General features: G+C 45.5%; 1 long non-coding RNA gene across 2 annotated transcripts; it reads left to right on the forward strand.

The window, feature by feature from the left end:
* Positions 1–1,978: 1,978 nt before the first annotated feature.
* Positions 1,979–29,789, forward strand: LOC108933144 (uncharacterized). Of its 2 annotated transcripts, none has more exons than XR_001966042.2 (4): positions 1,979–2,054; positions 3,643–3,748; positions 13,442–13,514; positions 29,279–29,789. It is a non-coding gene; the product is annotated as an uncharacterized LOC108933144 (long non-coding RNA). The 2 variants fall into 2 exon arrangements; XR_001966043.2 differs by lacking the exon at positions 1,979–2,054 and adding an exon at positions 2,055–2,114.
* The last annotated feature ends 42,300 nt before the right edge of the window (positions 29,790–72,089 follow it).

Genomic DNA, 72,089 nt, shown 5'->3' on the forward strand with positions numbered 1-72,089 from the left:
CGTGCCAATACACCAACAGTGATAAATATCTATAGTATATATTATTATCTACAGTGATAACAATGGAATGGTGTAAAGCCTTTTTCAGTGGCGGGGGTTATTTTAGCACCGTTAGTATACAAAGACAACCACCACTGGACTGCTTAGAGACAGCAATAAATTAGGGCTCGGGAGTTACAGAAATAACATAAGGCCGATCCTTCATATTCCAAAATATATTTTGCATCGACCCATAATTATGTAGATTTCCATTTATTTTATTAGCAGACGCTTTTCTCCAAAGCGACTTCCAATGAACTCTATGTAGTGTTATCAGCCCACACACCTTATTCACCAGGGTGACTTACACTGCTAGATACACTACTTACGCTGGGTATATATAAAAGTGTATAACAGGTCTTCAGGAGCAGCTCATCCCATGATTACAAGTGAAGCTGTATTTAAACATGTTGCCATGGATGGAAGAGGTACCAGAACTGATAGAGTATTAATACCGTTATGCATGTATATGAATATGCATTTGTATATGCATGTATATATAAATAAATATATAAATAAATTCTCTGAGATGTACTTTGCTTTGGGAAAAGTAAATGTAAAGAAACAAAAAGTTGATTAACAGTAAATTCTCCAGGGGAAAGCTATCAAGTAAATAGAGGCTAATATTTCTGATGACAACAACAATAATAATAATAATAAGAAGAATAAGACGATGAGTAAGGGGTGGAAAAAAGGAGAAATAACAGCACACACTGCTGTCCTTATTTAATGGGTGAATTGGTTGAACTGATCAAGAACTAAACCTGATTGTGTGTTTCTAGCTGATCTTTCCTCTGCGGGCTGTTTCCATTTAGTGCCTTTGTCTCTGAATTGTGTTTGCAATTTTATCTTTTACAAGCTAATTCATTAAGACCATATTGTGTTGACTGGTTATCAGGGTTATCTGATGTTGTATACAAGGGATTATCTATATTTGTAGTACCCCAGGTTTTGAGAATGGTTAATGACTGATATAATCATTGGAATAAAATTAAATTACGCTACCAGCCTACTTACAGCTCTCATTCAGAAGCCGGGCTGTGTGAATCTATCTGTGTCCGTCTCAGGAAAATCAAGGATTTACTGTGTTTCTCGAACCCAGACCCTGTAGGTAAAGCACCCACCCACACATTTAGGTCTGTTTTTAAATAATCCCTTAAGATTTTCCCTTTAAATCTCAATTTGTCTTTATCATTTTACCCGTGCAAGTAATTTCTTCACACATATTTTACTGTACAGCAGGGGCTGAATTTTTTTTGAATTACATTACATTAGCAAGTTTGCAATTCTTATTACACGGTGAGTTGTAGTTCGGAAATAGATTTACATAATATTAAAACCTATTTAAAATTATGAATAACAATGGATTATGTAAATAAACATTTACATGTAAGGACAAGAATGCACCGCAGGAATAAGTTTAAATACTGGAATATATCAGTTTATTCACTTGTTTTAACCCAGCTGCGCAACTTTCACTGTTACATTTTATTAGACCTGAGTTAACTGGTGGTCAGCAAGAAATGATGGTCTTAAACACGTGTTCGGTTTATTTTTACGCGATTTACCCCCCGCTTTCTTGTGTACTGAGTGAAAATGCGTTACAAAATATGTACCTGTTGATGTTTATTGTCACTTTTCATTGATTAAGAATAACCGATTTTCCCCGAGTCTCTTTCATTAACGATGATAATAACAAGGAAAGCGCACAATTCTTGGTCACATGGATTGATGGAATATGAGGCAGTTCTTTTTGTAAACTAAACATTATTATACACGCGGAAGTTTCTCGAATTGTTCAAGGTCTGCATGTTTGGTCTCCGGTACAGAAATGTTGTTGGACACACCTTTCTCTAAGTTTTTCCTGCATTGATTTCTCTGTGCAATAGAAGCGTTAGAAGCGCGAACGCGCGGCGAGCGCGGACACTTAGCGGCGCGAGCCCTGTCGCGCGGCGCCTCGCTCTCCGTCGGACACTGCGGAGGGGGGGTTCCGGGGTGTCCTCAGTGCCACTAAGGTAAGGGACCATGGTCAGTAGAGGGAATGCAAAAAGCGTAAAGCACCCAGTTGAAAGTATGTATGTATGTTTTTTTTTTTTTTTTTTTTTTTTTTTAAAGTTGTGCATTGTGTTGTATCAGGAGCAGAAATATGAGTGTTATTGCTTGCACAGTGGGGTCATACGCAAATATTGGAGAAGAAGGAGGAGGAGGAGGAGGGGGTCGGGGTCGAAACAGCTTTGCCTGAACTTTGGGTGGGACACGACGCCGGCCTTGCTTGCTACAGCTGTGCGTAGTGTTTCGAAGTACCCAACTTCCCAAGGGGCAGTAAATGTTACACTGAAAATTTGAATGTGAAATGTGAATTTCTGTATAAAAAAAGGTCATTTTCATAATAGTTTATATATCGTCACCGAGGAGCGGCGCACAAAGGGGCGGGTCGCGCGCGCGGGATTCGCCTTTAATTATCGCCACAGAGTAATAGCAACAGCAGCAAACGATAGCTTTAATAACAGTGGTCGCGACCGGCGTCCTCTCCCTCCGAGGCCTCGGCGTTTGAAACCCCGCGACGGCGCGTCACGAAGAGCTGTGAACCAGGCCGAATGCAAATGACAGTTCTCGAAAAACAAATTGCACACGGAGATAACGGCGCGGCCCCCTGACGGTAAAGCACCGCTGGAGTCGCGCGCGGACGAGCGTCTCGCCTCGGCTGAAGTGCGCGCGCCTCGTTATGGCGGGAAATGGCCTGCTGCCAGACGGGCTCATGATTACAGGGTTGTGGCGAACAGATCTTTTCTAGCATCCGGGCTCAACAACGGGGACAGGAGGAACATCCCCGTACGGCTGGCAAACTCGGACCCGGACCCAGACCTTGAACCCGGTGGTTACAGGTGCAGGTTTGCTTAACAGCCAATAAGAGCCAGTGAGGAATCTCGACAGGCTCTGCATGTTTCAGGTGTCCCTGAAGCAACCATTATCCCGTAAAGTCCCACACTCCCTGGATGTTAAGACAATATGTTGTCATGTGAGGGTAGAAATTCACAGTTTTACCCTCCAGGTCACAGGGTCACAAGCTAATGCTTTCCAAGACACAGGATCCTGTTCGCTGAGGTAATAGTGAGTGGTGCCACCCATCTGGGAGAGGAGATTGGTTTACAGGCCAAGAGAGACAAAGGTTGACAATAACTGGGTGTCACCATGTCAAAAAAAAAAAAAAAAACAGGACAGCCCCGTATCTACCCCCCTCTACATCCGACTTCCATTAAACCTCCTCTGCTGCGCTGTAATTGAGGAGTACCTTACACACGGGTCACTCAACAGGGGAAAGATGGAGGAGGTTGCCCCGGCAGAGCTGCACTTCATAGTTTTATTGGCCCTTAAAGCAGTCATTGTGTGGCCTCCTGTAACTGGATGACTCCGTGTCACTTGAAGAGAGCAGCGTTTACAAATCGCTTGCAAATAAAGGGCCTGTAAAAGCAGAAAGGAGAGGAGTGTGTTTGACAGTGTGTACAGGTATGGCTACTGTGTCTTGTGTCTGGGGTTCGAGGCCTGTGATAATGAAGCGGACTCCTTAGGGAGATGTCTAACCTCACTTTTTTATTTTCCTAGGCTTTCCTCCATTAGGGAACAAGGCCCGCCATTGTGGCAGCGAGTGCGATGCTGTCGGAGATGGAACCCCCAGGAGCTGCTCAGGTGCAACCAGAGTCCGGAACAGGTGGGTCCTTCTAAGACAAGCGAAGCAATCTTGTTCGTTACTCCTACCTCCCGATCGGGCTGCTCCCCTCTCTGCCCCATATGCTTATAACCAACCGAGTGGGGAGTCTGGCACCCTGGGGCCCAGTCACCCTGGCTTGTCTTACAGGCCTCTATCTATCACCGATAACCCCCACTCTGAAACCGGACGCCTACAAATATCCCAATTACACCAGTCCCCCGTGTCCTTTTGAAACTGGGTTGCTGTTTTTTTCCCTCTCTTTACCCGAGAGAACACAAAGTGCGCAATTGTCCAGCTTGGAGGATCTGCTGAAACAGGCCTGTCTGTTCAGCAGGATGGGGGATTTGGCTGCGGGCAGGTGGACATTTAAGGCCACGGATGTCCCAGAGTCACACCGCTGCATTCTTGTGTGTGTGGCACACTACTGCGCAACCATTAGTGCAACTTTGTGAGGAGTGATGCGGTGTGGGGTGTTCTTAATGTGACTTTTGTGCACCATGTGTCATGCCGCTTCTCTTTTTTTATTGTTTCCTCTTGTCCGTGCTGTCTGTAGTCTGGTGAAGTCTTCTGAAACGTTTCCGTTTTTCATTACAAGGAAAGACAATGATGATCAGTTCTGAAATCCGGTCCCTGTTCTTCAACCTGTTCTTCACTTTGCAGTGTGTTCCTGGTTTGTCTTACTTGGGGGTTTTCGCCACAGGATCCAGAGAACTGTAGGTTCTGCTTGAGATCTGCTCACAGGATCAGTTGTACTGGTTTAAAGAACTACTTTGGAAAAGTGGTCATGTGGGTAGTTGCTCTAGTTTGGCAATGTCTGGCATATTTTAGTTAGAGATACTGCGTAGCTGTTCTGGGGGCAGCAGGTGGCTTAGCGCTTAGAGTCGTCACTTTGCCATCAAAGGACTTGGGATCGATTTCCTGCTCCTGAAGTAGTACCCTTGAGCAAGGTACTTACCCTTAATTACTTCAGTAAAAACTACCCTGCAGTGTCAGTGGGTAAGAATTGTAAGCAGGTTGGTATGCAAACCTCATGTTATAAGTTGCCTTTGAGAACAACATAAGCTAAATGAATAAATGTAAAACGTAAAAATATAACAGGCAGCTTTGGATATCCCCAGGTGTAGATGCTTTTCTTTCAGATGCACAGTGTTTTTACTGGTAGATTGATAATTAGCACAGGCCTTGTTTCCCTTTATTCATAGTTAGAGATACAGTTGTTTGGGGAGTTGGCACAGAAATGAGTTCTAAGAGCATTTGAATTCAGACAGGATCCTTACAAATAAATGCACATGTAGACACACAACAGAGAGTTTAAGCTATAGCAGGCTCATCGTATTAATGCGTATCGATGATGAAGGAGGATAAATGTAATCCAACTTTGAAATGAGACCAGGAGACGCTCTGTTTGTTGGGCCCAAGCCATCCGATGGGCTCACAGTGTACAAGCGTGTTTAGCAAGTCGGCAAAGGCGGTCAAGTCCTGGCCTTCTCAGGGAAACTTGGTAAAAGTTGCTGGATGGCTCTTGGTGCTGGCCGCTAGAGGGTTTTGTTTGTACAATTTTCCTTTCATACGTTCTCTTTTTTCCAGAGTCCTTTCATCAGTGCCTACACGTTGGCACGAAGCTTGAACTCTCCAACCTTCAGGGGAATCACCGTGCTTTTCAGTTGGCCGTCAATAAAAGGGACGCGCGCCATTCAATCCAATTAGTGAAATTCCGTCTGATTACTGCTTTTTACATTTTTTCCCCCCCAAACAAATCACATTTTCGCTTCGCCCCCATCCATCATCTGCCAATTTCACTGGAAGTAAGAGTGCCACCAATTAATGGCCAGGGCCCACGGCACCAGAGCTGGCACACCCGCAGCTTGTTTCAAGCGTCGGGTGGCATCTTGCGAGGCCTACTTTCCGTCAGCGCTAAGGAAAATGAAATTAGACTAATAGGAGCCTTGTTTCCAGCCACTGATTAAAAGGCCTGAGAGGTCCTGGGGCCTAGCCTCCGTCTGGTCCCCCAAATCGTGAGAGATTGCTCCTGTAATGTCATTTCGGACATCAGCGCGTCTGTCTCCCTAGGTCATCCTTCTTCAGACTCACTTTTTTCCCCCCTCTCTCTCTCTGCCAAATGTAGGCTAGGAAATCTACACTTCCTTTGGGGTGTTAATTAAGGAGAGCATCCAAAATTAATCAGCAAATTCACTAGGGCGAAGGGGGATCTGTCTGAAGGCGGGGTATCCAACACGCTCTCATACTGGGCAGCGCGAGGCCCTTGGCTATGGACGCAGAGGAAAAACAGGCGTGCAGACGGCCATCTGACACAAAAATTCACATAAGTATAAAATTTTACACTCATTTTCCTTGTCAGCTTGTCACATTGAATTATAAAGGTTGAGTCGCTTGTTTGGCTAAGCATGGTCGCCGGAGTCTGGTCATCTGAACATCATCATATGGTCAGTGTCTCCAGGAGGGAAGCGGAGCACGGTGCGCGGGTGGCGACCCGGGGAGGCCCGGCTTGCTTCAGGATGGCCGCCCGGAAAGGTCCGTGGACCTTTCTGGGGTTCTGTTCCTCAGGGCCTGGATTCCGCTCCCCACATGTTTAAAATGGCACGCGATTGCCGACCATTACCAGGAGGCCAAGTTGGGCCGCACGTGTTTGTCAGCGCCTACCTTGCACACAATGTATCCATGGAGTTTTTTCCTCCTTCTATCCTGGCTGTAATTAGCACAGTGCCTGGAGGCGTCGTGTGACCTTCCCGTATGTAAATACACCCGTGTGTCTTTTTGCCCATCACCGAGGCTGCCACGAGAGAGAGGAGCCCTCCAAGTGACACTGTCGTGAGCGTGACTGGCGCCTGCCATTGATACGACCGTGCAGCGCGCTGTGGCAGCAGATTGACGACTGACAGGTGTGACACGTTCGCTCGCTGCAGAGTGGAGAGGCTGTCGGCTGCTGCCGCTCCTCCAATACCGTTGTTGCTGTCACATGCCCTCGCTGTAGCCAGGGTTGCCCTTGCTCGCACACAGGGTACATATGAAGGTCATCGTGGCCCAGAGAGACCGATGGCACCCGGATATGTGGACTTTCTGTTTTGAAACACAGAATTCAGTGTAGCTGTTGTCTTGATTTACAGGAATGCTTGCAGAAGTATCAGTGAAACATTAGATATTAATGTGGAGTTGAGCAGAATGCACAAATACGGCACTTGACGGGTTGCTGGCGTGTTTTTGCCATGAGGGACTTGTCTGCAAATACCCAAAACTTGTGGAACATGACAGAGTACTTTAGATCATGTTTGCTGAAATGTCAGAGTTCAGTTCTGTGTTTGAAGAGCAATTATTTCTAGCTCATAAACAACAGCGAAGAGACTTGAAGGCATGCTTTGCTCTGTTGTCAGCGGAGATTATCCACATCTGCCTCTCCTAGCTCTCCATTGTGCCTGGTTGGTGCCTTACCTGCACCACTGACGATACCGAAATGGTGGATCTCCATAGTAACAGTGAAGAAAGCACTATTATAAAGTATAAGATGCTGAAGTGGATTTATATGGAACTTTTAAGAAATGTTTCGTTTATTGTGATGTACAATTTGACCTCATTAATACATATGACTGAAGTCTGAGGCTACGCTTACTGTGGCCATTAAGACAGACTGCATTCAAGGGCCTGAATGGTTTGTATGTTCTGAACGTATGGGACATATTTTTATTTTTGCCCATTGTATTCCCAAGTGTGGAGTCTCCAGTCCTGTGTGGAACCAAGCTGCACCTTCCAGGATCTCCAGAATGCCTCAAAGATGAACTGTGATTTAGCGTTCTTGTTGCCAAGGGAATCACTTTCTTTCCACAACAAAGGCTATCCAGGACCATTGAACAGATGTGTGGTACCTCTTGGTGCTCGAGATGGTTTGCCTGAGGAGGTGCTTTATGCATCTGGCCGGCATGACCAATCTGCTGCTGACTGTATCAGGGTACGACGTTGCTTTAGCTCATCTTTGACCCATTTGCTTAACTGCATGAGCCAGTGCTGAAGACCCAGGATCCTAACCACGCGTGTTAGCTGAGCTCTCAGTGGCCGGTACTGGACTCAGCCACTGGTCTCCAGAGAGGCAGGCATGGAGTTCCTGCTGCTGGCAGCCCTTCTGAAGGACTCAGTCTTTGGTGGCCCCCGCCGAGCTTGCGTGGAGAAGTTCTCACAGCACTACGCTGAAGAGGTCCCAGGAGAATTATGTTTTCTCCTGCGCCACCAGGGCTTTGTAAAGATTCAATTTCTTCCCTTCGTTCGCAGCGTCGGCGCTTCCCGTTGAGGCATACTGTCCCAGCGGGGAAGGCGGAAAAGCAGCCGCAGAGCGTAAAGGGGGCAGAACAGCAGCTGCATTGTTTATAGTGGCTTGTTTACTCTGAACTTCCAGGGCCCTCATTCATAGTGACAGCTTCGAAGGCTCAGGCGTGACATTATCTGGGTTACTCCGGGAAACAGGGAGCAGTCAGAGCGCCTATATTTCTGCCTACCTGTCTGGACTGATGGTAGCTCTGTTTTTTGATCGCCAGCTGAACATGCAGTTAGACGCAGGGTTGTGTGTTCATGTGAGTATGGACAGAGTGTGACGGTCTAGTCAGCTGCAGACATTGTGTCTTCTGGTGTTATGTCCTCTGATGGGGTGGACCACGTTCTGATGTCTGTACAGGTGCTCCTCAACTGAGGATGGGGTTCCATTCTATCAACCTCCTCTTAAGTTGAAGTTGTCATAAGTCGCAAACCCCCATGCACTGAATTAAGTAAACTCATGCACATTTCTGGACTGCTTGTCCCATTTGGGGTCACGGGAAGCCAGAGCCTAACCTGGCAACACAGGGCGTAAGGCTGGAGGGGGAGGGGACACACCCAGGACGGGAGGCCAATCTGTCGCAAGGCACCCCAAGCGGGACTCGAGCCCCAGACCCACCCGAGAGCAGGACCTGGTCCAATCCACTGTGCCACCGCGCCCCCCGCATTAAGTAAACTAAAAGGATAAATTAACAATTGCATGAAAGCTACACTGTGTAAAAGAGCTTTATTTTTTAAACCAATTTCATATAGTATTCACATTAAAATAATATGGAATAATAAGTACAGTACAGCATTATGTTTTCTTGTTGCACTATTATTTTCACTTTTACTCGTAAATCTGTTGTCTTCTGCAGTTTCTTTTCTGCACCACCAGGGCACTCACTTTTTGCTAGCTTGCCATTTTAAATAAAAGGTAACTTGAAGGTGAATCACAAATTAAAAGTACCTTGTGGTGCCTTGCGGTTACACGACCAGCTGATGGACATCGTTAGACATTATGACAAAAGATTGGGACTCGAAAATCATACAGTATAATAACGTTAATGGGACGGCCCTCGTAAGTCTGGGTTGTTGAAATTTGCATATGTTGTAAACCTAGGACTATCTGTACTTTGTACAAGGTGATCAGGTGACCTGGTCTGTGTGCTGAGCTGCATTTGGAAGGCTCTGTTGTGTGCTTGTCAGATTGGTCCGGGGTCTTTGCTCGGATCTGCTGGGACGTGTCATTCATGGTGAACTTGGAGGTTCGGGGCTGCATTGGATGAGTCTCATCCTGGAAGCCGTGTGTAAAGTTGGGTTGGTCCTCAGTGAAACCCATGCTGCCTTCTTAGCTGGCTGTTGGAGCAGGTAGCTTACATATAATCTTATGCATTATGCATCTGTTTCAATAACTATGGAAATGCACACAAAAAAACAAGAAGAATATATTGTGGAACAGCTTTTGCTGGGCAAAGGTATTTGTGCTGTGACCCTTTGGTCGTTGGCATCTCGGCGCTTGCATTGTCAAGAAAACTAGTACTGTGCATAAATATGGCTCCTTCACCTGAAACAATGGTGTTTTAGAATTTGTGAGATTCATAAAGGCTGTAATTTGAATGGGGAGAAAAAAAATCACGAAATACCTTAGGACGAAAATCAATACCAAACAAAAACATCCACCTGGATAAAAATGCATATTGAAATGATTCTCATTTGTTATGTCTTAAACAGAGCAAAACTGCTTACTCTGATTATGGGCAAAATGTATAGAATATCAACTAAAGACCGCTAGGACGGATTTTATTGCTCCGTATTCCTATAAATGACTGGAAAAGAGGATTGCTCATAAAAATGTCAACAGGATGAATGCCAACATTAACAAAACCAAAGAAAGGTAATGGATGATTATTGGCTTTTTAAACATATTTGCTTAAACATTGAACTAAAACAGTCCACGCTCACTTTGCATTTATTCCACTGAGACATTAAGTCCCCGTCTCCCTTTGCCACACATAACAGCCATAAATTGTCAAACTGCATTACTTTTTAGGTAGAGATGGTGATCTACATATTGTGAATTTGTGAGTGGTTTGCTGCTCTATGCTTCAGAGCTTAATGTGCTGAAATTCTATCAGCATAATTTAGTGCTGTTAGTTCTCTGTGTTCCCTGTGAGGCGGGGAGGGGCGTTATTTGACTTTCATGGCATGGAATCTGTGGGGATCTCGGAATGTGTCTTTAAGTTTCCAGAGGTGTCGCTGGGGGCAGCTGGGGCAGCAGGTAGCCTAGCGGTTAACGGCCAGGTTTGCTTTTGGACATAAGACGCCGTCAAGTCTGCTCTTGCGACACAAGGATGATGACAGCGATGATGTGAGAGAGCGTGCGGTCCCGTTCACGTCGTGGAATAATGTGTGCAAATGGCTCCCCCCCCATATACAATGAGGAGCATGTTCGCACACTGCCGCTGGTCTCTGGGGGCTGCTTCTCTGCATTTAAAGGACATAATTGCGAGTGGGAGGAAGGGGGAGTAATTTAAAGTAACTAAAATACAGTTTTGTTTCAGTAATGCAAAAAGCACCATTTCCTTTCTAGAAAAATGTTTGAATTTATAAAGTCTGCATTGATAGTTGCAGGGTATTTTTGCAGTATTTTGTTCTCTTTTCTAGTATTTTTGTTCACTTCTCTGTTGTAATAAATATTTTGGTTTGTTGGTGAGGAGAAATTGGGAGCACTTGGTCAGTCCAGGCTGGATAAGTGTTCGGTCATGGCATTCGTTTTTGTTAAAGTATTATGAAAAGATTAATTGAAAATGGGATGCCTCTGCAGTAAGCTGCCTCAGAGCTGTATGAAAACAACCCCTTTAGTCGCCCTTCAGATGTGGTATAGGAAGGGCGGCCGCATTCTTGCTTCTCCTAGGACGACCTTTCCTGTGTTCCCCGGAACCCTCCCAGTCCCTGTCCGCGGGCCATCGAGAGATTGTCCAATATCCTGTCCTCTTGTCTGATCACCTGTCCGGCTGCCCCATGTTTGGGGGCAAAGGCCCCGGTCTGGACACTGATGTGGACTGACCACAGTGTCTGCCCCTTCCCCTTCCCCCCGAGCCTCTGGTTGGATAGGAAACCAAAGTCAGACAAAGACAGGAACATGCGAATGACTGAAGAGGACATAATCTGGGATATAACATCTTTTATTTTCTTATATATACGTTTATATTTTTATACCATAGGGTATAAATGAACAGGATAAATTGTGTCTATTTGTTACTATTTAGATTCATATTTTCTTTGTAATTGTCCATTTTATATGTTTATGTAAGTATATAACAGAGCAAATGCAATTTTGCATCAGCAATAAAATATCTGTAATCCAGAAGTAACACTTGTGCGAACTATAAATTGTTACACTTCTTCTTTAGTTTTTTCTTCATTGGGTGAGAATTTAAACATTTGTTTTCAGCTAATTCTTGCTCAGTGAGCATGTGGAAATATTTTAGAAGACAAAATATGTTATTAAAACATTTTTTAATTTTTTAAATATTTGAGTTTTACCGAAGATTAAGGAATTGTTTAATTTGCAGCCTTTAGTGTGTAATTAAACCCCATTTTCTCATTTTAATTATGTTGTCATAGCTGCTTCTTACTTTTAAATACAGAGTCACTGCTTATTTTTTGGAATTGGGTTCGTTCTTGGATTTTTTTTGCGCACGTCTTTGTGTTTGGCTCATTGAAAGTGCTTTTTCAAAGACTCAACTGACAATGTTAATGAAAACATTTGATCTTAATTTAATTACACCTTTTCTAATGTAAATTAGTACTTTACATTTTGTGTATTTTTTTCTTTGTACTACTTGTTAAAATTTTTGTATTTCTCTGTTTTTTCATTCCATTCTGAAAACGCAGCAGTCTGAAACAAATATAATGAAACATATAAATATATAAATAGGTAAAAATATAAACAACAGAATTTCTGAATTATTCAAAGTATAGGCTTCAGTTTTTAATTAAATATACTGGCTCAAAATGTATGAATCTCTGTTGCTACTAAGCATGTTGTTCTACTGTTATTTTTGTGAAACATAAAAAATTAACTTATTTTTCACAAGACTAAAATTTTGTGTTTGAACTGCAGTTACGACAAGCTCCTTAAGATTCTGAAAGTGCCGTTACCCTTGTGATTAAGATACTTGACCTAAACTGCTTTCATATTCACTCATAAAGTGGTAATGTGTAAAGTTATGAATGTCTTTTGATAAGTGTCTTCTAAAGAAAGAAAATAATGTAATTTGTGGCAAATAATCCATTTTGTGAGGAAACCTGCAAGTAATTTTGAAAGGCCAGAAACAAAATTTAGGCATAATTTATTTTTAATTAAAATTGGGTGAATCGGTGTTTGCGCTCAATTATATATGAAGAGGAAAAAAATCTTGCCGTTTTTGCAAATCTTTCGCTCTTCACAAAAAGTGAAAGTGGCAGGTTAACTGGAATGTGTTAATTAACAAAAGACAAACCTTAGCCAATTAGGGGCCTCCTTGTCCCCCCCCCCCCCCCCCTTTTTTTTTAATGCTTTTTTCCTCTGTACCAGAGGTGTAGTGCAGTGGGTTGGCACTGCTCTCGATTTCAATCTCCCTCACCCCCAACACCCCCTACATAAACAGGAGGTTGAATGAATGTGTTTAATTTGGAGCCGTACCCCTCTCAGCAGGTGAGGCCCAGGAACCGCGGCTACTTTTGGCATTTGAGGTTTGGGTTTTCAAAGTGCGTGTGTGTGTGTGTGTGTGTGTGTGTGTGTGTGTGTGTGTATGTGTGTGGGGGTGGGGGTGGGGGTGCACGTGGTGTCACACTTCACCTCTGCCAGCTGCGGACCCTTGATGCTGGCCGTAATACACTCCCCAGTGCCTCCCCACCTTCTCCAATCCTCCTCCCGCCAGCACTGCTAAACCAGCCACTAATTATCTCTGAATAGCAATTTTATTGAAGCCTAATTTGTGGTAATGGTTTGTGATAGGTAGCGTGAGGCACAGACAATGGCATGACGGGGATTTTCCCCCCCCATTTCTTACAGCAGAACATGAACCACCTTTATTGCAGCGTGTTTAGCATAGCAAACGTTTTCTGTCTAAAAATACTTCACAGCCAAGTTTTGCAAATTCTAACCTGTACAGAATTTAGTACATAGTATAAAGTAGTAGTGTGGAGTGTTAAAGAGGGCAAAAATATTGCAGCTCCACTGCCAAGGATGTTAATGTGGAATTTTGGGCCTAGAACAACACTTCACAAACATTGCAACCAGCCAATCAATACTTTTGTGTACTTTGTGCTTAATATATGTGCTTTTGTACCATTATTGTCAAGTCAGTGGTAAGAACACAACCACAGTGCTGTTTGTTTGTATGGTAGAATGAAAAGGCCATCTTGGACATCGGGGTGACCCACCTGAGACAGTTTGTGACACGCCGCTGATTTCTGTCAGGTATGTGACCTTGCAGAGAAATGATTCACTCTTGACCCGACTCGAGAGATATAAAATATTATAATAAACATAGGAGCAGCTAAACTACCTTTGATGTAGAACACATATTGCTGTATTGAAGTAGCTATTATAATTTTAATATACAGTCATGGGAAACGTCATCATTTCAACAAAAAATTCTCTTGTCCTGTGAAGTTACTACTGAACTTTAAAATCAGAAATGTTCACTGAAAAAAACGCTAAATGTAAGCATTTCAATTATGCGATCAGGGACATTCCTTCATTTTTTCTGTCACAGACTCCTGGAACAAATTGGTGCTGTGCTGTTATTGTAAAGTTTCCCCACTCGTGTGCTTGTTGTTGAACGTGGTACTTGCCCTCTGCAGCACATCCTATACGTTTTTAAGGCTCCCAGAAGGCAGCTCGAACCTTGCGCCCTCCCAGTCTGCTGCCTTGGCTGGCCCGCGCTGTGCTAATAGGCCCCGTTTTGTTATTCCGGCGCACCTGATAATTCACTAATACAGCACAGATATGGGACTTAAGCGTATTGATAATGATTCAGTACCATTCATTTATTTTGTGCATTTTTCAAAACTATATCTTTCAGTGCCACAACTCCACAGACCCTCTGTTACACTAAACTGCAGAAATTAATGCATTACTGTACTGCTAAAAAAACAAAGTTAAAAAACACTTTTTTGATTTATTTTCATATTCATATTCAACTTCCACAAGTAGTCTTTCATTTTATTCACTTTTGTTGAATTATTATTATTAAACATGATATAATTGCACACATATATTAAAATTTTATAACAATACAAATACGAAATAACAAAGGCACTGACAGATTAATAATGCATGTACTGAAGAAAATCTAAGAATAAACTTAATTTTCAGAACTTTTCATCCTTTCCCTTGCCATCTGTAGGTTCCCTGTGGGAATATATATGGAACACCCTGTTATTTTTTTAAATAGTTAATTTTTACAATTCAGTGAGAAAGTACATGCACAGTGTAATGTGCAAGTAGAATACAGTTAAAATGAAGGCAAAATTATTAATGACTATCATTTTGATAATTATGTACTTGTTTTATAGTTATTTAGTGAAAACAATAATTTATTAAGATGTTATGCTAAATTGGTAATGTATTCAAATGTGACAAATATTCATTTTTTAATTTTAGACGTAATGTCAGACATTAAAGCATTTCACATACTATAATTAATTGCTGTTTATTAATGTCATATGTTTTTTTCCTTCAAGCAGAAGTTGATGACTATTGATAGTACAACAGAGTGCAAGGAAGTAATCGAACACACTAAAATATAAAATAATAAAGTTTTTAATTGACGTAGTTGGTTATGTATATTCCTAATACTTATGTACATATAGAGAAATTAAAATCACAGCCTTTTTCATTTTAGGTAGAACTAGATCTTATAAATTGATAATAGGTGTTCATTATAACTATTCTGCTATTTATTATGACTAATTTTTAAAATAAAGTCCTAATTATTTCTTATTTTTAATTTTTACCTTTAATGCATGAATACATAAAAATGTGCACATTAAAACTGTATAAAACGTATTTAGATGTCTGTATTATTGTAGCGAGTTAATATATTGGTAACTTGTTATGTCTTATCTGATGTTATGTTTTTAATGTTTATAATTGAGGAATTTTGATTTCACATGCTGAATGTACCTATATATTTATATATGATAAAAGTCTAAATTTATAACCTGCTGAATAAATATGCAAAAGTAGCTGTGTAACATTAAATCCCTGTTATTTTTTATTTACATGTGTTTTTTCATTTTAGTACTATGTAGGTGTGTGTATAATGTATAAATTATAAATATGGTATTACACTTGAATAATTTGGTATTAGTGTAACTGACAGTATTAGTTTTAATTTAATGTACCGTAGTCATTTCAGGACATCTCACAGACTTAATGGCAACAGTTGATTGTACTGGAAAATGTGCATCTGTCTTTCCTGGGTACAGATGGGTTCGAGTGTATTGGACTGGCTTGTGGTTGAATGGGGTTTCTTTGCTTGTCGCATTTATTTTGGCTTCAATATTCACTGTTCGCTATCTTACATAAATAAGTAATAAATAGGTAGAGCGCTATCGGCCAGCTCGTACGTGACGAGGTAGCAATGTAAATGAAACTAACTCAGCCTGTTGGCCGGGGCTGTCCCGGGTTGGAGTGTATAAGACCTACTGTAACACCATTGTCCTCTGCATGACAGCAGAGAATGACATAGTGAGTGTGTGTGTGTGTGTGAGTGTGTGAGAGAATGAGTAGGCCCAATACTGGTGAGGCCCCACCCATGAAACACCGATCCATTAGTGAAATAATAGTCTGCCCATATCTCAACCACCTTAATTAGCAATTCAGCTCCTTATTTTTGTTTGGTTTCCCCTCTGGCTGCTAATTAATGCTTAATCGAAACTGCTGAACTGAGCTTGTAAAGAAGTCATGAATATTAAAATTAGCCCCAACAAATTTTTGGGGGGCTGATGCCATTTGTATTTGTTACTGTCAGTGGTTTTGAGGCTCTGCTCTTCATTCCAATTTTTATTTCTGGAAAAATAAGTCAGAAACCAAAAATGGAAAACAGGCAGCATTTTGTACAAACGCAGCCACAATGAAGGCCATCGAGTCGCTTTTTGGACGTGGCTAAGGTGGTCGGCGATGAGCAGAGGGCCGCGCTTCCCAGGCCTCACCTTGTCTGAAAGGCCTAAAGGTGAACCACTGGTCTGATTTCAGTTTAATTTACAGAGACTGTGAAGAGATGAATAGACCAGCATCGCAGAACTGCTTTTTTTATCGTTTCAATGGCTATGCCATTCTGTTATTCACTTAGAAAGGTTTAGTCATTGGTATCTATATGAAAGGGTACTGATGTGGAAACAGTGTTTGGGAGTGTTTCACAAATACAGTATTTATATGAAATACCTTTTAAAATGCAACAAATTACATTCAAATCCACAAATACAGCAATGAAGTAAATGCATATCGTGACAGGCGTATAATTAAACAAGTGAATACGAATGTGTTTTATGGACACGACACATTTCTTTCTTTTTATATTATTTCCTGGCATCTGAAGTGTGAATTTAGTGAATTAGAGCAAAGTCATTGGTTCAGAAAACTTGAGCAGTGCCGCAGAGTACTGCTATCACTTATTTCACACAATCTGTAACCAAAAAGGAACCGGTCCTTTCTCTCTACTGTCTTTGCGCAGCACAAAACTGTCTCGCTGTGTTTAGCATAAACTCACATGGCATCTGATTTTCATATGAGAAGTTCACTTCTTAATTGTAAATTGCTTCTTGGTGCTTCTTAAAAGAACATGATTATTAATATTTCCTTGCAGGAAAACCTGTCATGTTCCTTTGTGGAAAGCACGTTACTATGCGGAAAATAATTTAAAAATATACGCTAACCGGTGCTGTTTACCATATTTTATTGAAAATATAAAATTGAAATGTATTTATTCAAATGCTAAACATTTTCATTGTATTATTATTCAACAACTCACGCAGGAATTACTTATGCAACTCGACTCAATTTAAATAACATTTATGACAAAACAATCATGCGCACTTTTAGAGGAAAATAAATAAACATATGTCTATTTTTACTCGCTGACTAAATCAGGAGTGGCACAGGAGGCTCTGAGTTTCAAATCTTGGTGACAATTTCTCTGAAGTTATTCAAATACAATTTGACTCCTGACAAGGGGCTGTAATTTATAAAACAGAACATGCCTATCAGTGGAGGCCGAATTTGCATAATGAGGATACTTTCATTTCCGCCAGCGATGCTTTTGACATCCCAACTTGGAGCGGTGTAGGAATGGAGTGAGAAACGTCAATATACATAAATGGGCGGAATGATGAACGAAGCAGCCGCGGCGCTCGCCTGAGCCGGGTAAACAGAATAAATTCGGCTTTGGAAGCGGCCCGGCAGCGATAACGCACTGTACGGAACGGGCCGGGCTGGGGCCTGATGGAGGGGGCGCTGCCCAGAGCCCAGCTGGAGCCCGCGCCGACCACCGGAGGAAAGTATTTCCCAGTTTGGTGACGGGATGACAAAAGTGACTTCGCTGACGCTAATCTCATGTAGCTCTTTTGCTCTAATTGTTGATCCAATTTGCTAATTACTGATTTGATTTAAGCTGCAGACATGAGCGTGTGTCGGGGACATGGAAACGGACCGAGGTGTTGTGATGGCTTGTCTCACAAAGACGTTCCCAGATGCATATTTTATGAGCACTCCTGCCTAATTGTTTCTGATTTGTTTATTTTTCAATACAGCATTGTAGAACATAGCCCGGGCATCCAGTTCTGACACCACCCTGCCCCCACCCAGCCGTGCCCTTCACAAGTGGTGCTCAAACTTGTTCTTTGCAGGAGGCGTCCGTCCCCTTGGACAATGTGTTATTGTGTCACAACAACAAGGCAGTTTTGTTCCGGTGGAAAACAGTGTTTTGTGAGCGAATGCACTATAAATGTGCCAGTTATCTTTAAAAAGAAAAAAAATTATATATACACACGCACAGATGTAATGTCTTCCGGCTGAAAAGAATCGTAGACCAGGTTTTGCAATGACATCTATCTTGTGAGCCTTATGAGCAAAAATACTATGATGAAAATGGGCAAATAGTAATCTAGTTCCCAGTTTCCCCTAAAACCTGTATCTCTCTGTTTTTACTGTTTTTGTACGTGTGTGGTGAGTGAAGCGTGATAAAGCGTATTCTTAAAAGTTAATGAGAAGTTAGACTTTTGACCATGCAACGTGCTTTTCCGTTGCTTGTGTTTTGACCTTTGATACTGATATTCTGTCATTTACATTTTCTTTTTCATGCAGTATTTTGGTTGAAAACATTATAGAATTATCTTTTTAAGTACTATATCACTTTTAATACCTTGTAAAAGGTGTGTCAGTCTCCTAGCATTTATTTAACACACAGACTAAACAGCATTTAACAGACAGACAGACTGGGCTTTATTACACTATTACATTTAGTCTGTGGAGGGACACATTTGTGATAATCCATAATGTTGTATTGTCTAAAAATAACGATATCCCGTAATAATGCTAATTTTCAAAATCCATTAAGTTAATTTACTGGACGTTGTTAGTTGTGAAATCCATGGAAAATGTTTGCATACGCAAAAAAAAAAAAAATTGCGGAGCTTGAATTTATCTACACGTTTGTGTATGTACGTACATATTTATAAACAGACATACATAAAGAGTGTGTTCGTGTATGTAAACATATGTATATATCTATGTATGTATATATACTGTATATCTGTAATTAATATATTTGCATATCTCCTCTGCTAGGACTTTTCTTACATTGCGCTTGGTGAAGGACAGTTGCTATATATACATTCCTCCGTAACTTGTAAAGCTAATTGCCTTTTTTAAAACTGAGATTTAATTGCAAACTCGGGTTGTGAAAATGTATAAAGTGATAACAGCAAGGTGAACCCTCAGAATCCCCCAGGTGCTATATCCATGAACGCCTTGAAACAGACACTGCGATGAGGGGAGGGCTGAACCTCTCCTGCAGCTCGAACAGTAACAGAAGACACTTACCCACCAAGGAAGAGAGAAATGTCCCAACAATAGCCCTCCTGTTGCTATTTTGCTCTTCTCTCTCCTCCATGTTGAGCATCCTTGTGGCCCCAGAAGTGGCTTTAAACAATTTCTGCATTTACTGAAGTCTTTTTGCACTCCTCTTTCTGTTCTCGGTGCCAGCGCCCGGTGCTGCACAACTCGCCATCCTCTAAAACTTTGCAAATATCCCGAGCCGATGGGTTTTCGCCTCTTATGGACTCAGTTGGTGTCCATCGGACTTGCAAATTTGGCAGCGATGTTGAATAGGATTGACATTTTTAAAAACTAAATACATTTAAAGATAACGTGTGTTCATTTTATTGGTGGGCCATGGTAAAGTTGAAGTCTAATTAAAATGTAGTGGTATTTCTTACCTCATATCTGCGAAGGTCAGCGGATGTTTTGCTATTTAGATTATGAGGGAGCATGTTCGCATATTCATTTATTAATTTATACGTTTGTGTAGCTGTTTACTTGAATATGTTCACGTATTCATTTATTAATATATACAGTACGTGTTTTAAGTGAGCTGGTTAGACATGCCAGAGTTAGGACTTAAATGTTACTGCACGATTATAATGATAATGTCGGCCCTGCTTGGTAATTGAATGAGAAATTTTCCCATTTCAATGTCGTTTGCAAGAAATCCCTCTAAAATTGTTTTGCTAAGGACCTCTGGAGGGGGATTACTTGCAGAGGGCTTCCCTTTGATCAGGCGAGGTGATGGAGATTCGGCGAACCACTTCTTTCTAGCCTCTTACGTCGCTGCGCTTCTGCGGAGGAGATCCGGAAGAGAGAACTGTGTTAGAAAGAAGCCAAAGAAAGTGAAAGAAAAAAAAGGCACTTTCATGGGCCCTTCCAGTCAACTTCTCCAGACGGGGGCCAGAGGCGCGCACCACCTACAGTGTGACAGCAGAGCAGTCGTTTACGGCGTTTTATATTAGTATTGATAAATAAACATTATTTTAAACAACTGTCAGGCCCTGTTAAATATCTCCTGTGTGGTTCAGTAGGTTTGGCAACCCAGGGCAAGGAATATTTAATTATTGTACTAACTGAATAATCAAAAAGTCAATTTCCAAACAGCCGCCTGCATGTGAACAGACAATTGCATTTGTAATATCTGCATGCAAAGTGTCTTCCCCCTGCCACCGCCATCACTCCCGCCTCCATAGGTCTTTCGGGGGTAAAAAGTAATACATTAAGAAGATAGGACCAGCACTGACTCCCTCTGTGTCTTTGCTTGTCCCTACAGCTAATTAGGTTGTTCCAGCCGCCCGGTATTAACATGAAGATGGATTGTACAGCTTGTATTACACTAACGTTTAAGAGGGCCGTATTGATGCGATTATACAGGGGATGCCAATGAAAATTAATTATCCAATAATTGATCATTAGTGTGGGGTAAACAATATGGGGCTCCAGGGGGAGTGACTTGCTGACTTTGAATGGTTGGAAGGCGAAGATAAGGGTGACTTATGAAATGTGCGCACATCTCCTTGGTAGGTGGAGAAACACAGAGGAACACGGTATTGAGACCCCGTGGATCTCCCTATGTGGCCACTGCATTGCTAATTGTATTATCCATAACTACTGGTATTATTACCACTGTTGCTTCTAATCATATTAACAGTAACTATGGCTATCACCACTGCGGTCACTGCTACTGCCACTGCGACCTCTGCTCTTATTATGTTCTGGAAACGTTAATCTATTCCTGCTTATATGGCTTTGTTTTTGGTTATTATAATAATAATAATGCCCATTAGTTATCAGTCATTAATAAAACAACAAAATATTATTATTATTATTATTATTATTATTATTATTATTAATAGTCTTATTTTTTAGCAATAATTTGCAAGTATTTATCAGCCAATCAGTATCAAAAATAAAATTATTTAATTTTCAGTCATTGGGGTGTTTGTCAAATTTAAATATTGCTATTAACAATGTAACTATAATAATGTTTTAAGAGTAATATTATTCCAAATTAGACTTTTACATGCATTGTCTTTTTTACCTTTATTGTCTGGGTGAAGTTGTTTTATTCTGTTGTTTATACAATGTTTTAAAAAGTTCTATTAAAAATTAACTTAAATAACATTATTTTATTTTATTTTGAAAAGAAAGCCCAAAGTCTGGAGTCATTTAATGTTATTAAAAACAGCAAAATATGAATGCATAACCAAAAAACTGCATATTGCCTATTTGTATATAATATATGCGATATTCTTATCACTACTATAATAATACTATTGCTGAACTGTTACTATTAATACGTTTACTATTTATTACTTTTTAAGCTGTATCTTATTTAAGGAGATGTTTGATTTCAGTTGAATGTTGATAAGAAAAAGAAAAAACCTCTTTGTCCAACCCTGAGCTCAGACTAAGCAGAATGGAGCCAGTCAGATTGATGAGCACAGTCGTGTTCCTGCCTCTCTGTTTCGGGAGGGTGCTCTGGTTCCCAGTGGCAATCCAGGATGAAGCAGCCTAATTCCAGAGTGCTAGCTAAGAATGCATGGCAGACCTGCTAGAAATGTCCTGGTCTGGGCCAAGCTGTGTCATACCAGTACTTATGTTTAATAATACACACATAATATATTTAACATAATCAGTATAACAGTTAATTTTTCACATAAGTGTAACATATACACTTCCTACTTGTTTCACACACTTAAAAAAATAAAATACACACAAAGAACAAAATGCACAATCTCAGTTTTACTCATTCATGCTAAATTTATGACCGGCTTGGTGAATGACATTATATGAACACGTGACATGATTTGTATAGCCTTTTTTATTTTTTAACCTTTTTTTCATAATGAGAAAATTCCAGCTTTTAGGTAAATGCTAGATATTGACTCTCTTCTTCTGCGTGGAACATTAACTTGTCCATAGATCTAAGAGTTGCTTTCGCGCTTGCTGGGTTGGGCTTTGGCCGGAATGTCAGTCCTCGTTGTTGCTCCCTTCCACTAGATGGCGATGTAGGTTAACGGTCACAGGCCGCTTTGTTAGTGGGAGAGGGAAGAAGGGCAAGGCCAAGGGGGTCTGGGGGCCGTGATGCAGAGAGCCACGTCCCCTTTGTTACAGAACAGTCACCTCCACACTGGCAGCGGGAGCAACTCACTGAGCATGTGCGGGTGTGTGTGTGTGTGTGTGTGTGTGTGTGTGTGTGTGTGTGTGTGTGTGTGTGTGTTGCCTGCCTTCCCGCTACACTCCTGGAAGATGGGGCAGAAGGTTTCCATTGCTCAGTTCTGCTGGAAGTGTGTATGGTGTGTGTGGCATTACAGAGGGACTGTGGAGAGTCGGACCGATGGTTCAGCTGTTGACTTCCTGCTCTTGTCTCACCTATGGAAAATAAAAAATGAGACCTTCGGACTGAAAAGATAAATACAATGTTTGTGCGAATCACAGTAAATGCAGGAGCCCGTCCCGTGGGGGGCATGGCGGAGGTGAGGACGCAGCTGCCCGTTCCAGCCGGCCTCGCGCACAAAGCGCTCCCCTCGCTGCCGCTTCCGTCACCCCGCCACTGGCAGCCTCGCCCGCCCTTCACAGGGGCCGCATCAAAGAGGGGGGGCTCTGCCCTCGGACGGAGGCCGCCTCCGCGCCCATCCGCGCCTTTTCAAATGCCGACAAAGAACGAAGCTCCCGGAGCCGCTTTGAAGGGGAGTGCATTTAAATAACACCCCCCAACCCCCCAGCCCACCCTCTGCCTTCCTCCTCATCCCTCCTCCTCTTCCTCGCCGGCACTCTCCGCAGCTCGTCGGTTTGATTTTTGCGTTCCCGCTGTATTTTGCCGTTTGTTTACATGAAATGCAATCCCGGGAATGCAACGCTCTGGGAAATTGAGTCTAACAAATAGCTCGAAAGGGCCCCGCTGTATATTAAACTTCAAACTGCACAAAAAAAGCTTCCCCACCTATTGCGCTCTGACTTTCAAACCTGATTTTGAGCAAAACAGCCTGTTTTACATTCCTGCAATGAAGGCAAAATGTTCTGCAGCCGTTTTATTGCACCGTCCTCTTGGCTGCAGCGCAGGAGGGGAGGCCTCCGTCCACGAGCTTATGCCGGACACCCTCCTTCTCTCACCTCCATTTCTTTTCATGCCCCTTGTATGATTGCTGTAAAAGTAGCACCAAAAAAATTAAACAAGGCATAAATGGAAATAGCCTTTTTTTAAAAAAAAAAAAAAAAATCCTTAGATGAACAGAGAGATGGATATTTTTTGATCTAAGAGGAAATTGCGCAGTGCTACATCAGCACACATGCAGGAGCTGGTGACAGAAACACAAGAGTGACACAATGAATGAATGAATGAAGCCATTAGAGAGGGAAGTAGAAAAGTAAAAACTAAGCATGTTTTAGGGCTGGTGTTTCCTCAACAGGTGCAGTCTGAGCTGCCGAGAGACCCTTTCTGAGATGCCGTGAGGTTAATGACCCTGATCCCACAGAACTGCGTGACCGTGGAGTGAACGGGCAGTCCTGCACCGCGAGTGTGGTGCTTCCGGAATGTGCCGAGAGCCAATGGTGCAGATGAGGACTGAGCTGACGTGTGGCACCATCGCAGCCACTGTACAGCAGCCCAGCATCACATATGGCACCCATCGCAGTGGTGCTTGCGGTCGCCCTCATTATGAACAGAAAACTGCTTTTTAAGGTTAGCAAGGTTTGCATGTGGACACTTAATTCACTATTAAATCAGCTTTTTTCCTTAATTGACATGTTGTGGCATCTCAATTTTTACTGCACCTATAAAAATACCAGGACTTTGCGCCAGCAGGTGGCACAGCAGTTAGTGCTAATACCTGCACATGGTACTTGTATCTATGACAATAAACTTGAACTTGAACCTTGCACTTGAAGGTTCCAGGTACCTACTGTAGTGCCATAAAACAAGGTACTTAGCCTGATTTGCTCCAGTAAAAATTACCCTGCTGTGTGAATGGATTAAACAGTGTAAATATGTTAACATAGAAACCTCAGATTGTGAGTCACTTTGGAGAACAGCGTGAGCTTAATATACAAAACTGTGGACTTTTTAGTCCTAGTGTAATCTTTGTGGTAAAGGTGTGGAAGTTTACATCCGTAGAAGACTGCACAGTCGCTCTCTGGGGTTTTTGGCCTCTGACACCTTGTTTTTGTGAATGCGTGTTGCTGTTGTCCCCAGTTCTAACAGGGTCCATTAAAGCAGAGTGCTAATTGGTGCTGACCTCCCCCATTGTCCCGCGACGGCGCCTGGCAATATGAGCCTGCAAAGCCCCGTCCTTTAAGTGAGCGTCGGGCCGACGTTAAGCCAACGTTATTCCGGCACATTCCGGCACGCTCCTCAGCAGGGAAACGGCGCGTGCAGCGGAACAGCGCTACGGCCGGTGAATTTTAATGGGCTGTAGCAGCGGGACGACGAGCTACGTGGTGCTGGGGGGGCTGTTCAGAGCGACATCCGCACACTCCAGCACTCTGTGGCATCTTGGGAAGTGTCTCCTGGGCCAAAGGGCCTTTTAACGAAGCCCTGCTTTACCTCCGCCCAGAGCATAGTACTTTACCTCAGGAACATGTCACAAGCAGCTGCTACTGTACAACTGGATAGGACAGCATGTAGCATCATGGTTACAGGCACCACTTTGCATTCTTAGGAGCCGGGTTCGAATACCGCCTTCTGCTGCAGTACCATTGAGCAAGGTAAGCACTTTGTTCCTCTGGGGAGGAGGTCTCCGGCTACCCAGGTTTACTGGTGTGCTGCATCAGGTGGGGCCTGCCTGCCGATGCTTGGGTTTGTCGAGAGGAAAGGGGAGTGGGGGTATTTTTCGGGGGGGTTTGAAAGACCAAAGCCTGCTATGTTTGTTGAGAACCCTACTCATCCCTCTCTCCCCACACCATGTGTCTTTTTGGGAGGGGGGACTCTCTGCAGTCACCCTTTAGCTACTAATTACAATTCAGATGTCACACACACAGTGGATAACACTAGTCAGGAAACAGAATTAGAATATTTCTGAGGCCTCGGGCTCCACTCAGGAGAGGAAAGTGTCTCTGCAGGGGTGGAGGGGCGAGGTGTGTGCGCGCTCTGTTCTTCTGCCCCCCGATTCCGTCCTCGCCACCCCGTTCACGCGTTCGGTGTGCGCCGCGCTGGCACTGCGACGCCTGTCGGCCCGGGCCGGATGACTGGCATCTGCTCTTCCGAGGGGGACGTGCTGGCAGGACGTGGCGTGTTGCGGTGCTGGCACCCACCCCCACGGGTACAGCGGGGGCGGCGGCAACCAGCAGCAGGCTGGCTGTGGCCCGATAGTGGAGCGCTTCGCCCGAACAGCATGAAATCTCCTGGAATGAGACCCCTCCCCCACCCCCCCAACCCCCCCATCTCCTCGCTGTCCTCACTGCGCTTCCCCACTCTGCCCTTTAGCTGCCAACTCCCCACAAGCTTCTAACATGCCTCTTATACTTATTACTTATGCACCAGAATTCAGTAATACATCAATACTTTTATCAGATTCCCAGCCTACAGCAATAATAATAATAATAATAATAATAATAATAATAATCACAAATTGTTATATAATAACAACAATAATAATAATCCTGAAATCAACAACAATAACAATAATAATAGTGTTTCTGGGATAGGTCCCAGATCGTCATAACTTTGACTTGGGTGGTGATTAATGTGAGTGAGCAAGCTAGTGATGATAATAGTGTTTCCAGGATAAGCTCCAGACCGTCATGACCCTGACCTGGAGAAGCTATTACAAATAGTGATGATGATGATAATGATAATAATAGCAATAACAGCAACGAAATTACATTAATAGAAGCAGTACGGGTGCTTTGTGTACACGTATGAGATGTGTTCCTGAGTTTCCTGCATCTTATATGTGCTGACAGACTGTTTTGCCTGAAGAAAAGCAGCTTATTTGTACGCTAGCTTTGCCAGCCAGCGGCAGCGTGTGCGTTTGCGTTGTGTCTATGGGCATCCTCTTGTTCTGCTTCTGATCGTTTAAGCCCCCCCACCCTCCAACCCCCCCCGTAGTCACTGCTTTCCCTCCCCGTCCTGGCGCCCTGCTTCTTTTTATCATATTTCTTCAGGTTTTCATAAAACAAACACCATTAATGAACTACTGTGCTGACATCTGCAGGAACCCAACAACTAAATTAAGTCATGCGCAACTTATCAAATCTCAGCCGTCCCTGTGTCAGTTGCAGCGTCTCAAAGAGAATACATAACTATGTAGGACGGGATGGGTGGGGGGCAGCCGCATGGAAGTATTCATACAAATAACAATGACAGTCTTAATCCTAATTATAGATTGCGGTTTGATGCTCTTACTGGTGCTTTCCCTATCGTGGGGCTTAACCTGCCCAGCCTGAAACGTGACGAATGTTGGCCTGCAAAGCCCCCCCATACACACACACACACACACACACACACACACACACACACACACACACGTGTGGGGACTGTGTCATCCCAGGTCGTTACCGTTGCTTTAGGGGAGGGGTGGGCCTGTGGAGTTTGTCGCGCTGCAAATTGATTTCAGGGTGGATCTGAATGATGACTTCAGGAGAAGGAGAACATCTCCATCAGTGACCCCCGCCGTGGCGTGGTTGGGATTGCACCTCGCATGCAGTGTTGTGATTGACAAGGCCGCTAACGAGCTTTGGCTCGGCTCATGTTATAATTTACCTGGGTGAGAAACGGGTGATGCCCGACCCACCGGTAATGGGTTCTACCGCGCTCTTGCCGGAGAGGAGGATGGGGGATGAGCAAGTGGAAGGACAGAAGAAGGGAATGCGACAGAAATGACATGAAAGACTGGAATAAAAAAGGAATGACCGACCTTTCTGCATAGATAAATAGTTTCTTTTCAGCTGGGTAGTTGTATTATATCGTGTATCTATTGTTCATTTTTGTTGCTGCTGCTGCTAAGATAACTTATGTTTTCTTGCAGAATCACAAATGGCTGTGAGTTGTTTGCTGTGTGGAGCTTAGATGAGGCCACTGGGCTCCCTTTCCGAGTTCCCAAACATGAGCTAGGGCTAACGTGGTACACGCTGACCTTTTTCGGGGGTTTTAAGTCAAAACAAGCCGAGTGCGAACCCTAACATCAGTTGCGTGACTTTTGATGGCAGGAGGCTTAGAGGATGGGGAGTTGCTGCTCCAAATTCTAGTTCCAAAAGGCCCCCGCTCTGCCGCATACACTGATAGCAATGGAGTCATTGCTCTTACCTTGCCGTTGAAGGACACCCCTCCTGCTGTAGTACCCTTGAGCTGGGCACTTACTCTGAATTGCTCCAGTAAAAATTGCAAGCCTAAATTACAGTAAATCATAGTAAGCAGCTTAGCAACATTGTAAGTCACTTTTGGAGAAAAGTGTGTTAAAGCTAAAATAAGAAAAGCTAAATGAATAAATAATAATAACATGACAAGGAACACAATGCTGCAATTCCAAACGGACATAAATGTTTTAGAAATTGTTGTAGTGGGCGGCAGCGACTTCTGGATCATCGTAAACAGCTGAAACGTAATGTGATGTAATGTAATGCACAAATTGTATTTTCTCTGCAGATGTACATCGCTTTGGAGATAAGTGTCTGCTAAATGAATAAATGTAAATGAAAATATTACAATTACTTTTACTTTCACTCACATTCAAAGTGTAGGCTACATTGTCAAAGCACACAGTTTTGAAAAGAAATGCATGCGTCTCTGTGTGTGTGCGCGCGCGCTCGTGTGTGATTGTCGTGTAATTTATTCTGCAAACAGTAGGCCAGTGTTGGGGGCGACATCGCTACTTGTTTATTCTGTGATTAAAAGGTGATGGGATGTCAGTGGAGGTCTGTGTTTTTTTTTGCTTAAATGAGGGAGCGTACATAACTTTAGCCTTGATTAAATTCCTAATATTGTCGTCTCTCATCAGAACAAAACAGGAAGACTGCTGCTATGATTAATTCCAGAACGTGCAGACGGTAGGTATTTTGGCACTGAACCAGCTGGAGTCTTCTGGAGCAAAAAGAGAACAAATAAAATATAATAAGCTTTTTTCTATGCAACTTTCCATCAAGGGTGACTCTTAAGGAGACTCGGTGCTCGACTTCAGGATCCCTTAAAGTCATCGTTGCCATTAGTTATAATAATAGATGGAAAGCACTTGTTTTTGATCTGTCTGGATTGTTGCTCTTGTTTGGTTGCTTAACTGATGCTTTTGTCTAAATTGACTTATTCCATTTACACAACTTGGAATTTTTACTGTGATGACTGTGGTGAAGCACCTTGCTCAAGGGTGCAACAGTAGGTCTGTTCTCGGGACCTAAGCTAGCAACCTGCCGTTCCCTTAAGAGATACGTCACATGTTGCCTCTCAAATTCAAAAAAGGAGCACACAGCATATTTATTCAATATTTTTGAATTTGTGAGCCATACTTTGCCAAACTCACAACCCCGTGGGTGACACTGGGGGGAGGGTGAGGGGGTTCTTCTGTTCCACCCTTCACAAAAACTCCTCACCCAAAATATGGCAGTAAGGTAACTAAGCGGCATAAACGGATACGAGTTTGTTTGAAAGCATCTACTGAGCAAATGAATACAGTGTGTGTTGTGATCCCTGACCTGGAGAAGTGTGCATTGTGCGGAAGCAGCGTGCGCTCCTGTCTGCAATGGGAATTTACAAACACGACTGCATTAAAGCGCCTATTGACACTTCCTTTAAATGAAATAGGATTTCAGCATTTAATCAAGAGGTGTTTCTGGAAACTCTTCTTTCTTTTCTGATGGATGCACAAGACTGACTGCGAGTTGTCATCTTTTGAAAGCCTCGCCTGTTAAAGCCACCTGAGCAGAGGTTTACATAAAAATTGGATTGCGGGGATTGCATGAATCCGTGTATGCAAACTGACTTCCGCCTCGGTGCAGGGAGCTGGGGGGCTGAGGGGGCTGAGGGGGCTGGGGGGTGGGGTGGCGGTGATCTGACATCTGAACAGAAAGAGGGGGAAAAAAATCATTTTGTGATGTTTGTAAAGAGCTCAGGAAAAGGCCAAAGAGACGATGGAAACAGAGAGAAACAATCCCTTGCAGAGCCGAGAGGTTCTAACCCCTCTCTCCTCCTGTCTGTCTCGCAGGCAAATGTCCAGAAGCGAAATAAAGCGGAATAAAGAGAGCGCCCACGAAGGGCGTGTGAGATCTGAGACTCCTCTGCCGCTCCTCAATGAGTGCAAGTCGGCTAACGAAGGCGCTGAATGCAGCAGAAACCTCATCTGCGGGCCAGGCCCTGGGCCTTTCTTCCCCGGCCATTCTCCACGTCCACAGCTGGCCTCTCCTCCGCCGGGCCTCCGCTGCGAGGAACAAAACCCCCTCTGTGACTCTCTGTCCTCCCTTTCTTCCCCGGAGTAGCTCTCCTTACTGGTGATTAGCGGGTGATTAAACCCAATTCAGCTCCCCCGGCAGATACCACACAGCCCCTTCCTCCCCCCGACACCCCCTCCGCTCCCTGCTCTAGCGGTTGCCCCTATTGCTCCCGCACACACACTGACACACCAGCACCCACCCCCCCCCCCACCACTGCTGCCTTTCGGCCCGAGTTTTTGACTGCGCTGCCGGTTCTCAGTGATCGTGATCCTAAGCTTATTAACAGACGCACAGAGCCGTAGGATTACACCATGTGTGTGCGCGCGCGCACGTGCGCGTGTGTGTGCCAGGTGGTGTATTACTTTATGCTATTTGCGTATATCAGTGTCTCTTTTAGGGTGTGTGTCCTCTGGAGTGTGATAGCCTGAGCATGTATGTGACATCATCAGTGGGTGTATGTTTGTCTATATTAGTGTTTGTGGTTCTGTGTCTCAGTGTGTGTGTGTGTGTGTGTGTGTGTGTGTGAGGGACACTGAGACAAAGCCATGTCTCAGGGCTCAGCATCCTTCCTGTCTCTTGCTGCCTTTCGATCTCACTTCCTGCTGTGATTCTGGCACTCCCTGGCTGCCTGCCTGCCTGCCTGTGTCTCGTGCCCTCTGGTGTGTCTTCGGGGTGGGGGCAGAGGCAAGAGTTTGAGCAGCGGTGGCTTCACACTCCTCTCCAATATCCCCCCACCCCCCACACACACTTGAGTGCAGCAGTAGCCTGGTGTTCTGGTGACCCCTTCAAAGAGCCATCACAGTATGATCTCTGGCTTCTGTGCGTCTAGCTGTGACGCTGTTCCTGCAGCGTAGCGGGTGTGTGTGTTCACCCTGCTGAGTAACACGCTGATCGACTGTTTAGCACAGAAAGAACAGGGTGCCTAAATCGTTCACCTCTTATTTTCATTTAAAAGCGTCCCAGATAGGTGTACATTCGGAACCTTCAGCATCAGATCACTGATAAATCTTCGCCGCGTAAATAACGTGCTTTACATATTTCCCTCGGGTGAGACTACAAGGTCGCGTGGCGGCTAGGTCCACTAAATGACACGTCTGTGGCAGCTTTCAGCACTTAAAGGTGCACATTTGAAAATGCAACTGTCGGCGGTGTGCGTCGCTAATGTGCTTGCTGCATACACAGCATTAACATCAGAATATTACCTGGGGTGGAGGGGGCGGTTCTGGCGTGCACCTGACACACCTGAAGCAGCAAACCTGCAGACCTGTGACTGCTGCACCTGCTGAACCCCTCGCACTCTGTCCTCACTCCTTGTTTTATTGTAGTACACTGAGCCTTACACTGGTTTTCTTCTAAGCGACTTGCGTAGCCGGCAGTGTTCCTACAGTCGAATGGACGTGGATTAACGTACGTGTCCTCGCTTTGAGAAATACTGAATGATGAACAAAGCCGCTATGACGGACTCTCTTTGGCCCTCCCCGCAGATCTGGAACCACGGGTACGAATGGAGGTGTTTGTAACCTCTCTGAGCGGTAAAGAACAGTGAGTCTCAGGTGAGCTTCTGCGCTGGAAATGATTAGTGCGTAAACACTTCACACTCCAAATGCAGAGAGTGTGTAGGCTGTCGGGTGGGGGGGGGGGAGGAGAGAGAAGTAGGATTAGCGAGGAATTGGTGGGAGTCATGCGTATAGAGGCATGCAGGGAGTTGGGGGTGGGGAGAGCTCAGCAGGACCCTCACCCCCACCCTCCAGCACAAACCCACCGTGCATGTAGCTCACCTCACTCCCCAAGCCCAGGTCTTAGGTTATAATCAGGCTCTCATTAAGCGTGTGCGCGCTGGTTCACCGCGGTATACCACATTAACCCACCAGTGGGAAAAAGTGCCACGGTGCAGAGATCCTGTTCAGCATAGCCGTGTTTCCACCTGAGGCTCCCAGACACAGTGGCCAGCCATGCAAACATTAAGCCTCTGTTGCCTTGCAGAACGATACAGATGTGCTTGGATGCAGTATTAGTTTTGAGTTATATTTGTATTTTTGTTTCATATCACTGTATGCATTTAGTTATATAGAAGAATTTCTATACAAAAAAAATAAATAAAAAAATACATTTTAATTTATTCATTTAGCCAACACTTTTTTCCAGAGCAACTTATAATGTGAAGGTACTTACTATGTTTTACCCATTTGTATGGCTGGATAGTTTTTACTGGAGCCATTCAGGATAAGTACCAGCAACTTCTGAGTGGAAACCTGCAACTTCACTGTTCAGAGGGAAAAGTTGTAAGCACTACACCACCTGCTGCCCCCCTGCAGATACAAGCTGAATAACACAAGATTTTGAAAAATGCTAGTTCATACAGCAGGGGGGCGCAGCGGTGCAGTGGTGCAGTGACGCAGTGGGTTGAACTGGGTCCTGCTCTCCGGTGGGGCTGGGGTTCAGGTCCTGCTTAGGGTGCCTTGCGACAGACTGGTGTCCTGTCCTGGGTGTGTCCCCTACCCCTACCCCTCCAGCCTTATGCCCTGTGTTGCCGGGTTAGCCTCCAGCTCCCCACGACCCCAAATAGGACAAGCGGTTCAGACTGTGTGTGTGTGTGTGGACAATGTAGTTCATACAGCCATTATCATTGCCTACTTGTCCAGTGCAGGGTCACAGTGATTCAGAGCCTATTCTAGTCTATCAAGGTGCTCTTCCAACTCCCAGAAGGGGCTCTGCTCTTGTACCCTTGAGGAAAAGCACTTACCCTCAGTTTCTTCAGCAAAACATCCAAGTGTGTTAAATTGCCAGCTGTGTAAGTCACTCTGGATACAACCATACACTTAATAACTAAATATAATACAGAACCCACTCAGAAATACCAAAACAGCAATTAAAAAGGAGTAAGAGGCTAAATGAAAGAAATTTTCTTTGAATCCCACCCTGTTTTACCCTCAAGTCTGTTTAGTGTCAGCTGAGAACACATCTCATTCTTGCAAGTTTTGTACGATGATTTGGAATGTGAGAACAGATGGATTTATCAGACATATATATATATTCAGAAAAATCGGCGGACAGTGTTTGGCACTGTGACCAAAGGCCTACAGATGTACTGTTTGGTCCATGGGTTCGATTAGACTTGACAGGTTCTCAGGTCACTCCGCTTTAATAAGGATGCCTTGGGGCACAAGCAGAAAGGAAGCAGGGGTGTTGGGTTGCACACAGACTTTTTTTCGTAGGGGGGGTGGTAATAATTGTTAGCAGGTGAATCCCTGTGGCAGTGTGCATGCCAGCCCTCTCCCTTCTCTCTGTGCTTGGAGGCTGCTAGGCATGCAGCATATCCATTCGTACTCTATCATTGGTCTGATCTACGGATCACCACAGGCCAGGTGGAAAATGAAACGTTCCTGAACCTTGTCTTTTGTGAGCCTCGGTTCCCCACTGCAGCTGAATGGCACCCAGGGCTGCTCTTGCAGTCTCTTGGGTCTGACATGGGTTGGAACTGGAGTCAAGCACTGGCAGCTGATTGCTGGAGTTGCTGGGAGTCACCAGTGGCAGCCTTCAGGGAAAGTCTCAAGCCCAGAGGCTTTTGCTGAATACTTTTCATTTTTATGGTTTCCTAGACTGCTCACTCTTCCAGAACGTTCTGACAATCTACAAACCCCCTGCTGCCTCTGCTCACCACCATGCTCTCTGTAAGCTCCATGATACTTTGGTTCTCGGAGACCTCAGCATTCCGGAGCTTTGCCGTCCCCGCATCCCTCTCACACTGAGTAGACCAGCAGGTGGCATAGTGACTATGAATTTTGATTTATAACCAAAAAGCTACAGATCTATTTCCGAGGAGGGACCTTGGGAGTTGCTTTTGTACTTAACATACAGTGTTTTAGTAAATATCCACCTGTAGGAATGACAGACAGTTGAAAGATATGCCTGTGCGGTACTATATGAAAAAGATGTACTAAGGGCGCAGCAGGTGGTGCAGTTAGAACTGCTGCCTTCCACTTGAAGGACCCAGGTTCAAATCCTACCTCCTGCTGTAGAACCCTTGAGCAAGGCATTTATCCTAAATTGTCCCGGTGAAAGTTACCCTGCTGTATAAATGGGTAAGTGATTGTAAGTCGCTGTGGAGAAAAGTGTCAGATAAGTAAGTTTGCATAAGGGAGTGATTATAGCCCTAGTATTGTCCTCTGGAGGGCGCGTTTACTTTTACGGGACCATACCAGCTCGATCTCCAACCTTAAACACTTCCAAAATCAGAGCAAGTGGTTTTACTTTGAAAAACAGTAGACTTGTTCTCTCGGTGTGTTTCTGCAATATTTTAAACCCCACCAGCCAGACAGAACCTGCACTGAACTATAGAGGGAGGTGGGTTGTTGAGCACCTCTCAGATATAAACACACCGACATGATATACTACACTTTCTGTTCCAAAATAAGTGAACAATCCAGTACACTGGGTCCTCAACTTACAAACACAGTTGGCACTGAACGCCTGTCACAAACTATTTACAAATTCCGTTTGTTAGTAAGTCCAAAGTCACTGTAATCCACTATGTCATAATAAATAAAAGACAAATAATGCAGAAGTCCACGATTTACACGCAGATGAAGTTCTGTAAAAATCTCAGATACAAGTATAGCTGAAAAATTTCTTTCAAAGACTGAATTATTTATTGTTTTCATCAAATTCTTGTACAATGGAGGGTAACCATGTCCAGAGACACAGAAACGCACTGCATCAAAGAGCGTACATCATGGATGAGATGCACATACACACATTGGCTGACGCTGCTAGTCCCAAGTGGCGTTGCGGCAAGCCGGAGCTTAACCTGGCAACACATGGTGGAAGGCTGGAGGGGGAGGGGACACACCCAGGACAGGAGGCCAGTCCATCACAAGGCACCCCAAGCAGGACTCAAACCCCAGACCTGCCAGAGAGCAGGACCCAGCCAAGCCCACCGTGCCACTGCATCCCCTGCATGAGATGCTAGATTGTTTTAATTAACTTTTTTAAATTTCAAACAACATTAAAATTAAGTCTACATTAAATCACTGAAAATAAAAATTGCATACTCTCCTCAATCTCATGTGCAACATTTGTGACTTTAAGTTTGCTTTATGATCTATACAATCAAAGAGTAATAATAGCAACGTACCTTTATTTATCTGCTGGGTATGTTCTATGAAAGTCTTGGACCTAGGTATGGTAAATAAAAATATGCCTTAAGACTTTTAAACTGAGCGAAGATAAAAACGCTTCTTCTGAGTGCGTTATACTGTCACCTAACTGCTGGATGTGGAAATGCAGGTAACGTTCACTGCGACAAACATTTGCATTTATTTATTTAGCAGACGCTTTTGTCCAAAGTGACTTCCAATTAACTCTGTGTAGTGTTATCAGCCCACACACCTTCACCAAGGTGATACACTGCTACAATGGGTCACTCATCCATACATCAGTGGAACACACTCTCTCAGTCACTCACACACTATGGGTGAACCTGAACAGCATGTCTTTGGACTGTGGGAGGAAACCAGAGCACCCTGAGGAAACCCACACAGATACCTGGAGAACATACAAACTCCGCACAGACTGAGCGGATCGAACCCATGTCCTCTTGCACCTCCCAGGTGCTGTGAAACAGCAGCACTACTTGCTGTGCCACAGTACCACCCCGAAGCATTTAAGAAATAGCAAAGAAAATACAATTTAAAATGCATAAAATATAGAATGTTTCTATTGTCAGAAATGTGTTAGTTGAAAGTTTATAACATGAGGACTCAGTGTACATACATACTTGCAAGCTTTTTTACAAATCTGAGACTTAAGGCATTTGGTTATGGAATGCAATAAAAAAGTGTTTAGTTCCACCGGGAACAGACATGGAAAGAGTTGATCTAAGAGGATCAGAAAAGAAAAAACTACATAGCAGTCTGCCTTTCCGTTCTTCGCAGAATGTGATGAGCACCACGAAACAGTAACAATAACAACAACAGAAATCTGTCATGGACATTAATTTCCACAATTCCTGGAACCCAGCGTAAAACACTGATAAAGGCTGCGTGCGTTTGGATCGGTGTTCCAGGGTGCCGTTGACTCCAAGTGAATGGATTGTCTTTCATTTTAATTAGCATCATCGTCTCACTTTGATTTCGCTGTTTCTCCACCCCCCACCTCGCTGTCGGATTGTGAGAGCTCCTTCTCTTAGGCTTACAAAGAACCGTGATTTACTTCACAGGAACCCTGAGAGGAAATCGCTCAGAGTATCAATGGGAAATATTGTGGGTGAATAAGAGGAGGACAGGTGTTTTGTTGGACACCGGTTCTCTGGCATTTGCTTCTATAGATGAACGCTGCTCCAATTATGTCTAACAATGGTGGCGGAGATGGAGATAGAGATTCATTACTTCTAACAACACTAAGGATCTCTCTCTGAATTTGCTTATCGGTCTTCATTCTTCCTGCCTCTGTGGGAATAGCTGCAAAAAAAGCCCGTGAGGAAGGGCATAAACAGCCATGGGAGTGAGTTAATGGTACATATGGTCCCAAGCACATTGTGACTCGACACGCTTTCATTTCTTTGTCCACGATGCATGTCTTTGTCCAAGTGAGACAATCTGGGTTCACATTGAGTCCTCCAGAGAGCCCTGCCTCCACCTCTTGGCCTCACTGGACCGAACCTTTAAAGTCATGATTACAGATGCTTCATAAATATTACGAATGCCAGAAGTCTATGTTATGAAATAATTTTTCTGTGGTTTAAGTGCAAAATTATGCTGACTGTGGCACAACCAACCAACCTGTCCTGTAATAAACTTCATGCTCATGGTTTCAGATTGAGTTCCTTCTAAATACAATTGCACAGCTACAAGGCCACAGTCAGAGGATATGTGCAGTGACCCGACATTCAAAGTCTCTTAAAGGGCTACAGTATGTTCAGCTGTTTTTAAAGGTATTAGTCATATTCATTGGAATAATGACAAACAAGACCCAAGACTTGAGAAAGAAATCAGCAAAGGTGACTCTTTTAATTTAAGCATCACGTTCCAGGATTTTTTGAGTCTTCAGAATCATAACAATTTTCAGGATAATTGTGGTCTCAAGTCTCATGATTTTTTTTTTAAAATGCAGTCTAGGAACTTTGTATTACATATCTTCAATCTGACAAAACGTTTTTACTTCTTAAATTTATGTGAATCATTTGAAAGTCAAAGTATAAAAGTATGAGATGGTTTGGTAGATATGGGTGAAACCCTTCACTGAATGCAGTCTTGCAGGTAGTCTGCAGGTAGTGGTCTGCTGGAAAGCCCATTTCTTCTCTCCTTGACCCCTATGTGTTTCTCCCTATCACCTATTTCTTGATAACCGTGTCATGCATTTGTGACGAGAGCAACGTCCTAAAAAATTTGAATCGTGTCTCATCCCAGCAGATGAAAAGGAACCATGTGGAGAAATCCATGTTCTGCCTCTCACAAGTCCTTTTTGGTTTGGGTTCAATCTCATTTCTCTATAAACTTGCTTTAACTCCTGATCGACCATGCCAACCTACCAATCAGACTTCTTTTTGGCTGCCTCAGTCTATTTTTACATGACCCTTTGAGCTGACATTATCTTAAAAGTCCTCACTTCATTTTTTCTCAACAGTTAATTTCAATATGAACTGGTCTCATTAGCCTAGTAGTTCCATTAATCAGTCTTAACACACACACACACACACACACACACACAGTGGCTGTATTCACTTGTCCCCAACAGGGTTGCAGCAAACCAGAGCCTAACCCAGCAACACAGGGCTGGAGGGGGAGGGGACACACCCAGGACAGGACACCAATCCATGACAAGGCACCCCAAGCGGGACTTAAACCCCAGACCAACAGGAGAGCAGGACCCGGCCAAACCCGGCCAAACCCATTGTGCCACTCCACCTCCCTCTTAATGCGCATTAATTCACAATTTCCCACAATTTGTCATGAAAAGAAAACAAATTTGTAGATGTTTGAATCCTCAAACCCTGAAGAAGTGTCAAGGTGAGCCTTGCTAGGGAAAGGAGACATCCTTTGACGGCAGCTATCCTTAAGACTAGCGAGACAGCATCATCGTGAGCAGGGCCAGCCGTCACCGAATATCAGGAATGGGACTTGTGTCCCACCCCCTGCTTTCACTAAGGTCCTCATCAATTGTGCCAGCTGACTTAAGGGAGAGACTAACATTCTCCTTTGGACTCTGAGAAGCGGGCTTTCGTCTGCTGAAGCGCTGCTTAATCGCGGAGCGATGAACGGAGGCAATCTAAGCTGTCAGAGCTCCACCTGCTTCACCAGCGGGGGTCTGGCCTTTAGCTTAAAGCGCCTGATTATGGCCGTTTTGACCCAGCTGCCACAGCCGCTTCTGACCTTGTTTTCTTCAGCCTTGTGAAATCACTGACAAATGGGCTGCCACTTCTCATTTTGAGGCCTAGTGGCTGGCTTGCAACGGGCAACATGGCACCGCTTCCTTTCTTTCATAACCTAACCCTAACCCTAAGGAAAGAGAGTCATGTCTTTTCAGTGTGGACAAGTGCAAGAGGATGCAAATTCTGCTCAGTGGCTATATATGTGTAACTCACTGAAAAGCTGATTAAACCAATTTAATGACTTGCCTGTAACTGATACAAATTATTCTCGCTTTCTGTGCCGCTCTTTCTCCAGCTTGGGTTCACTGTTAGTTGTGTGTCATAGAAACAGGTGGAGACCTTTGCTGTTCCGTGACTGCGGCCGGAGGACTTACTTTAAGGACAAAGGTGTCCTGTAAGCCAGTCGGTGTGTGGAGGACTGCTATCGGATGAGCCTCGTGTGTCGTCTGCAGGGATCGTCTTAAGTCTGTTTCCTTAAGGGCTGGTAGAGTGACGAGCAGGCTGAACACGGTGTTTCTCTCCCGGTGCCTGGGGAACTGAAATTATCTCCTCTATTACTTGAGAAACGCGCGGGGGGGAAGCGAGACGGCCGGCTCTCCCGAGGGAGAGGCACAGCGCCGCCGACCACACGGCGTCCGCAGCGCCAGTCAAAGGAGCTTATTGAGCTGCTCCGCGTCGTCCCATAGGACGGACGGAAGGTTAGGGTTCATGTTCGCTCGCCGGTGACCGTGGAACGTGGGAGGGTAGGAAGCCGGTGGAGTTCATCTGAGGCCTGCTGGGTTGTACAGTGTAGTCCTGACTGGACAGGGAACTGGACAGGGGAGTGGGGCAGATGGTAGTGTAAGGGTTTGATGTGCTACCTTTAGATGTAGAGGTTGCAAGTTTGAATCCCACCTCTAGCTGTAGTGTCCTTGAGCAAGATACTTATCCTAAATTGCTCCAATAAAAACAAAAAAACCCCACTGCATAAATGGGTAAATAACGGAAAATAGCTTAACATTGTAAGTCACTTTAGACAGAAATGTCACACATACATTGTCAGAAACCACTTGTCCCATGCGGGGTCGTGGCAAACCGGACCCCAACCCGGTGACACAGGGCACAAGGCTGGAGGGGGAGGTGACACACCCAGGACAGGACAGCAGTCCACCACAAGGCACCCCAAGCAGGACTCGAACCCCAGACCCGCCAGAGAGCAGGACCTGGCCAACCCTGCTGCGGCCCCCGTGAAAGCATCAGTTAGATGTAAATGTTCTCTAAACATGTGATCATGTGTTTATGTTCATGCATTTGCCAGATGCTTTTCTCCAAAGGAGTGTACAGTTCTGAGTAAAGAAATGTGCTGTGTTGTGCGTTACCATACTCTGTTTGTGTATTGTGATGCGTATTGTGGCAGCGTGTTACGGTTCAACTTTCTTTAACTGAGTGTCCTGTCGGGGTTGGAGCACAATGGTACAGTTATTGAGAATGAATTCATTTATTTATTCGGAACAGAAAAGGGATGGAAAGTAACACACTATAGCTCACTAAGTACAAAGAAACAAAGCTTAAAGAAAATACCGTAAATATTACGCCAATAGCAGTAAAATACAAATTTTTGTGCTACTGGTGTAGTACTTATGGTAGTGGTAGTATTTATTGTGATGGTGTGTAATGCGTGCAATGTTCTTTTGTGTTAAATTCAAATACTTTGGACCTGCAAAGGTCCTTGACCCACAAAACGATCTCTTGCCTTATTTGACTCCTATATAGTTACTTGTATTGCTGTTTTATTTCCAAGGGAGGCAGAAAAGAATTGAGTACAACAATTGAGTAGTGCAATGCACTTCTTTGTTGTTATATTAAATGATATGAAAAGGCTTGATAAATTTATTAAATTGAGCAACATTTAAAAAAAAAAAAAAATCTGAAGGGAGCAGAAATACCAGGTAAATGGAGAAGCCCGCTTTATTACAGCAGCTACGAAACACAAGGACTTTTTTTTTGCGCTCTTTTTCCAAGTTTCCGCCGCTGGGAGCGGGCTTGCTAGCGCCGAGCTCTCGGCGAGCTATTCGCGGTCTCATGCGATAATTGTATTGATTACCTCCCACACAAGGGTTGCTGTATTAGCACACCTCCCTTTGCAGCCCTTGCAAACGCAGCCGTACTTTTGTCACGTGCCGTACGTTCGCTGCTCCTCCGCTGCTCTTCATTTCGATTCTCTTTGTTTTCATGTAATATTCATGTTGTTCCAGTTCCTCCGGCACCACAGGTGAACTTTGGTCAGCCGCCCAGAACTTTAAAATCTATCATTTCGGGTGTTGCCTTTTTACTAGGTGAGCACCGCTTTCGGTTTAGGCTTCTTCGGTGCATCTGTGACCTTTGACCTGCGCAGTAACTATGCTAAGCGGTGCTGGGATTGTTCCGAGTCCAGTGGGGAGCGTTCGGTGTCCCGTTTGACAGCATCTTGTTGCGAGTGGGGTGCCGTGCAGGTCCTTCCCGTGAGGAGGATGACGACAGGCGTGGGATGAGTTTGTTCCCAGGTCCTGTGTCCTCTGCAGATCTACACACCCTTACATTTATTTGGCAGATACCTTTGTCCAGAGATACTTACTGGTTTACTCATTTATAGAGCCGGGGTATTTTTACTGGAGCAGTTTAGCATAAAGGGGGGGGCGTGGTGGCGCAGTGGGTCGAACCCGGTCCTGCTCTCCGGTGGGTCTGGGGTTCGAGTCCCGCTTGGGGTGCCTTGCGATGGACTGGCGTCCCGTCCTGGGTGTGTCCCCTCCCTCTCTAGCCTTACTCCCTGTGTTGCCAGGTTGGGCTCTGGCTCCCCGCAACCCCGAATGGGACAAGCGGTTCTGACAGTGTGTGTATGTGTAAGTTTAGGATAAGTACCTTGATCAACGGTGCTGCAGCAGCAGAGGGAATTAAAACCCCTGTCCCTTCGAGCAGAAGGTGGATGCTCTCGCCACCCGCTGCTGATGCCGTTCTGCGTGCTGCTACCGCAAACGCCACCCGCTTTTACATTGGCCAATGAAAAGATCACCAGTAAATCGCACTCCATAAGTCAACGCGGCTGTAAAAAACATCACTGTTGTCATTGCTCACTAGGAATTGATCTCCTCCGAAGATTTCCCCGGTGACGGATGTGGCGCGCCGCGTACATGTATATTTTCCTTCCGTGTTGCGTCGTGTACCGGCGGCAGGCGACAGATTTCTCGACATGCTCTGGGTGATGTGATTTGGCGCTGATGTTCCATTAGTCACTCACAGCCCGTTCTGGAAAGGAGTCGACTTATTCCAGGACCGCCTCGGAAATGTGACATCCCCCCCCACCCCGTCCATCACATCTGTTGTGAGCGCCCCCCCCCCGTCGCCCCTGCTGTCGGTAGCTTGTCGTGTTTCGCTCCGGACCAGATGAGCGTCGGTGTCAGATTGTTCCTCATGCTTCCCCCGAAGGAAACAAACTTATCCTGCGGTGAAATGACAGGAGGACAACGAGAGCAGGGGCCTTCGACCCCCCCCCCCCCCAATTCCCCCGGCTAGGAAGTAACCGCGTTGTCTCGGTGAAACGCGGTGCTGAACAGTGCGCCGCGTCACTTACGACTCCTGAATGCAGTGGCCTGAGACAGAAGGGGAAGGCGCTGGGCCTGTTCCTCTTGTTTGCTGCTGCCAGCAGTCACACTAAAACACAACGATCATGACCGTCACGGCCACCGCGGTCAGCGTAACAACCGTTATTGCGGGTGAGACGGCAGACGAAGGGCAAAGAAGAATGGTGGAAACGTGGGCAGAGAGAAGGGAGGAGTTGAACGGCGATAATGACGGCGTGTGGAATCGGTGAGAATGAAGCGATACGGTTGAGAGAGCTGGTCGCACCGCGGTGGCCCTCAGCGGTCATCGGCGTGCGCCTCTCTCCAGGGCCCGCTAACGGAGGCTAGTGAGCACGGCCTTGTTGCTGGGTTTGTACATGCGCAGAGGGCGTCGAGTGTTCGTCTCCCTGCACGCTCACATTCCCTAAAACTACAAAATGCCTTCACCCCCTTAAAAAAAAAATAAAAATCCAGAAAATACACAAGCAAAAGAGCTTGAAAAGATTGAAAGAGCTTAGAAGGGACATTCAGAGCTGTGCAGTAACGGTAAGCGATGCTCTTACTTGTATGTGCTGCCATGTGTTGACAGCACCGATCCCGGCGTGGCCCTCCTGTGGACAGTTGTCTGGGGGTCATTATGTGGGTGTTCAGGTGTCCGTCCCCCCTCACCCCACACCTCCCGGCGCTGTCCTGATGCTCAGCTGGGGTCCGGGACAGGGCGGGACAGACGGCTCCGCGATGCTCTTTCACACAAGTCCCTCGCCAGCTGTCGCCCTGCGCTCGCTGCTGAAAGGACCGTGTCACTTCAGTCCCGGGGCGGGAGCCGGGGGGGGAGGCGGTCGGCGGTGGGAGGGGTGTAAAGCGAGAGGGCGAAGGGGAAGAAAGCTGAATGCGGCTGAGCTTCGAGGGCTGGTTGAGGGGATTATGGGAGCACGGGGTGGCACATGTGTGGACGACACTGACGCACGGAGCGGAAGCCCCCGTGTCACCGCCAGCCTGGACCCGGCCTCTCAGGGCTGCCGTCCGACCCGATCTTCAGCGCCAGGTGTTTATGATCTCGGTTTTGTCCTCGCTTTTTTGTTCCGTTACTTCAAACACGTCCTGCTCGGCGCTTGGCCCACAAGTGGGAGCTAGATACGCCACCCACCCGAGAACGCCTGACCCGCACCCCGGACCTTTGGTGTTCCAAACATGGGCAAAAGCTAAAACGGCGACATTCACATTCTGTGGGAAACGGACTCTTTTTTTTTTTTTTTCCCCCTTTAAACCCCCACTGCGGTCGCTCTCCCTCTCTCACACCCTCACCTTTTGTTCACATGCTCATGATGGGATTACTGTGCCAGGTTCGAATGCTGCCGCGGCCCCCTTTGTCAGGCTGGGGAGGGTGGGAGGGGTGAGAAGCTTTCAGCTCCGAAAATCTGATCCAAGATCAGCTTTCTGTTCCCCCACCCTCCCAGAGTGCCATTTCTAACTGTAACCACTGTGGTTTAAGTGACCTAAACTGGGCTCGGTTGTGCTCCGGCTGATTGGGGTTACGGAACGACAACCCCGTCCCAGTGTTTTCATAACCCACGCACACCCACAGCAGACCTCTGCAGGGGAGCTGGGCGAACGTGGGGGGCGTTAGAGCCCTTCCTGCAAGATGCTCATTCAGCTGCGTGATTTTGCATATCAGGTCCCTGTATCACCGTGTGCCACGTACAAACGGTCCGTGCACTTTGACACGTGCGCGTGAAGCCGGGAACGCTGGCATCTCCCCTGGCCCTCAGCATCCTGCCCATAGGGGTCAGTAGCACTTCACCAAATCACTGGGAATTTACATGGGAAAAGGGGCTCCTTGGTCTGTTCAGCGCTCTCGCACCCTGCGCACCGGCAACCCTCTCGCTAGCTAACAGCATAGTGCATGGCCCTCGCACAGTTCCACTGCCGCGGCGGGTTCGATCGGCGCGGCCGTCCGCGAGTCACGAGGCCCCGCGTGGGGCGGCGCTGGCTTTCCCGAGGAGAGACGAGCGGAGCCCGGGGGCGAGGCTGCACCCGCCAGGCGGAGGTTGCGCAGGTTAATCTCATTTCCCTGTTAGCGTCTGTTCGGTTAACAGACATTTCTGTTAATTTCCAATCTAATTATTTATTACCTTATCGTTTGCTTATCAGAAGTCGAAAAGTACAAGAATTTCCGTTTGCCATTGTACCAGTTCATAAAGCTGAATTAACTGGGAATAAGTAATACATTTGCTAAAGTTCAGAACCCGGGTCCGGAACCTGCAGCTTTTGAGCCAAAGTTTTTTTTTTTTTTTTTTTTATTTCCTCCCCCATCTGCGGTTCTGACTTAATTTTGGTTTCTTTTACAGATTTCGGATGAGGCCTCTCTACGTGGAGCTGTGCTGAGCTGGTGGCGGTGCCGTGTGCTCGTGGGCTGCGGGGTGGGGCCGTCAGGGCCGTGTACTCCGTACCTCAAACGGCGTATTAAAAATAAATTAAATCATAATAACATTGACAGCACTTTAATTATAAGTATTTGAACTGTAATCAGCTGCTTCCCTCGCTAAGATGCAAATAAACAAAATTACAGCTCTTTGTGTGGAGCGTAGCAATTCCGATCAAGTCAGAATCTGCGCTGAGATTTACTCTCATTTAATTATGATGTAAGGTTGATGCAAGACAATTAGGGTTTGTGGTTGGTGTGGTTTCTGTCGGTAGAATACTCTCAGTAGGCACACACTTATTGCACAATGCACATACATGCTTTTTTTTTTACATTCAGTAGTGGTTAAGAGTCATTTCACTGTTTTAGTAAAACTGTAATAAAAACACTATTAATGTCTTTATTGGCTAAAGCTCATTACACTATGATTAATTCCTCATAAATTCACATGAATGTGGAGTTGTTTAATTATGATTGCAAACAGTTGATTGAACTGCAATTACCAATGAATTTATGCAATGTGCTTCGAACACAACCATTTTATTGAAAAAGTATTTTAATATGGAAATGCAACTTTTAAAAGATTTCTAATTTGAATTCCTTGACATGTACTAATGTACGTAAGGACCATTACAATGCAAACATTATTGTATTAATGCAGAATTGAGTACTTAAACTTCATGATCTCATACAATGTTTTTCTTAGTTATTAGGGGACTGCAAAAGCATCACTTAAAATGTATTAATTAAGAATCAAAAGTTATGATGGTCAGTTTCAATGATTTTTTTTCAGAGATGAATACTTTTGAGTATAATCCTCTGGCTTTGACTAGAGATGATGAAAAAAGGCATTAGACGTAACGAAAAATCACTTTGCTATACAGCAAAATATGGAAGTATTTGATTTATAACGGCTGAATCTAAGATAAAGCTGTTTTAATATCATTGCTTTAAAATATGCTGACAATGACACAAAATACTTTGAACATAGTACTGGTATATACATTTTTTCTGGCCTTTTGAAACACAGCACGCCAATTAACAGAACTATAATGTAAAAGTAAGGTAACACTGCCTCTTATTGCATTTTTTTTAGTGGAGACTTGGTTATTTTTTTGTCCTCTTTACTTCCCGAGATGCTGTTGATTTCTGTTTAAATTTTGGCACCTACTGTATTTATAAATATATGCATAATTTATTCATTTCAACTGTCTATCCTTGGAAAATATTTCTGAAAAGACCATTCTCTGTCTTTTTGTTAAAAGTTAAAAAAATCTCCCTTTATAATTGAAGGTGTGGTTGACACTTTGTGTTGTGCAGTTTTGTTCCATATTTGCCTTTTTAATACAGGAGGCACAGTAAAGAAATTAAAGAACATTACAAATTAGAGGATAGCGTCAAATATTTCTGTGGAAACTGAAGTGTTTTGCTTTATGAAAATAGTAAACATATGAAGTCTCTTTTTTGCGTCATACAAAGACGGTAAATGAGTGAGTGAGTATTTAAGTGGAGAAACAGCACTTGTGGAGGAAAAGGAGGAAGGCTTTACTTTTTATCATTTATTTTAAACATGTATTTATTTTTACTCTAAATTCCATGTCGTACATAACTGTAACATTAAAGTCCCAAATTAACATAAAATAATTTTCAGAATATGTTTCTTTAAAGGATCCTCGCATTGCACCAAGTGTTTCAGTTAAAATGATCTGGTGGAGACTCGCAATTTTTCATTGGGACAACTGATGCCGATTTTAGTTATTAAATATTGCATCATGTTTTCGCCCTTTTGATTGACTTAACTTCTCATTAAAAGCCCTTTAACCGTGTTTCTCCGTTCTGGTTCAGAGGCGAGTGTGTCTGTCAGTCAAGGGCAGAGGAGCACCTGAAACAAGTCCTAGAGACGTGTGTAGCTGACCGTGCTCCCGTGATTTTTCACACCAAATCAAATTTGACGCTGACTACGTCCACCATATATACTGTATGCATGCATCATACGGTCTATACAGTCATGCTGCAGAATATCTTTGTCTGAATATCTCTGCGTGTTGGATGTCATTTATATGCCGTGCAAGTTTCCGCCTCGCACGTTTTGGAAACACATGTGCTTTACACTGTTGCCCAGTTAGACAGTGTTATGTCCTCGTTTTTTTGGTCCGCGGGCAATGTGGCGAAGGTACGCAGCGCCAGTTTCTCAGAACGCGCTTGCGTCTCTGCCGACACGCGTGTTTGTGCTCTCCGCACAATGGATGCACAATATTTTGAATGGCCTTTTCTTCCCAATACTGCTCTCGTTATAGCTTTCTTGCGGCATCGCCCGCAGATGACTGCTCCCGATTTCCTCTGGACCGAGTTCTTCACCGTGTTTTACTGCAGCTCTGGACCTCGAAGCGTTCCCTCTCCCAAACAAATGCGCTTATATCTCACCCTCTGCCAAACAAACACAGCGATTGACCTCTCTCTGAAATAGAATTTCATAGGGGTCGGGGTCAGCCGGCTGCAGCTAGGTGGACCGCGAACCCGTCCGGCGGGGCTGACCCCGCTGCTCCGGCGGAGTAGCCGAGCGTGTTTTCACATGCCTTTACTCTTTGTTTTCTCAGATGTGTAAATGCACGTTGACCTGTGTAGGAGCCGGCAACTGTAGTTCCAGCATGCTCTGGGGTACGGCCTGCTCAAGACCTCGTTTGAGACCTCGCACCAAAAATGCCCCAGAATGCCGTTTCATTTACAGCTGCAGTGAACAGCCAGAACGGGTAAAACCAGAACCGCACTTAGAGAGGTTTACGGTCATTGCCTGTCCCGCTTTGTCCTGGGGTCCAGTCGAACCCCGCGCCTGCTCCGGACCGATCCGCTGGCAGCGTGCTGGCCCAGGGGCTGGGCGCCTTTGCAGGGCGAAGGGGAGCCGAACAAACAGTGGTGAAAATCGGAGACGGGGAGGTGAGGAGAGACCCGTCTTCCCGCAGACCACGGAAAGGAGAGCTTCTCACCTTCACGCTGCACAGGTCAGCCTTTGCCTCGGGCTCCGTCCGCACCGGTGGCGGCCATTGTTCTGAGGAGGAGGCCGAAGCCTAACTAAGGAAAAACCTTTTTTCCCCCTGCGATAGTTTTTTTCAGTTTTAGTGCTACCCCACCTCTCAAAGCACCCCGTGCAAACGTTTAGGCAAAAAGCTTCAGGAAAGGACAGGATCTGGCGACGCTGCGGATATGCCGGACTCAGAGTTATTTACTCATGAATTAAATCTGAGATGGGCAGGGCCAGGAGGGGTGCAAGGAGCCCTGCCTAAAATTAGAATGGTTTCTTACTGAAGTTCTGGGGTGGTTTGAATTTGTTGATGAATAGACATGAAACAGAGAGGTTGGTGTGTGTGTGTGTGTGTGTGTGTGTGTGTGTGTGTGTGGAGGGGGTCTGATTAATTATTGCAAGGCTGCTAGGTGCCGATCCAGCTTCTCACTTCACTGGACTGGAGCGCGGCTCTCGCCCCCGGCCGTATCGGTGGGGCTCATTACCGAGCCTCTTGGGACCTGACAGAAATTGTTAGCGGGATGTGACGGCCGACCGCACCGCCATCCCCCTCACCCACCCGCCCCCGGCCCCCCCGACTCCTCCGGACAGGAAAGAGGACTCCCTCATCTCCTTAAAAGAGGCCTAACAAGGCCGCCTGTACTACACCTGTAATCACGCTGCTCCGGATGGCGTCCTGGGAGCCGGACCGGCCCGGGCCTGATTGGAACAGCAGAGCCTGAGAGCTACGGCCGATCCATAATTGATGTGCGCGCACAATTACGGGCCTCCAGACATCTCCAGTGCGTTGCACGAGCACGCCTCGAGGATTGTTAAATTTTAACGGGCGTTGCATGAAAATCAAGGTTCTCCAATTTTGATATGTATTGAATTAGAAGTCGGCGTTGCCGTTTATGAAAGTGCGCTTTATTCCAAGAGCGGGGTTGCCCCGCGCGTCTGCACATCCCATGCTTTTATGTATAACTGTACATTCACGTAAAATGAATTACCTTTCATTGTAATATTTTTTTTTTTTTTTTTTTTACAAGCACTGTAAAAACTGAACCCTGGTCACGGTTTTTGTCACGATTTTTGAACGCATTTGCGTAGAGGACAGCGTTATCCCCATACGTATTTCCGAAGCGAAAGGCAAGCAGAAACGCGATCATTTGCTCTAGACTAAATTTCTCCAGAAATTTTAATTTGGAAAAAATGTAAAACAATTTGATAGGTACGCTGGAGGAGTTTTCATATGTTTCCAGATGTTGGTCGACTTCAGCAGTGAGTTTTAGTACGTTTTTCATTTATAGCGTTTTAAGCGTGGTTCTTGCCGCATATATTTAAAGCTGCATTACGTTCAGCAGGACTGAAATATTGCTGATCATGTCGATTACTTTCAAAATCCAAGAGTGTCTCTAACATTATGCTGCTTGTCTGGTTGCCATGCATACGCGATCAGTTTAAAAGACCGGACAGTGTGAGGTATCGCTTGCGTTAAGGATGCCGCTCCTATACAATGATTCATTCGTACTGGGATCAGACCCTTTCTGCTGTCTCTTCGCAGCGCTCTGACAACATCAACATCCGGACTCGGGCAATATGCAGGAAATGTGGCCTGCGAACAAGAAGAGGCGATGAGGTGGGCGAGCAGCGGAAGCAGAAGGCTCCCGAGTCCCAGAGGACACTCACGGGATTGTGGGAACGCACGACTCGCTGACATTTTTAAAGGCCACTCTCGTGTTTTTGCTCATAGCGATGAAACGAAGAAAATAGTAATGGCTGCTTTTTTGTTCTTGATCGGAGGTTTGCGTGCTCATGTTTCGGGGGTGGGTGGACGAATAACCTATATGCTCGCGCAGTTTTTAATGGCATTGTTTTCTCAGAGCTGGGTGCACTGTAAGGGTGGTCAAGAGACATCGAAGCGATAATTAGGGAACGGTTTTCCGTTTGTTTTCGTTAAATGAAATGAAAAAGACACATTTCTGTATGGGAACAAGCAAACTGGGCACCGCTGACAGCACTGTTAACAATTTCAGGCTGTCATGTGTTTTGTTCTTAACTTACTGTCGGTGAGCCTTCTTGGTTCAACCTAATAAATACCCTATGCGGTCATGTGCAAGGTGGGGGGTACCCCGTACGCCCGAGGCTTGGTCATTCTTGGTCCTTATCAAAGGGTGAGCTGCTCCGCTGGAGACGTGCGTCTCAGGCCTGGCATCATCGGTCCTTATCGAAATGAGAAGTTCTCTGTTGCAGGTGTATCTCAGGGCTGGCATCCTCGTTCCCTGCCATCGTAGGCGTGAACCGGTTCAGCCACAAATGACAGGAATCGCTCCGTCGCAGGTGTATCCTCGCCCAGAACAGGCGTCATTCTTTGGGAATGTAGGGGAATGGCCCCATTGTGGGTGCACCGCATTCATGCCCGATGTGGTGAGCAAAGCCAGTGTCTGATTCCACATTTCCTGGGGGATCCTCCCTGCACATCGGTTAATTTATGCTGGGCCTGAGATGCAATTGATAGCGAGGTGTTCGCACGGGGTCTTAAATTTAATTTGACCACTCAGCAGAATTACCAGTTGTGCGTTTTAGCAAATTCGTATAAAGACCCACCGGAACACAGGAAAGGTTTGGAGAGCTAAATGGAGGAATGCAAACGTATTTCCATATGAGTAACTGCACTGTGCGATATAGACACCAAGTTTAGTATACAAGTGTGCGTCCGTCGCTCCGAGACCGATGTGACTTTCAACGGCCTTGCAGCTTCCCACGAGTAAAAATGAGCTGAGCAGCAAACTGAAGATGAAGAGAACACCCTTTTATTTTCAAGTGAGAAGAACAACCAGTGTTCACTATTTACTTCAACTACAACCTTTTAGACAAATGCCTTTTATTGTAATGAAATTATACCAGAGAAGTAACAAGCGCAAACAATCGTATCAGAGAGGTTGAGCCCCACAAAGGCTGCAATTTGTTGTAAACAACAGTAATATGCACTTAATCTCTCATTTACATATTCATTCCCAGTCCGTATTTAACCTTTGCAAACAGACACAAGTATTAATTAATGTGGTGCCGTAGCAACTTATGAGCGCGTTCCTCCGATTATGTCCGATCCATAAAAAGCGCGTTGGGTGCGTTTGTTGGTCATTCTCCGCTACTTTATATTGTTTGGAGGAGCGGTTCGGGCACGGCGGAGTACGGCAAAAAGTTGGCTGGTTCTTGACCTTTCCGCTGATAACTGTTCTGTTTGCAAGTGAAACTTTCAACAACGGGAAAAAAAAGAACAATCCAAAAACACTTAGCGGCGATGCGCAGGCTCTCGACAAAGACGGCCCACGACGCGCACGTCGTATTCCTGGTCCTTTGGCCTACTTTTTGACTACGGCTCAGGAATAGTAGTTCAACAGCCTGGTGTACTGCGGTACACACAGAGGCGCGTCATACGCCGATTCTAAGATAGATCAATACGCAGGGGACCCGGTTGATGGATGTGAAGGAGGGAGGAACGATCCCGCACGTTCGGTCTCGTGACGCGTTTGGGGAAGTGCGGGATGCGAGCGGACGCCTTTTTGGAGAGCGCGCGGCGGCGAGGGCGAGAGCAAAGCGAGAGGAAGAGGAGTCGCGATGCTGTGGCTGCAGCTTGATCTCTAGCGTCTTCAACAGGTGAGAGTGGGCGATAACAGCGTTTGATGTTGCCAGCGTTTTTTACCACCCAACTTCATTTCTTGTCCTAACCCTCTCAGCAGACTTCAAAGCCCCCCCCCAGCCTCCTTATCCCGCATCCCCCCTCCCCGTCCCGCATCTCGCTTTAATCCAGCACACCGGAGCACTCCAGTTCAAAGCACCATCCCTTCTCCAAGCCCGTCCTCAAAACTGCAACCCAAACTTTTTCTTTCCCCGTCTTCCACAAAGTAGCAATTACAGCTCCTGCGCCGCAGCGACCGGCTCCTGCTATTAATTAATCCCACAAAGGGGGCTCATTTCCTGGCTTTTTGGATTGACAAGAGACTCAAGAACAGAGACCCCCTTTCAAAGCTGCTCCAGCCCTGACCGAGCCGGGGGGTGGCGGCGGTGGGGGGCTAGAGAAGGAGAAGAAAGACATTCTCCCCCTCTCCTCGAAGTAGCGGAGGTGGAGGACACATTTGATACCGTGCGGCTCGCAAGTGATTGAATGCTTTGTTAAGGGGAGTGCTTTACTAATCTGTACCTGCAAAAAGAAAAGGGAAAGAGCTTAAACTCCGGCGAGGGCCGTGAAAGTGCCGCCACGTTGAGTGGGGAGGCTTCGCGTCCGACGCCGACGTACCGCGGGTATCACGCGTGTGTCTTCGCCTGCATTGTAGCTCGTGTTTGTGAAAAGGAAAGCGTTCGTTTTACTTAAAACGGACAAGCCAAACACTTGGGGGAGAGAGAGAGAAAAAGAGAGAGAGAGAGATGCTGTGTGAGGGATAAAAAGAGGGAAAGAGAGGGAAAAAATTATGAAGAAAGCGAAAAAAGGCAATTGGTGGTGAGGAGATTAAAGCCTTTCATTCAGTGTCTCCCTTTCGTATTGAAATGGGGTGAACGGCACTCTGAAAGTTAGCCGCGCCCTGGTCCGGGAGCCCCGCTCGGGTGCGCGCGCGCGCGCCAACCGTGGGAAGGGAACACAGTGCAGGCCCCACAAGCTGAAAGACGCAGAACATGTCTGGCACGACACATCCTGGGAGCGCGATCCAGTGCATCTGTGTGCTTGGTCCACGTACCACGAAGTCAAGAGACGGAGCCAGGACTCGGCGCCTTTCTCTAGGGGGGGCTACACGTTATTAACAGTATTAGCACAGTGGAACACTAAGCTTGCTGCTCCTGTGTGTGTATCCATAGGCATACTGTATATACATACGCGTATACCCATAGGGGCCTCTGGAATTTTTTAACACCGGATCCTATATGTTCCATGTATGTGAGCGTATGTGGTATTTTTAACTAGCAGCAAAAAAGGAAAAAAAAAGAATACATGTTTACACCACTCCAGCAACGAAGTGCATGTGTTACATAAAAATCACAAGATGGTTAATATTTATTATGATCCCACCACCCCGCAGGAAAGTGCAACCGAGAGCAGACAGCCAAATAGCCTAGAAAGTCTCCCGAAACCTACTCCGAATGCTGATAAAATAGATGTTTTTTTCCTTATAACATGCTTCTCTGCCATCATATGTAATGAAGCGTAATCCCAAGCGCTACAAATACAGTGTAATTGATTTAACAGTAAACTTCCGCTACACGTTGCATGACAGCGTCACTCTTTTACTGAGTGCCTGTCACTCTCCAGCTCTAACAATTAGTTTCAAAAGCTTCTCTTAATTAGTTTAAAAGAGTAACAAGTGTGGGTGTTGTGCATCTATAAATTTTAGGTACCTGTTGTGGTGTAACAGCTTCGGCCGCCCAGGCAAAAAAAAAAACGTACCGCATTCCCGGTAGTTTGGATGGCTAAGGAACATATTTAATCGCGTTTGTTATTTATTTTCGGCATTCCAGTTCACTTGATACGCCGTAAACCACGCCGCAAAAGCAATGGAAGACAAGATTGTGTGTGTGTGTGTGTGTGTGTGTGTGCGTGCTTGTGTTATTATGTGTACACAGTAACCACAGTAACCACACTCCCTGGAGTCTCTCTGCTCTCTGCAGTTCTCTCCCACTGAGCTGTCGTACAACAATGCTCACCCGAGCTTCCACTGGGCTCTGACCAGAACCGGCCGCGTAGCTATCGGAGCGGGATCCATCTGGTAGCGTTTATTTACACGATCTAAACCTCGGATGTTTGACTGACAGCCCGGGGTGGGTTTTTTTTTTTTTCTCTGCGGTCCCCTACCTTTTTCTGAAATCTGTTAGGAATTAAAATCCAAGCGGTTCTGGTCCGGAGCCAGAGGCACGGCGGAACGGGAACGCTGATCAGCGGGGCGATCATTATCATCACGCTTGGAATAGACTCTAATACCGGACTGGAGGCCTTGTGCGCGGACGCATGAGCAGCACGCGCCTCGCGCCCGCGCGTCCGTATTAACCCGCAAAGCAGCGAAGTGTTTTCGTGCCGCTCTCTGTCCGCAGCCTTAAAGGCATCACACTTGCGCTCATTCATTTCGGAGTGGGGGGGAAAAAAAAAAAAAAAAACGAAAAAAGGGGATATCAGTCAAAAAATGCGAGGCTTCGGGCCTGAACGGTCTTGGTTGTGGCGCTGCAGCCTGTGAAAGTGGAACTGAGGGGTGTTGCTGGCATGGGGGGGTGGCTTGGCGAGAGCGGCGGGTGAAAGGTGTGGGCAGAGGGAGGCAGACAGGCAGTCTGTCGAGCGCCGGCTGTACGGAGCTCGCCTCCCTTCAACTGTACAGTATTTACAATTCAATGAGGTGCAGCGAGCAGGAATAACAAAGAGGGGAGTCCAGATGCCGCATAGCCGGAGCAGCCAGACTCCCGCCTCTCGCCTCCTCTCGTCTGCATATTCGGTCACGAACACATTCGCCCCTCTTCCCTGGCCAACAAAACCGTTTTAACACATAAAATATGTGCGCGGTCCTTTTGAAACGCAGGAAAAAAAGAGAAAGCGTTCGGAATAAAGCTCACGAGTTGGTCCCGCCGCTTTTTTTTGTCTTCCGCAGAATCGGTTAACGTTCGACCCTTAACGTCTTTCGACACGCGCACTCCATCGCGCCATTAAATCATTGACTCCGGCGCGATCAAGCAACTTTTAATTCGTCTCGATGCGTGTTTATTATTTCACTCCATTATTTTATTTGATTTTGAATGGAAATGGGGTTTATTTTCTTGTCTGTATTAAGCGCCTAAGTGATCCGTCATTAGCGCGTGCCCTCAGTCGTTGACCCCGCTGACCCCCAAATCGCATGCGTGCTTTCAATTGAGGCTCACGAGTACGGCCGCATGTTGGGGAGTTGGGCAGCGCTCCATAACGGCAGTCAAATTCACCCGTCTTCCATCTCTCTGTAGCGCGTTGTTTCTCCACCGTCAACGGGACGAGTTGACGCGAGATCCGAACCGGTCACCCGTTGGGCGTCTGCCGTCGTGGCAGAGACGGCGCTGAAGAATGGGAGCTTTTTCCTCCCCCGCCGCGTGCACCGGCTCTCATTAAGCCCGAGTGTGAAACTCTGCGGCTCACCTGATGCATTTCTCCAGCAGACGCGAGGAGCGTGCGGGCGAGAGCTCCCGCGGCACGTTCGGCGCCGCCCCACCCCCTCGGCACTAACGAGCAAGCAGGAAGTGCTGGCAGGTGTGAAATCCTCATGCCCCCGACACAGGAAGTGGAAACCCCAAATGGATCGCTCTGGAGATACACGTTGGGTGGTTGGGGAGGGCTCTAGGGGTTAGGGATGCAAGGTCCCCCCCCACCGCTCGCAGCCGGGTCAGGCCCCGTGCGCCCCCCGGTGCGCCCTCCCCGTGCCCCTGAAAGACCCCCACCCCCCACAATCCCGCATCCATTCACTCACGGGCCGACCAGATGTTCCCCCTCCTCCCCGCCCCGCTGGCCGAGCGTCACGGCGAAGTCTCTTGGACGCCGCGCTCCAGCACGTTGTGTTTTCCTATCATTCATCACCGTGATGTCAGATGTCGGGTTTAAACCCCTGTTTTCACGCCGGTTGACGGTCATGTTAAATGAAGGGTAAAAAGTTAAACCAAACAAGATTAATGGCGATACCTGATTAAATGTGATTTCCACTTCCTGGCAGTGTGTGGTCAGAACTTGACCGAAGTACTTGCTTTATTACGGCATTTCGTTGCTTTCCAGCAGGCCGACGGTTCGTGCGGGTGTTCCCACGTGATGATGTTTAGGCCGAAAGACGCACTTCGCCGCAGCGTTGTCTGTATTTGAAGTGTTTCGCAGATTCCGGAGAAGAATGCAAATAACATTTACTTTCGCCTGCTTGTCCGTATCGTTTGCTGGGAAAATAGGAGCTGGCACTCAGCAAACAGAAGGTTTCCTTTTGGGTAATTTTGTCCCTCGGGGGGATATTCTTATATAAGCCATTAACAAACTTCACAGTTTTGATCAAGGCCAAGATTGCATGCAAACGTAACCCTTAAAAAGCATATTATTTTCTCCGTTGGGCTTGATTAGTAGAATACTAATTCGCTCTCCTCAAGCAGTTCAACAACTTGTCATCGATATGCTGTGTTCTTAAAGGCTTCTGTGTGCCAAAGTGACACATCTTGTAAAATAACATTTAGTTCTGCACAGACATGTAATTGGAGCTCGGAATTCATTCCCAGGTTGAAAAAGTAAACTTAGCGAAAAGGGTTCCATTTAATTAGCAAAAAAAAAATCATGTAAACAGAAAATAAATAATAATCTTGTCAGTTTTAATATGTAGCCGTCTTTCGCGCCGTACCTGGGGGCGGGGAGGTCCTGCATTTTTGAAAGAGCGAAATATAAATTTTTGCGATGCTCTAGTTCTAACGATACGTTTGGGGAAGTTATGGTCAAAGTGGCAAAAAGGCAACAGTACCGCTGTATTATTCGGTGAGCGCTGATAAGATTTAAATAACATGTACATGAGTGAATTTACCGCGGTGTTTAAAATTCATTGGTTCTTTAACGTACGTTCACAAAAGGAGGGAGGCATTTGCTCATGTTTTATAAGGCATTATGTCTCCATTCAGTACATTCTTGTAAAAATTTTAATAAATGTTACAGCTACTAACATTTGAGATAAAAAAAAACTGTAACATCTGCAAGACATGCAATAGTCTGGTTACCTTTGCATTAATCCGCACCTTTATCGCATTGTGTGCCGAGGAAAATAGCTTTATGGTGTCCATTCTTAAGCAGATGCGGTTCTTTACAGATTTATCGCATCACAAAACCGCGGAATAATACGAGTTTATTGATATTTCTGCTGTCGTTCCACAATGAATTTTAACGTGTGCAGCCATTCCGTATTTATTGATTTAGTGCAAAGAGATTCCTTCATTGTTTTAATAACCCGGATTTAATAATAGGAATAATTCATGGCCTTTCTCAGATGTGAGAGACTTCAAAGTACGCGGCAGCTGCTGAGGTTGCGAAAAACGCGAACCCTTCTTCACATAAGGAGAGGCGGTGGGGTGGGGGTGGGGGTGGGCAGGCTAATTAGCTTTCTCCATTTCTCACCGTGAGCAGGCGGGCCTGTCCTGCCACTGTAGTTTAAACCAACGCCATCCCCGCCCCACCCGCCCACAAACACGATGTACGCGGAGAGAAAAACACGCGAGGTGCTTGACGTGTGAGAAAGACTTCCGGAACTGTCTGGAACAAAGATGTCTGAAAGTGCCTTTGAGCAGCGCGTCGCCGGAGTCCTGCTCCGCACCATCCCCGCGACGGCGGGGTCGATCCAGATACTTCCGAACGTGCGTTTCATGCGCTGCCCGGAATCCGCGCCTTGGACCCTCGGTGTGTTTTCCATTAATAATTCCAGTGTCGAGTATCAAAGCGAAGCAGCGGAAACCGGTGTTTTTGGTGGCCCCGTGTTTTGCGCCGGCCCGTGGGCCGCGATTCCATCTCGGCGGAGACGGAAGCGCGCTTCGGGCCGCGGCAGGGGTTCCGCTCTCTCAGTTAGCACGAGTCGCACGCTAAAACCGCCACATCAGATCCATTCACCGCTTTACGTAACAAGGCAGGACTGTTTACTGAAAAGCAGGCCTTCAGCGGTCCCGCTCTTCTCTGTTTCGCGTGCGCTCCGAATAAAATACGCCCGTCGCTCACTATAAACCTGTGAGTGAAAGTTCCAGCCACGATTCCCTTTAAATGTTCATGATGACTGCGGTCTGGCGTGGCGACGCGTTCCTCTCGCTCGCTCTGGAGGAGAACTTCCGTACGAAGGCGCAGTGGAACCACAGGGTTTGTACGGGGTGGCGAGACGTGATTCATCCCGTTACGCCGTGGCACTTCATGTGATTCATCCCGTTGTTCCGCGAGATGCAAAATATACTCTGAGACTTGAGGGTCAAAGGGGTCGTGTCGAACGGCCCGCTTCATCACTTGGCTGAAGCTTTTTAGCAATGAACTCTACAATTTGAAAGTATTTGCACTGATTTATACAGCTGGGCATTTTTTACTGGAGCAGTTTGGGGTAAGTACCTTGATCAAGGAGACTGGAGCAGGGGGTGAGATTCAAGCCTGGTTCTCTGGAGCGCAAGGTGGCAAATCCGGCCACTATGGAACCTATGGAGCCAAGCAAACTGTGTGTTGGACATACGGTATATAATTTGATTCCTGTTCCAGTTTTACAGCGTCGAGGGGGAGGGGTGCGATTGTGACCCGAACAGTTTTAGGTCGTGTCCCACCCCTTCACTGTACACGTGCAACGTTCCAGCAGGTTCAGAGGTACTGCTGGGCTTCCCGTGCGCCGCTTCTCGTCGACTCGGGCACCGGAGCCGATCGGCTGCGCTAGACTGAACCTCTGCTGGAGAGCGAAGCTGTTACAGAGATTTTCAAGGTGCCTCAATATTTGCCCTTTTCGCATTTCAAATATGCTCAATATTATTCTCGTGCTGAATACACACTGCAAACTATTTAAACTTTCTGGCCCCCCCGCACAAATCTTCCTACAACCTCCAATCTCAGAGCGATTTTGCAGCAGAAATGTCGAAATGAAATTTAGACACGGATTCTTATTAGAGCAGTGCTAATTTAAATATGTTTTTCTACTGCTAAGTATCTTGGTATCACTCAGCAGCTTGGAGAAGCAAATTACTGACAAAAAGTGTAACCATGTACTAGACAATTACACTGTTCTGTCTGGAAGAAGTGACAGTGGTACTGTATTATTGAGATTTAGGGAAAAAAAAAAGCATTTTATTTCAGTGCATACCATAATATTCATCTTACAGCAGGGGTGTTTTATGAAATTTCCTCAATTTACAACTTTACTGCAACGTGACGTGAAAAATCACGGTTGGAGCTAAAGGTGGAGAGTAAAGGGGGAATAAAGAAAAAAGTATTCATAGGTAAAGTGCATTTCTCATTATCCTGCTTTGTGTCTTTATAAAGTGCTTCTTATTATTATGGAAATATTATGGAATTATTTTTCACATGATTCAATGCCCATGTATATGGGCATATTCAAATGAGTAAACTTTGTCAGAAATATCCTCTGATGTTACGTTTTTCTCCTAAAAGGAACGGGATGCCATAGCAGGCTTGGCTGTGTTTTCCATGGGGTCTGATGTTTTCAACAGGCTTAGCGGTGGCACATTCTACAATCTCAGCTAATAATCAGGTAAAATAATAAAAAAAAAGAAATTAGCAACAAAGCATAAAAGAGTTCAGCCGAACAAGAAAAACACACAGCGCACTCAAATCCAGAGTGCGGACAATGCAATAAAAATAGGCAAATGCAATTTATCTGGGAAGCAGAGCTCCGCAAAGAAAATAGATAATATGATATATGATCTGTTCTTATTACTGGCCTCTCAGTCGCTATCAGTCAGAGTTCTCGTTGTTGTAGCTGTAATAGTGAAAGTATTTCAGATCAAATCATGGCCCTTTGTTTAATTTTCCAGAGAAGTAGAAGGAAAATGAGCTCCAGTTAGCCTGACACCGTCTGTCTAGAGAATGAAAAGTTTCCCGCTTTAGCAGAGCCCCCTTGACCCAGTACACAGCGAGAACCGAGAGGGGGGAAGAAAACGTCAATTTAAATGGTGAATAAAGTATGACAGCACAATATTCATTTTGAAAATTGGGCCCTGGGAGGCATTTCCTTACTGGCGCCTGGATGAAATCCACTCTCTCCAGTGTGATGTGTAATAATTCAGTCCATTAACCCTGTTATTAGATCCTCGTTGAGGTCCCCTGGAAATGACAAATCTTGCTCTGTCTTTGGCATAATAATAATAATAATAATAATAATAATAATAATAATAATAATGATGATGATGATGATAATAAATACTCATAGTGATATACTACTAATTTTTCAGTCTCCGCTTCTACTGTATGAGGTATGCAAGCTGTACACGAATACAAAATATATCACTACCGTTACAGTTTTCATCCACTCCTGCTGCTAATAATATTGTCAGCGCTAAGAAATGATATTATTTATCATGACATATATTTTCATATATGAAAATGTTCGGTGTCGTTTTTTGAAGTTGACTTGCGTATGAAAAGTTGTGCTAAAAGAATTTCTCGCTGTTCATGACAGATGTGACAGATGTGTACCATGAACCATATGCAGTGATGAAATTGTACAACCTCGGCTCGTCGTGTTGGGATCTGGACCCTTCTCTGTGTAAGACTCGGTACATGTTGAAAAGTGCTGATGGAAAGTGTTTTGTGCACGTGTTGAACACAGCTGTTGGAAATGCGGGCCACGTAAATGAGTGGAAATGGAAGTGGGGGAAGCCTGCTGTCTGGGGTCCCATCCCACCGACGGAGCCTCTGTGTGGCTCGCGCTCTTGACGCGGTCGTTGCAACTTCTTGACACTTGGTGGCGCGGCTTGCTCTCTGTGAGATGAGCTGCATCCCATCAAATCTCTCACACGCACATGTAGCACGTGGCCAAAATACACCCCCCTCCCTCCCCCTCAGCGATGTCCATGGAAGCAACAGCGATGACACCTGTCGATCGCTGGCGGTCCGCGTTGGCATGGCTTCGTGGACAGTGACCCCAAGGACGGAGCTCGGGCAAGTGTCACCACGACAACCTTCCTTTTGGCAGACAGGGATGCGGCCGTGCGCTCCAACCCCGCCCCCGCAACTGCCCCCTCACCCGTCGCGGTGTTAAGCTGTGCCTGCTGTGAGCGAGCCCAGGCCAGGTCCAACTGGGGGGAGGAGGGTGCCAGGGAGGACCGATGTGAACCTGCCCGGCCGCCCTGGCCAGGAAGAACCTCCGCGTCCCGCCATGAATATTCAGCCGCAACTGTGATGGAGTGTGACACGGTTTCCTGGCTCGGCACGCCTGCCACATGGCCGCCGCGCTGAGGGAGGAGAGGGGGCCATGTCAAATCCCATTAGCCAGTGTTGCCTTACTTAATTGGATTCGATAATAATTTTCTGTTTTTCGCTCATTTCGTTTTCCATCCTTTCAGACACTTTATGCATCGCATCTCTCCGGGATAATGCAGGAATGAGGAACGCTCGCATGCATCCAGAGATGGTAATAAAAGGCTCTGTCAGTTACGGCTTCAGAAAGGATTTATACCAAATTTTATGATAGTTACTGGTTCGGCAGCTCTGGAGATGATTTTAGTCGTTATGCAGCGGGATATTTCGTGGGTGCAGTTAAGGTTAAGAGCTAATCTCAATGGTGCAACAGCAGAGCTTGAGCTGGCAACCTTCAGGTTGCGGTCCAGGAGGGTGTCCGCTTGATTCCCTGCCAAGGACCTTTGATATCTGAGGCCTGTGTCACCATGGAAACCAAGTACACTTTCCCCATCACACGGAAGCTTCCCGGTCGACTCGGTGGCAAGCACAAACAGCCCGGGCAAGAAGATGAGCTGTTTCCAGACAACATCTGTAAGGTTTTAAGGGGAACTGTCATTGAGAAAAGCACCATATAGAGTAATTTTCGGTTAAAACCTGCCGATGGATTTGCTCTTAGCTACTGTCACTGTCACTGTGTTTGAAATGTCTAAAAACATTGCCCAGTGGCACGGTGGAATTTTACCAGAACTTTTTTCCTGGAGTTCTAGGTCTCCCGTGGGTGACGAACCGCCGGCAAAGCACAACTTGTAAACAGTCAGCTCACGTGACCACGCAAGGACTCGCAGTATTGCGGTTCCGAGCCATCATACGACCCTTCGACAAAGTCCTTCTTTAGACATCATTTGTACGGACTCGGTTCCGCGCGTACCCTCGCGGTGAACCGGCACGTACGGCCGGCACATTAAGTTCCCCTACTCTGCTGGAGAAAGCAGAGAGATCGCTGACCTCTGTCATGGATCTCAGAGAAACCGCTTTGAATTTCATGGGTTCCCGGCCCCATGCAACATGAAAGCTGCACATATTCGGGAAACTGAAGCACCTGCTTTGAAATAGTCCGACAGAAAGAAAGCTTCCTCTGTGTCTGATGTACTAGTTTATCTACCTATCTATTGGAAATATGTTCAAAAGAGACAGACAAACTATTGTGGTGGAAAAGGTACATTTTTTTACCACAATGACAAATTTAATGAAATCTTCATTTGAGAAATTATTTTAATTTTGGGTGTAAATTCCCCCCCCCGCCATCCAAAGCGGAGACCGATGGACCACTGTTGGTAGATCCGTTGGGGACAGAGGTATGGCGGCTGCATTCCTACAGAAAAATTTTTAAACAGTTCAGACTGGACCCCCAATAGCAATGGGTGGATAGGGATTTCATGCTTTTCTTTGTTATTTTTCACTTGATCTATCTATCTATCTATCTATCTAATCACGAAACTTTATGACTTCTAATTTAAGGAGGAATTTCAAAAAATTTTAAAAAACTGTACATTTTTGTTAGGCTATATTTATGGTCAAGTCAAAGCATATACCCCTATCAAATATGCAGATATGTTGCCAAATAAAACTCCACACAAATGATGATTGATTCCCTAAATGCTTAATACTATGTACTAAGTATCAGAGCAGCTGTTTGTATCCATGCACCACCTGCAGTGAGCTTTACTTTATTTTTTACAAGCATTTAAAAGCAGCTCTTGAGAAACCGAAACAGGAGCTCAGTCGAGTTGATCGGAGGTCTTCCATTAAGGCTCTAGAGTTGTCCCGGCCCGGCTGGAGCTCCGGCTGCTTGCGTTAATGGACTGCGGCGTTTCCTGAGGATCACGAGGGATGGCGGCTGCTGGGAAGAAGGGAGGTGAGGGAGTTCTGAGAGCTCTAGACCCTCGGGGTGCTTGAGTCTGTGGCAGGAAGTGCCGCACCGACGGGAAACCGGAGCACCTGTGCAGGTCAGCGTCGACCGATCATGCTTGGCTAATTTCAAAACCGACCTCCGACCCGCGTTCCCACGGTGCACCAGGGCCCAGACGAGGGGGCTTCTGTCTGCGCGGTCCTACAAACACCTGGTTCTAATTAGCAAGACCGATCTTAACTTGTTATCTGATTAACCCTACTCTTACTGCTGCATCATCACTTGTGTTGTTTTATCGCTGGCACGAATAATCCTATTACCGTCATCGCCGGCAAGCTCGATTTTGAGTGACTTAGGAAACGCCGTGGAAGGGAAACGAACCATTTGTCAAGAATTTTTTCATGTTTTGTTCTCCATACTGGAACGGATTCCGTGAACACTGCGAGAAATAGCAAGATGGGCATTGAAAACCCATCGAATCGTGCAGTGGACAATATTAAACGATGCTCTGGTCACTGAGTAGATCCCCAAATGGATGGAGAAGAGTGCTGATGGGAGCTAAGCGCTGCCGTGCCGCTCCTTCCGTAGCGCATAGCCGTGTGGCACTGGCATGTGAGTGGACATGGGGACATGTGACATTGACGGGTCAGTGGACGTGGAGACTGACACTTGATAGCAACACCAAGATGATGGATGAGATACCTGTTGCTTAGCTGTGGCTGTCAGCATTGTGAAGACTTTTTCAAGAATCATTGCTTTCAGCCAATAGCGGTGGAACATTTTTCAAATTCACTTGAATGTATAAATGAAATCAGTTGGTTCATATCCGTAACACAGCAGGCATAGACTTCAGTGCAACTACTGCCATTATATGATTAATTACCCTCAACTTTTTGTTCTTTCTTTTCTGGAGGGAGGATGAATAGTACTGAATATGCAGCAGGTGGTGTAGTGGTTAGGCCCGCTGCTTTATGCTCAAAGGACCCAGGTTCAAATTCCACCACCCCCTGCTGTAGTAGTACCCTTGAGCAAGTTATTTACCCTCAACTGATACAGGAAGAACTACCCAGTTGTATAAATGGGTAAATCATTGTAAGTAGCTTCACAGTGTAAGTCACTTTGGAGAAAAGCATCAGCTAAATAAATGTAAATGCGCTAGCAGAGTGGGTGTAGCGGGGGGACAAAGTCTGTTAATTTCCATATGGTTACAGCTGAGGGTCAGTTAAGGTCACTGTTCTGCGGGACGGACCATCGACGGCAATGTAAGCCGTGAGACACAGCTGACCACCCTACCCTGACCGCCTGTCTATCAGGGAACAAGAGTTCCTGCTCTCGGCTCAATTCTCTATAGCAGAACGCGCTCCGTTGTCTGCAGCTGCCGGGCGCTGAACCCGTGCGCTTCGGGAAGGAGGCAGCCGGTGACGCTAGATGGCCGCTCTTTGTTTATGCATGCGTGAAGTTGTTTATTTATTTATCTGTCTAGAGTTAACAAAGGTAGATTACAGTGCGTATGCAAATATATGTATTTATTAATTTATTCACCTCCCTAATGATGCTTACATTTTTCCTCCTCATTCACTATTCATTGGTGTCGACAGCAGATCAGCCACCTATTAATTTGCACAGCTTTGACTTCCGTGGCTTAAGCGTGTCCATCCTTCTTGGTCAGGATCCAAAATGGATGTAAATAAGGGTTAATGTGCAGTAACCCACACAGTCGAACCCACGGCGTTGTTTTGCCAGCTGAGCCAGACATATTGCCCAGTCTCCCGGTGTTCTGTTTTCTCATGAAAATAATTTTTTTTTTTTTTAAAAATCCTTTACAATTTTGGAGTGCCCTCGGTCATCGGGAAGCCTTTGCTCAATCATTCAGGGAGCTGTTATTAAGAACTGAGTGTCACAGTTCTGTGAAAATAATGACAAATCCACTTCTTATCCAGGGGGTCTGTGGATTGTTATTGTAGGACACACATTCGCTGTCTTTGCCGTGCTTCGACTTCATTCAGACGCTGCGGCATGCCGAGAAGCTCCGAGACTTCTGAAAAATCTGCATGTGTCCATCTGTCAGAAACAGGATGATAAGCCATAAATATCGTGCGTCTAGCAGTCTTTTGCCTCGTGCGGCTGAAAACGGAACGGCGTAGACTCGACTCTGCAAATGCGCTCGAGCGTCCAGCTGATGGGGTTTTTGGCGCAACGAAAGCCAGGGAAGATGACGGAGCTGCCCCCTTTGGAATGAGGGTGCCGCACCGGACAAGGTGTCATCGAGCTCAGTTTGGCAGTCGGTGGTAAAGGACACGGTGTGATGGACCTGCTCTGGCACTGCGACAGTTTGCTGCCTTCTCCCTGGCCACATGCTGAGGGGAAGGCCACCCCATTTCGCTCAGCTGTGATCACTTTCTGGTCCAAGAAGGTAGTGTAATAGTTAGAACTCATACCTTGCACCACAAAGGGCCATGTTTGAATCCCACCTCCTACTGTGGTACTTTTGAGCAAGGTATTCACCCAGTATTCATTGAATTGCTCCAGTAAAATGACCTGGGTGAATAAATGGGTTAATCACAGCGGGTCACTTTGGAGAAAAGCATCAGCTACATGAATAAATTCACCAGCCGAATATAGAACCTACTGGAAGGCCAGAGTGGGGTTTTGCTCATACTGATCATCATTGGCCTAGGGCTGCGGGGCACCTGGGAAGGCCAGTTATGGTGTTTTTCTACCTATTGGCGGTACACTTTTCGCATGTTCACCGCACCTTTTTCGGGTGTCACCACATTTTGTTATTATACCTCCACTTCAATGCCGACGGAGACCGTGCACTTACCTGGACCTGGTTTATACCATCTTTTTTCCCTTCGCTTTCCCCCAGCACCCATTTATTTCAGTTTCGCCCCTGAGAGTTGACCGGACAAGGAAACTTTCCGCGGAAGGACTTTCCGTCTGATGTAATCTGTTAAAAGCCAGGCAATTAACGAACATTCGTTTGGAGGGCTCGGCTGGGGAAGTAAACACAAAACAACTTGACAAGTTATTTTTGTCATAATTGCTCAACTCTTTTGTTGGGGTGGTGGCCGGGCCCCCCGTGTGGGGTGTCTGACTCCCTGCCAGAGACACTCTCTTTAATAGAATCTGGCGCCCGCGTTTGCCGTTGCCATGGTGAGGGAATATTATCAGGCATGTCATGCTCGCCCGGTCAGGCTGCTGAAGCGGTGCCGCACACGCAAAACAACCCTCCACACCCCCGCCACCACCTCCGCCGCTCGCCGGAAAAAAAAAAGGAAAAAGGGGAGAAGAATTCACTCCACAGTCAATCTGTCAAAGAGGAAGTCATCTGTCAGCAGGATGAACCCTCATCCCACCCCCCATGCCATTTTCTGGTGTCAATAGCTGGCCATTACCATTATAAAGACCTTGGATGCGCATGGCTTCATTCACAAAATCGTCTCTGTGGGAATCGGTGTGCGGATGTTGCTCAGGGGGGTCTGGATGATAAAGGCCAGACTGCATAACTCTATGCTGGACCCAGAACGGACTCGCCGGCCCTGAGCAAACAGAGCACTTCGGACCCGCGTCAGCGGACGGTGCTGGATCACATCTCGATTTGACGAACCGCATCAAGGAATGACTCAATGAACGAACCGACAAACGTTCGCAAATGGACTTTTTTCGCTCGATGAGCAATGAGTGTTTTTGGCAGAATGGAAAGAGGACTCAAGAATATGTTTTGACCTTTCTTAACAGCGCAGTTGGATTTGAGTTTTCTGATGCTCAATGCTGATATTCTACGCGCGGTTACGCGGTCGACAATCCAAAACTGTGAGCTGCCAGTTCGTCTGGCGCGCTGTTCAGACGGGAGTCGTCGTGATGTACCGTGAAGTTATAGCTCTTTCTCAATCGATAGTTTGGAAAAAGGGTTTTCTAGCTGCTTGTTTGGTTCTGAGTTATTCGTACCCTTGCAGGAGTCATTCGGAGTCATGTGTCCCCTGTCCGCCCCCTCCATATTTCTGCATTGACTGACACCTGTCATTGCAGCTGCCGGGGGGCTATTGCCAACGTTACGGAGAGAGGGAGACAGGCCCAGATCCAGGAGAGTAGAGGATTTTAAAGCTTAGTGTTGAAACATTTGAAATTGCCACCGCCTCACTGATCCACACACACACACACTCCTCTGCTTTATTTCAGTAATTTAACTCAAGCTTTTCTCCAAAGTAACTTATAATGTTAAGCTACTTACAATCATGTAGTCATTTATGGAGCCAGGTAATTTTACAGTATTAATTCACTGTGTATGCCTAGGTCAAGGGTCCTATACAGGAGGAAACCTTCGAATCTGGGTCCCGGGAGTGCAAAAGCGAGAGCTCTAACAACCACACCACCTGCTTTATTTCTTTATATGCGTACAAGTCATGCCAGGGCCTTTATACGGGTGTGTCTGTGTGAGCGAGCGTATGTAACGGACGATTTCTAACTCCCGTGGACAGCGGTACAGATGTGGTAAACAGGGTGACCGAGTTACAGAAACTGCTGCAATGTAAGCATGTTGTTAACTATGCACACGCACGGCCGTGCTGCACTTGTTCGGCTTCCGCTGAGATTTCTGGCCTGCAGTTTGACTTCTCTTCATTTTTGCTCTGGGACGAAACCAAAGAAACCGTATGCGAGGTTTAGACCTCGCTCCGCGGAGCCTTCTGTTTGAAAGAACAATAATATGATAAAATATTCAAATAGTTTGAGCTGAGAGGGAGAAAAAAAAAAAAAACAAAAAAGAAAAAAGACAACAGTTTCCACGGGTCACTTCCTGACATTACAGTATTAATTTAGTGTAGTATTAATAGCACCTCTAAGTATTCCAACTCCAAACCTCAGTTCTTAGTCCAATATTCTGTGTTAGAGATCACAGCATTATTGCACACACACTGCATAATGGGCCCACTTTTTTGTGCAATTTCTATCGCTAGCTGATGCTCTTGGAACATTATTCTCCCACTGATTCTCCCGGCACGGTGCACTAAAGTGTACTAAAAGCTTTAACATGCCGGCTCCCGCGGCTCACATAGTCGCGGTCAGACTTTAAAGTGCGCCGATCTGAAAAGGTGTGATTAGTGTTACATTCCCGTCTTTCTCTTCCTTTCTCCATTACCCCACCATACTGTGCTTTTGGCCCCTGCCTAGATCTGCCAAAAGTCTCCTTATTTCCCTCTGATTGCTGGGGCTTATCTTTAATCGAATTACGTTCATTTTGTCGCTTTCTACATTTGCTGTATTTTTTCTCTTTGGAGCTCCCCTGTCCTCTGCGGGGAAAAAAAAAAATAAAAAAATCGGTTTTACATGCATTCCTGTTCTTCTCTGTGTGCCCTGCTGTTGTATCTGAGTTATATACACACACACACACACACACACATTCAGAGCTGCACACAAAGATACAAACACCTGGAAACACACACACACACACATTTTCAGAACCGCTTGTCCCATACGGGGTCACGGGGAACCGGAGCCTACCCGGCAACACAGGGCGTAAGGCCAGAGGGGGGAAGGGGACACACCCAGGACGGGACGCACCTGGAAACAGTGTGACTTATATTTATCGGATGCTTTTCTTCAAAGTGACTTATAATGTTAACGTACTTCTAATTATTTAGCGGAGTAATTTAGGGTAAGTACCTTGCTCAAAGGTATTATAGCTAGAGGTGGGATTTAAACCTGCAACTGTTGGGTCTAAAGGCAGCAGCGCTAACCACTACAGTACCAGCTGCCCCAACCTGATAGACGCTGTTGAATGTGCCGGAAGCCAGCCTCCTTCGGCCTGCATTCCTCCAGGTCCGTGTGGACATCTTGCGCCCCCCCCCATCGGGCGCTCAGATCCCATTAGCTTCGACACACATCCTGTCAGGCCCTTTGTCCCACGTGGAGTTATCGAGTGAGGCTGGGCAGCTCGCTTTGCCCGTTCATTTGGTTGTTTGTTTGTGGACAGAGGTGGTGGGGGGGGGGGTACATGTTGCCTTTGGCCCTCAATTGCTAACACATCACTGAAGAATGGGCTCAACGGTTCACTGGTAACAGGTGTGGCATTTGTTGTCGGGGCGTATTTGAACAACTTTGCGCTACTTTGTTCATATATACCGTTAGGTCAGAATTCTGTCTGAGCTTATTTGTTTCTAAAGCAGCGTGATGTCATATGTCATTTGGCATCTGAGCATCCGCTGGCGGGGTGTATAGTCTGGGTCACCTTATGGATGGCAAACCTTGTTTGTTTACGTTTATTAAACCACCCTTTCGTCGTCGCTTTTGTTTGGGTACCATAGTAACACCTGTGGCGAGCGCTGTTTCCGCTTGGGTTTTACAGGTCCTTCCCTCGGCCTTCCCCCTGCAGGACTCCCGAGTAACCGCTCGCTCGCTTGGATTTCCAGGTCTCAAAGTGCTTTGTGGGAAAGAAAAGGAAACAGCTTCCTTTCAGGGCTCCGAAAATCCCGGTTAATCCTTCACGGGGAAAACAAAAAGAACAGCTTCCTGTGTAGCGAGCGATTCCAAAGGGTAAGTAAAAGACGAAAGTAACGGTTTTGGCATCGTCAGTTTCCCGCTGACAGGACAGCATGGAAAGGGGAAAAAGAAAAAATACAAACTCTCACACAGACACACCGTCTATATATAATGTTATTACAAACACACATATATTTTTTTTTAATAAATTTGCTGCAAGCATTTAGACAAATGCAATTTCCAGCTTATCGTGCTAAGCGTATTTCGGTAATCAGGCCTCCCTCCACCTCATCTGCCTCTCCGCTATTGAAGTCGGATCATTCTCGCATGCAAATGGGACCACTTCAGTGTAATCTCCCCCACCAAAGGAGGAAATCTGCCCCCATTCAGAAGTTAGCGTGGGTACGACTTACGATAATAATGTGTGGCGCTGCTTTTTTTTTTCTCTTTTGCCACAAATTGCATTTTGTGAAAATTCGAAGAACCGCGAATGAGTGGCTTAATTATGTTAAAAAAGAAAATACTTTCAACTGAATAGTTTCCTCTTTGAAATTCAGAGAAGTTACCCTGTTAGACACACTGAAACAGGGAAGTACGTGGATTGCCATTGCCGCAGTTTTTCTCTTTCTTCCGTTTTGCTTCTGTGATTTGCGTTCCAATGAAAGAAAAGTAGGCAAAATTGAAATGGTTGTTTTTTTTTTGTTTATTGAGTTTCGTTTTTATTGGCTTTTCACTAAACAAAGGAATGAAATACGTAAGAAAAGATCAGAATCCCCTTTCGCGAGTCCATCTCTGGCTGATATCCCAGATGTCAATCAGCTTAACCAGTTAATCAATAAATTAATAACCAAATGCAGGAGACAAAACAGTTTACAGTGATTTTGGTCATCAGCACAATTTAAACAGGGACTCTTCTTCCTCCACTTAGACTCAGGTGTGGAGTGGAACCCGCCCACTTGCTAATAAGTCAACCAATGGCAAAAGAGAAGAGAGCTGGGCTCAGGTGAGCCAGTGAGGTGACACCACCCACTCTGAAAGTCACAACGTAGGTGTGTTCATCTGCCCTCTTCAATGCAAATATTTCCCTTTTTTTAAAAATAAATATATCTATATTGGGGGGTGCGGTGGCGCAGTGGGTTGGACCGGGTCCTGCTCTCCAGTGGGTCTGGGGTTCGAGTCCCGCTTGGGGTGCCTTGCGACAGACTGGCATCCCGTCCTGGGTGTGTCCCCTACCCCTCCGGCCTTACGCCCTGTGTTGCCGGGTAGGCTCCGGTTCCCTGTGACCCCGTATGGGACAAGCGGTTCAGAAGGTGTGTGTGTGTGTATGTATGTATGTATATTTATATATTATTTCAGAAAGCACTTAACATTATGTTACCTGTGATGGAGAATGAGACTTGGAAGCTGTATTACCCCTTGAAGGTCAGAGTTGACCTGTAAGTACTTGTATTTATACTACCCCCCCATGAGTCTAATAATATTGATTGCCTGTTATGTTATTTTTTTCACCAAAATAAATTGTTAGTAAGAAAGCCATGTAAATAAAATATGAACAAGAGGGAGTAATGCGGTATACTTTGAAAATGCTTCACTGAGGAGGAATAAATCCCTGGTGAAATAAATGTATTTAAAAACAGATCAATGTGTTAAATAATGAAATACATATTTAAAACAGGCGACTGCTTAAAATGCTTCAAGGAAATTGTCTGTAAACAAGGGGACAAAGACCTTGTTCCGATTCATTCTGCATTTTTCTCCGACCTTTGTCTTGCCCACCTTGTAGACGTTCACTAAATGCTGACTTTAGAATGCCTTTGTTAAACAACACTTTAAACTCTTTGCGAATACATTTTCTTCAAGTGGGTTTAATCATTTTTCATCTGCCAAAATGATGGATTATTCTGATTTTTAGATCATAACTTTGACAACCAAAAAACGGGGAAAAATCCTAAGGTTGCTTTAGTTGAGCATTGCAGGCCTTTCACTGATGGACAATAAATCTTCTCAATGCATATTTTACACTGAATCAATGCTTAGTGTTTCTTGAAGGTTAACTGGTTCTTTCTCTAATTTGCTATTCAAATATGGTATTAAAAAGCCTCGGTAGGTCTGTTCTTGCGTGAACTTTTACCACGATCTTTAATGTTTCCAGTGTAAAATAAAATGGGAAACATTAATATTCTTAAAACATAAAACTAGGGAACAATCTGAAAAATAGTTCAGCTGTTTCCATCGCATCAGCAGATGCCTTGTGGGTACATTTATATGGATGTAGCTGCGGGCAGTCCGGTTCTATCAGCCAGCCACACGTTCCACACGCGTGTTTCCTCAATGATCCGCAGAAACGTGCCTTTAATTGATCGTTCGTAGAGCACTGTTATTACAAGTCACACAAAGGTCTTTTTTTTCTTCATTTATTGCAGGATGGGAGTGTGTATCACCAAAATGACACTCCTGTTTCTGAGGTCTTCCTCCTTTTTCTTTTTGTCAATTGCTGTGTGTTCCTGAGTCACTGCCCCCCCCCGCCGTGGATCAGTGAAAGTGTTTTGAATTACAATAACTCTCCTGTACGTGGGACAATAGAGGAAGAAGAAACGTGTGCAGGAAAGCAGTGTTTGACTTACCTGTATACATCACACGTCACATTTTGAATGTGAGCGTTTTACATGCCACGTAGTAAAGGACTTCAGTAAACACCTTTTTATGCATGCTGCTGCGATGCTGGTTTAATTAATAAAAGGCTTTTTGTTTCTCTTTGGAAAAATGCGTGGAGGCAGAGCGAGATTAAAAGGTGCTTATTGTTTCCGTGCAGATTTTGCAGGTTGAGTTTTAATTTGTGCGAGACGATGGAAAAACCCAGGTCCAGATGGCGCAATTGCCCCGCGGTGTGTTCTCAGAGCCCGCCCCCCAATAACAGAGATATGCAGATGAGGTGGGGGGGGGGGGGGGGGGGGTTGCTGGAACACAGCCAGCAACGTGCGTTTTACCGCAGCGGTGAGAACAGATCGTGTCCGGCGCTCTGGACCTCGGGGGTGACGGGGGCCCATCTTTAGCTGTACTAAAACATCCACCGGACGTGCGGCCTTCAGCCATCCCCATCAGGCAGAATGGAACAGCCATGTTTAACGCACCTGGTTTCTGGTTTACAAGAAAATTAGCTCAAAGTGTGCTTGTCTGTTGTGTCTCTTGACATTGGAAGCTCTGGCTATATACATGTAGAATGTCATCTTTACTGAGATATTGCAAATAATGTTACAGCAAGTCATTGTACAGGGTCCATGGGAAGGACTACGTTATCGATGTGATGCACACCCCTCTGCGTCGAGTTAACACCAATTTTTCCTCTACAGACACAGTGCCCTGGGTCTGTTCAAGGAAGGCACCTGCCTCTCACAGTCACAACATCCAAACGCGACACATAAAGGAAAAAACAGGTGGAAATTCAAGATATGTGGTAATTTCTTGCTTGTTGGACCCCATATTTGATTAAGAAGGGTACAGTTAAGGAAGGGATTCAATCTGATCCCTTTACATACATGATGGAGTGAACGGTTATTCAGCCGGATGTGGAACAACGTGATGAGTTTGACCAAACTGTCACTGGGAAATGACCCCCCCCAATACCACATAGGTACAAAGACACACACATGCAAACAGCGGAAAAAAATTGAGCATTTTTTTATAGATTTGTTAGCCTGGGGTTGTAGAGGTGCCGACTTTTTGTTGTGTTCTTCAGAATTTTGCTGAGTTTTTCACACGAGGGGCATTAAAATGAACAGAAATTAATATAAATTACAGTAATTGCACTACGTTGATGTTACTTTCTCTCCCTCCAATCTGCCTCTGCAGAGGGAGAGTTGCAGAGCAAGGAAAATAAAGAGAAACAAAATGCTATCACAATTTCCAGTCAATAAGCAAATATCTCATAGGTAATGTGATTCGGGGGG

Source organism: Scleropages formosus, chromosome 1 (genome assembly GCF_900964775.1).
Source record: "Scleropages formosus chromosome 1, fSclFor1.1, whole genome shotgun sequence".
NCBI classification, from domain to species: Eukaryota; Metazoa; Chordata; class Actinopteri; order Osteoglossiformes; family Osteoglossidae; genus Scleropages; species Scleropages formosus.